Source organism: Melitaea cinxia, chromosome 21, assembly GCF_905220565.1.
Source record: "Melitaea cinxia chromosome 21, ilMelCinx1.1, whole genome shotgun sequence".
Lineage (NCBI taxonomy): Eukaryota > Metazoa > Arthropoda > Insecta > Lepidoptera > Nymphalidae > Melitaea > Melitaea cinxia.
The window spans coordinates 13,639,964-13,712,052 of NC_059414.1; the positions used below are offsets into that span (position 1 = coordinate 13,639,964).

The window sequence follows — 72,089 nt, forward strand, 5'->3', positions numbered from 1 at the left end:
ATATAAAAATAATCAAAGTTGATCTTATTCGGCATAAAGAGTTTTTAATATCAAATAGATTCATGTATATATATATAATAATCAAAAATACTGATGATAAAAAAACGTTTATGAATTGAACCCACCCTCTCATGTTCAAATACTCATGCTCATTTCAAAATTAAAAAAAAAAAACGCCGGTTTTTACTAGACTACGCCAGGCACTGCAAATTATTCTCGCAACAAGATTCATCACTGTAGTTTCATTTTGAGGCGTTACTAGCATCTAACATACCCATGTCAACAACCTCTATTATTAAGAAAATAAAAAAAATAGTACTTTAATAAAAGTTTTATTGCCAGATCCCTGCTGGCGTAGAAATAGATGAAAAATAATTGACCATGCTTGCTGTAAAGTATCCGAAACGTCGGGCATCTAAACAACTTAATAAACCGCGATAAAATCCGAAAAAGTTGTTACATTATTAGTGAAAATCGCGTAAACAATAGAAACCAATAAATAATTATAAAATTAAATATTATAAGTTGCTTTGTATCACCTTTACTATATTCCTTAAGCATAGCGAGATACACGTAGTCAGGGCCTGCCAGCGAGATATTATATATTTGTCGTATGAACCGAAAGGTAAATAAAACAAAAGCAAAGATAAATCGCATCTAGCTCTCTTCTTGATATTCACTATTACAGAATTTAAGTTGAGCCACACTTTTTGTTATTGACAAACATCGATCTCCCCTCTTATTTTCTTACACTTAATAAAATTCTAAAGAACCCCCCAAGAAAACCCTGTAGTCAGCATACATTTATAAAAATACTTAATAAATATTTACTAATAATTACTCATTACTGTTTTTTTTTTATACTTTACTTTAAGCTAGACGCTATTAACGCCATCTTTATTCTAGAAACTTCATTTAAACCTCCATAGTAACAAAATCACACGAAAAGCAACCAGTCATGATAATACTATAGAAAAAAACATACAAAACATTTTATATTCGACATATTTCGTCGATTATTTGAACCTATAAAAAGACGTAGAAAAGTTACTAGGCCTTTACATAACTAGTTTTTATTACTTAAATCGTAATACGAAATTATTGGAACAGAAAACGAAAATTAGCACCATCTATATTTGGATATTTAATAAATTAATTTGTTAACCTTTTGAAGTCTTAAAAGTCGGTAAAATTATACAAATTATTACAAAAATGACACTTTTCATTATACGAAATTATGTGAAGTTAGTTGAAAAATATTAACATCAAATTAAAATTTTGCATTTTGGTTAAGTACTAATACAAAGTGATAGGAATTTTATTTTCGTGATACAAAAAAACTTTTTTTTTGCATCAATAATCTGTAATATTCCACTGTTGGGCATAGTAGGCCTCCTGCGGTTGGCGGATATGTTCTCTACTACGAGTAGCGATCACTACCAGGTGTATATAACGACCGGGACAGATAGCTCAACGTGCTCTCCGAGGCACGGAGGAAAGACCCACAAAGACAGACATCCAAACCGGAAATATTTGTATAAACGCAACTATCCACTCCGAGCGGGAATCGAACCCGCGACCGCCGGTGTAAAATGCACCGCCGATACGACACACACACACGTACCATTACGCCAGAGCTGTTGTCTTATTTTAAATAAAAAACTTAAATATTTCGCATTACGATTTAATAATAGACACACATTAAAATAACGTCACAAAGTCCTATTTACAAAGAATCATTTGCTTTTTAAGATTCTGTACTAACTGGTGTTTCAATCAATTTATCCTTTCCATCTAATGATTCATTAATTACTGCCTTCGGTTCATCTTCACTAGTAACTTCATTTTCATTTTCATTCAAAACAACTTCAGTTTTGACGTCATTCTTAATGGAAATCACTTCACTTTTAATTTTATTCCCATTTGATGCCTCACTTCGAACTTCATTTCCGTTTGAAGTAACTTTACTTTGTACTTCATTTTTATTTAAAGTAACTTCACTTCTAGATTCATTTTCAATTAAAGTAATTTCGCTTTGAACTTCATCTTCAGCAACTTCACTTTTGACATCATTTTCAATGGAAATCGTTTCACTTTTAACTTCATTTCCGTTTGATGTAACTTCCCTTTGTACTTCATTTTCATTTGAAGTAACTTCACTTTTAACTTCACTTTCAATTAAAGCAACTTCATTTGGTTTTGCATTATCAACTACATCCTCTATTAATACTGCTTTGTCTGTTTCAACGTTATCTTCATTGACTATTTCCAAATCACAAATATTGATATTTGCCATATTAATAGCTTGAATGAGACTTTCCATTGTTTTTGTATCTATCTTTTCATCTGAAGTTCCATCTTGTTTAATATCTACTTCAGTAACTTCTCTACTTTCAACTTCCTTTGGAGTTTCACTAGTATTTACTTCTGTTTCTTTAACTGCTGTTTCTTGTGCTTTTTGTGCTTGTTTCTCTTTATTCTTTTTCGATTTTGATTTTTTCGGTTTCTCGGGTTTCGGTGATTCCTCTTTGTTGTTATTCTTGTTTGTGAGGACGTCTAACTGTGTCTGCAAGTGCGCTAGACTCTGTCTTAGTTGTGCGCAGTTAGCGGCCATTGCGTCAACCTGGTTAAAAGAAAAAAATAAAAAAACAAATATTTTAGTAAATATTTGAAATTTATTCAAATTTAAGTCACTGTGATCTTGGGCTACCCTACTCATCATAGGAACAAAACACAACTAGGGAGCAGTATTTTTGGCCCTGATCTCCTGTAAGGTCGAGGTGCTTGCCCTTACCTCCTATACTTGACTTTACAGGAAACCACAGCTAAATAATACTGTTTGCAAGCACTGTTGCGTTCCTGTTAGTGAGTAAAATGACCAAAGCTCCTGGAAATTGGAGATACAGCAACGCACTTGCGATGCTTCTGGTGTTGCAGACATCTATAAGCCACGGTAGTCGCTTACCATCAAGTGAGCTGTTCGCTTGTTTACCGAACTACTTGTATTAAAATTTACCTTAGCATCACTAGCAGGTGAGGGCGCTGGAAGTGGCATCGGAACGGGAGCAGGCAGCGGGGGCCGCTCTATGTTGTGTTCCTTTAGAGTGTTGAGGAGTGCCGTGCGCTCGGCCTGTGGAACAACAATGTCATATTGTTAATTATATTGTTGCAGTAAAACTTCTTTACGCACGATGCGTTACGAAAACTGTGATTGGGCGAGGCGAACGGAACAAGAGAAAAAGGTGCGAACACAAATTTTCTTTCTCTCTTCCTCTCATAGACAGTTAGTTACGTTTCGTATATCTAAGACTCAGTGCAGGCCTACTGTGCAGAAGTTTTATTTCAGTTGTGCGCTCTAAAGCACACAGACAAATGCAGTGTAAAATATAATAATATTATTGTACATTATTGTACACCAATAACTGTGTTTGCAGGCAAACGAAGAAAAACCGACTTCAATTATATCGACAAGAGTAATACAACGTAGGTAGACGAAAAAGTAGTCAAGTAAATACGCATTATCAAACATTACTCCAAAAGTTGTAATCAGATCTCGATGAAATTTAAATGTGACCACATGATAAACATCGGCTTTCGATTAAATTAAAAATCATCAAAATCGGTACACCCAGTAAAAAGTTATGTGGATTTTTGAGTTTCCCTCGATTTCTCTGGGATCTCATCATCAAATCCTGGTTTCCTTATCATGGTACCAAACTAGGGATATCTTCTTTCCAACAAAAAAAGAATTATTAAAATCGGTTCATAAACGACGGAGTTATCCCCGAACATACATAAAAAAATATATATACGGTAGAATTGAGTAACCTCCTCCTTTTTTTTTGAAGTCGGTTAAAAAGGCGGCCTTATTGCTAAGGAGCTATCTGTTCCAGGCAAGCTTAGTGTAGAGAAAATGATATATTAATGGTGTAGGTGCAATTTTAAGATACATAAAAATATAAAAAATCAACAAATATAGGTAACTAGTTGTACCCTGTGCACGTTGCTACGCTTTTATTGTATTTTTGTCGTACCAACTAAGAAACCTTTATGGGCACATGCACAACACTTTGCTGAAGATCATGACATGATCAAATGCATAGTTTATGATTCTATGAAGGACATACAGACAAACATTCATTTTTATATATATAGATATACTACATATATATCAAAGATCGCCACGTGAAGTAGCAAGACAATAAGTTTTAAAATATTAAAACCTTTTTTCACATATAACTTAGTAAAAATTTATTAAGATAGGGCACAGAAGGAAATATCTTGCTTAAAATCTGGAATAGTCCAACTACGGGAGTACCACGACCTAACAAAAGATCACGGCTAAATAATACCGTTTCCCAGCAGTATTGTGTTCCTGTAGTGAGTAAGGTGACCAGTGGGGGTTGGGGGTACCCATCTGCTTGCGATGCTTCTGATGTCGCAGACATCTGTAAGCTGCGGTAATTGTTTACCATCAGGTGAGCTTTACGCTTGTTTGCTAGCGTAGTGTGTGCTTTGTAAAAACTTTTTATATATATGTGTACCTGCAATGTTCTACACAGACTCTGCATTTGTAACAGATGTTTGTTAGACGCGGCCGCTCTCTCTTCACTAGCTTGTCGTTCCCCACACATATCCAACAGAGCGGTCTGTGAGGTTTCCCAACGTTTCTTCCATGATAACGACTCCTTTTCTAGCTTTTGAATTTTCTTCGACATCTGTAAAAATTGTTAAACATAACTGATTCATTATATGTATGCGATAATAACAAATTTTTTATCTTTGACTATTTTATACGCTTAATTACTTTTTTCATTTTCAGTCCATCAAAAAATATATATACTAACTAGCTGACCCCGCACACATTGTTTTGTCATATATATTATTTCTAGAAAATAGTTTAAGAAAAATACTTTATGACAGATTCTCAGACGTACGTTCGGAGCACTTTGGTCCTAACACTATAAATATGTTTCTATATTTTTTAACAAATACTTTTCCTCACAGATAATAATTAAAATTACCTCAATGAAATACAAAGGATAAACTTATTATTTTGAAGAAAATTTGCTATATTATTAAAACTAACACTTGATAAAAAATACTAACATTTTCCATTTGCTCCTTAAACCCACGAAACAGCTGCTTACTCTTAACCAGAACATTCTGGAACTCATTATACTTTTCCATATAAACCGCTAACTGCTCCCTCAAGGACCCCTCCGTACTCTGGTGTTCCATTATCTTAGCTCGGTACTGTGCCAACGTCACCTTCAGTTGCTCCATCTCGGCTAAGATCCTCTCCTTTTCTGCTTGATACTCTAATGAAGCCTTTTGGAGCTTTGCGTCTGATAATTGAGATTCTAACGCCATTTGTTTTGCCATTTTGTCTACCTGTAGTAAGAAAAAAATAAGTAGCACATTCAGCCTTTAAAATCCCACTGATGCCGATTGGTGTACTCTATTATGAGAAACGATCGCTATCAGGTATTTATGATAATAACCAGGACCGACGGCTTGACGTGCTCACCAAGACACGGTGGGGAGACAGAGGACAAAGGACAGATATCCAAACCGGGAAGAAATATTTTGTACAAATACAAATATCCACCCTGAACGGGAATCGAACCCGTAAACTGTCAGTGTTTTAAGCGACTACTCGCACAAATAAATATTAACAAACATAATTGTGTTTGCTATAAATAATAATAAATTATATAGACTAATACAATGTAAGTATACAAAAAAATTGTTAATTAAATGCGCGTTATCATAGATATCAATAATACTCAAAAAGTAGTCATCAGATCTCTACCAAATTGAAATGGAACTACAGGACAGGTATCAGCTTTCGATTAAAACAAGAACCATCAAAATCAGTATACCGAGTAAAAAGTTATACAGTATAATACAACGTAGGTCGACGAAAAAATAGTCAAGTTAATACGCATTATTAGATATAACTCGAAAAGTACTCGTCAGATTTCAATTAAATTTAAATGAGACCACGTGACATGCACCATCATTCCATTAAAAGAAAAATCATTAAAATCGGTCCGCGCAGTCAAAAGTTCTGAGGCACATTTAAAGAAAAAAAAAAAAAAACAATCGAATTGAGAACCTCCTCTTTTTTTGGAAGTCGGTTAAAAAAATACACTAACCTGCTGTTCCCTTAGTTGATACTGCTGAACGACACTCTTGAACTTCTCCGTCATACTAATGTTGTCATCCCTCAACTTGGCGTTCTTCTCGTTGTTTTGTTGCAACAGCGTTGTTATTTCTGAGAGAGTATTTTGAAACTTGGCTTGAGTTTCCTTCCGCCTCTCTTCTTCTTCACGTATTTTTAGAAGAGATTCTTCCTATAAAGTTTAATAAGTTTGGAATTATCAAAATCGAACATCTGGGGTCGAAATCTAAGACTGTATTATTGTATGTAATAATAAGAAGTGTGACAGCTTCGACATGCGAGTGGAGTTTACTCCTTTAAAAAACATCCCACTGCTGGGCATAGGCCTCTCTCCCCATGTAGGAGAGCTCCACCATGCTGCTTTAAAGCAAGTCAGCGGATATACTCCATATTATGAGTAAAGATCGCTATGAGGTGTACATGATAACAACTGAGACCGACAGATTACGTGCTCTCTGAGGCACGGTAGGAAGACCCACAAGGACTGCAGAAACACCCAGACCATGGCAAACATTTTTATGGCCAATAAAAATGTTTGTCAAGTTCAGGGATTGAACCCGCAACCGCCAATAAAATTAATCAAATTATAATTAATTAAAATAATTAAAACTCTAAAATGAAAACAAATTGACGCTTGCTATTTATATCAATACAGTAAACGCTGCTATTGTGACTGTATCTTGCAACAGCCAAAAGCGCTGCGAAGCACAACTCTCAGTGTCATTGCTGTTTCACTGTTTTATACAATTTCACTCCTATATTTTTTTCATATGAAATGCCTCACATTGTTATGAAGTAAACTCTAATAGTTTTTTAGGCCCTTGTATTCAATTCATCTATTAAGAGGAAAGGGTACCTGAGAGACTATAGGTATTTGAATAAAATGTTCCTGTCTCGCTGTATGCCGCCGCCGCGCCCTGAGCCAAGAAAGGGACAACTGCAGCTCAGACCGTTTTAGATAGATAACTACCAAAATACCTTGACCAAAATAGCATTTCATAGTTAACTATTTCTTTCCCAAAACATGCCAATTATTATTTTTTATGTAACTAAAAAGGTTTGCTGGTTTTTTGTAAACATGCGGACTTTTTTTGAATGAATGTTTGATAATGTATAAAAAATTTGGTAATATTTCTAGTTTTTGAAGACTCCTACAATGATAATAAGAATATGAAAAAAAGTGTGTCCGTACAAAGTACACATGTCAGAGGTAAAACTTTTTTGCAAACTAATTTTTAAGTCTCATTTCTCATATACAAATTAAAGCTTTAGATTTCTGTTTCAACGCCATCGACAATAACGTTGCCTGAAATGGCAATGTTATCCGTAAAATTTTTACCTTTATGTACCTAAAGAAGTTTCACTTAAAAAAAACCAAGACATAGGAGCATGGTTATGGCAGTTAAAGGTTTTATGTTACAAAAATATTTGATATTGGTTATTATCCAGGGAGGAAACAGTCGAATATGTTTGTATGGAGAAAGAGCCGGTATCCTTTCCTCTTAAAAGATGACATTTAAAGTAAAATGAAAAACATAATTTTTATCATTTGTTTGAGTACATAGTATTAAAAAAAATCTGTTACCACAAACTCCTGTTTGTCTGTCATTTTATCTTTCAAAATAGTTTATTTATAAATAGTAAGTAAATAAAGTTAAAAATCAAAACTTTACATCAAACATTGCAATTATCTGATCATTGATACGAATCATCATCATTTCAACCTATTGCAGTCCACTGCTGGACATGGGCCTCGACAAGTTCAGGCCAAAAATGGCATGAATGTTATTTCATATCAATTATAGAAAATTCAAATCTGATATCAGGTAATTTGGTTACAACAGTGCAGGGCCTGTTCATGGGCTATGGTTAGTTTGCTCTGCAAATAAGTAACAAATTGACTATAACAGTAGGAAACACAGATAAAATAAACCATTAGGACCTACTTCTCTTCAATTAAGAAACAACAAGGTTTATATATTATTAGACAGAAATATCCCATAAATATAATGGAACTCTATGGTAAGAAATGAAAAAAAAATCTTTTATCTGTCGGCTACCGTCATCCATCAAATAACAACCCACAATTGGTGAAACAGTTTTACAAAAATATTAAAGACAACCACATACCTTAATAGCCTTATTCTGTTTCTGCAATTCTCGACACAAATTTTCTAACTTCGATTTAACTAATATTGTCTTATTGTATTCATGTTGCATTTGTTCTTTCTCTTTCGAAAGCAAAACATATCTTTTGTCAGATTGTTTAATGTAGAACTGTAGCTTTTTATTGTCTTCGGTCGCTTGAACGTATTTCTTACAAACTAGTGATAATTTTTCATCGAGTGTCGGAACCGAGTTGAGAGATTTCATAAATTGTTCGACATTTTTGTCGTCTTTTTTAGTGCGATTATCCTTTTTTGATTTCTTTGGTGGATCTTGTGGTGGAGGTGTTGGAGTTTTTTCCTGTAATTATGTATAGTTGAGAGGCTTATTAAAATGTACCCATAGGTGTATATATCATTTACTAGTCATATTTACTTAAAAATCATGCAATGATAAAAAAATATCAGTTAGGTGATTATTTTTGTATTTCTTTTGTTTAGAAAAACGTGCAGCTACATGAAATATTAGAAAAAAAATATATTTTGTAAATAGCTCAGATGTTTACAACTCCATAGCAACGTTAAATCGTCAAAATCTCAAGTTTTAAATCATTTGTTATTAAATCGATTACGGCATCAGGTTATCTTTAACCATATAAGAATAAAACGTGCTTCAGAACGAAAATATCGTAAACATTTTGAATTTGGCACAAAGCCAGAACCTTAACAGGTTAATTTCCCTATTTTACACGAATTTATCAACTCGATATGTTCTAACTAAGGTTTTTACGCATACCATCTGCATATCAAGCCTTATAAAATTGATTCTACGTCTTAAATATTCGTACTTTAGTTAAAATTTTGAAAATAAGCCGTCACCTGATATTGTTTTATTTCTATTAATAAACTGTCGTGGATTTATACTTACTTCTGTATTACTTTCGGCCAGTGCATTCTCTAAACTTTCTTTTACTACTTCCTCTTGAGAAGCTTCCATTATCAAAAAAAATTCTTAAGAATTTCTTATTTCAGCTAGCTAAACAAAACTAAAATATGAATATCAAATGCCAATGTAGTATATTCTCAATTCTTGTAACTACTAGTGCGGTTCTATAGTCTCGCAACTCTCGCAGTCTATGTCTATGGTAGTGCCGTGTCAAAAGATGAGTCTAAAAATAGGGTAAGCTGTAGTTGCCAATTAGATATCGATATTAGCTTATGTTTTGCAACAAGTGGCAACATCATATTACTCAGTCAGTGCAGTTCTACTTATGAGAATTCATTATAATCCAACAACGTACTATATATATATATATATATATATATATATATATATATTCTTTATTGCATTAAGTAATTTTACAATAGTCATTATAATAAAGGAGGTTGGCAAGGGCGAACGTATCTCTAAAAGAGATCTCTTCCAGTCATCCCATTATATTGATTTTGACGTAATAACGTCTTATAAATCGATGAACACCGGCTGCACTTACAAAAAAGTGTCACAGTCCGCCTGAGCCTGAGTGTACAAGCGAGAGCGCGGAACAAGCGATAGAGAGGCACGATCGGCCCAAGCGTTGACTTGTTGCACATTTATCTCTCTTCACGCGTGACATCAGAGCTAGCAGTTCAAAATAATTCAGTGATATTAATACATTTCAATTCAATAAATGTATGCAATATTTCATCAATGTTTTTATATGACGCTATCACGTAAAACTATCGTCCATAAACCAGCTTTACAACTATTTTTTTTAAGACGACCTTTTATTTATACCGTTAGACGACGCATTTGCAATTACTATGATAGTCGCTACTATGGCTATAAGCACATCACTAAGGTTTTCTTTATTTAAGTTTTTTTTTGTTTGTATTGTATAAAGAGTGTATAAATATATTTATATACCTAAATAATTATACATTTATGTGTAATTATTTATTCTAGTTGGACTATAATATATTTATGTGACATATGTATATTTTAATAACACAATTTCAAACGATAAACGTAAACTACTAAAATCTAGTTTTTGCGGAATTTAATTTCAATGTTGCTCATTCAAACTTATATTCTACTAAAAAGAAAGATTTTTTTTAATGTAGATCAATAATTTTTTACTTTACTAAAATAACCTTGATGAAATATATTTTATCAAGGTAATTTTAAACATTTTTAAATATCATATCAAAACTTGACTTCAAATTTGATATTCAAAAATGTTTAGAATTCCTAATGTGAGGGTAACACAAAAATAAAATCGTAGATAAGGTAATTTTATATAAATTCAAGATAATGCTAATAGCATAATGTTATTCACTATAAATTGTGAATTTGAATTCGAATTTAAATATTTTTGTATTTTCGAAATAATAACTTGTTAGAACTACTTAATACTTTGATAAGAAAGTTTACATAGTAGAATACTAACTAATGTAGCTAGCAACACAAAAAATGTCAAAATTATTTTTATATCTGTTTCGCATATATCCAACATTTGAACATCATTCTATTAAAAAGGAGGAAACTGATTGGAGGTGAGTTATATTTTTATTACTTGAAATAAACTGTATTCGAAATTTAGAACCTTTGCTTGAGAGATAATTTAAAAAAAAAGTTCAATATATGTATGATTGAAATAATTTTTTGTAAAATATCAATACTATTAGAGTTTTGTTTCTAAATTTCAACCAGGGCCTAGTTCGGTGAGCCGTTATTTTTCAAGATTGTAGGGTCAACGTTCTCGGGTTGTCTGGGATGGGCAGATATTACATATTTGCGCATAAACTGCGGAATTGCGAATATTTCCTCGTCATTAATATTAAAGCCGTTAGATCTGTCTATCGGCCGTCAATGCGACCGTTGTCCGCTTACGAAAGTACAGTTAGTCATATCATAATTACAGACTCCGTTCTTTGTTATGCTCTTTCTACATATCGACTGCATCATACAAAATTTTTAATCATTATGATGAATTTAGGGCTATTATGTACAATATAGGTAGATCATAACCGAATTTAGTTACTTATTCCACGAACATGTGACAATATTTTTTTTAAACTGGTTATGGTCCCAACAGTCCCAATTATATATCCTATATATATAAAAAAATGTTTAAAAATAGATTTTAAAGAAAAAAAGATAATAATAATAAGTAATAACAAAAATAAAATTAATAATAACACTTTTGTTTTTCATTGAAAGCATTTTAATGTTTGCCTTATCTTAATTACTAATATAAAATAACATATTTTAACGTTTGGAATACTCTACCATAGATGTAATACAGAAAAAATTCAAGTTATAATTGTCTAAAAAAGCTTCTGTTATATAATTTTTTTTTTTTTAATCTTTATTTGTATAATGTAAGAGGCTTTGGTCGCTTAGCGACTATGTCAGCCCCATTGATCATAACAAAATCACTATACTCTTAAACTAACCAATCTTAAAAACATCCAATACACCTTAATCGCCAGTGCCGACGTAGGATCAGAAAGGATAGCACTACAAATTCCCACACATCTAAAGTCAATACCAATTTCCTTTTCTTCTGTTATATAATTAAAAGTTATAGTAATGTACAGTAACTAAAAAATAATATAATAATATAAGAAGAAGAATGGAAAATTACAAATACTTATTTTGACATAAATTTATAGGTTAGTTAACCTGCGTACTTTGTCTTTGTATTCTTTGAAGTGTTTTTTATCAAATTCCAAAATATTACAGAAAATCATAATAAAAAGTATTAATTACTATCACAATGTTATCTTACAGAAATAATAATTAGATCTGATTGAATTTGTACATTTTGATCATTTATTTACATACTAGCAACTTACCTCTGTTCGTCCATATTTTTGCACACGATAAGTAATCACCTACATATCATATACTAAAACCTTGTCTGAAACACGCTGCATCTTATGGTATAAGTACTATTCCAATTGGTTCAGTAGTTTTCGCATATAACCGAACAAAAAAAAATGGCTCTCCATTTATTAGTATAGATTCTTTATATAACAAGGTATATGTATTTAGATTTTTTTTTAAATATTTTTATCTCAGAACAGAATACTTAAATATAAAATTATATAAATATTAAAATTAGATAAATTATAAAAACATTTTATAGACAAAGAATTTTTTTTATGGGTACCATAAAACAATTGTCTATGTATGTTTTAAATTAAGATAGTAAAACTACTAATTTAAGTGTTATACTTTTAATTTAATTTTTTTTTTAAATTAAATGCACTAATTCACTTATAAATTTCTGTAATCTATGTTTATGATATTGTTATGTATATCTTTTGTTTCTTGTCTTTGTTCAATAATAGCTTCTATATTTAAATTCATGGAATTTTGAATTTATTATCTATTTTCTTATAATTAGTCTATTTTAGTTATGTAATAAAATGTACATCAGTTCAGTTGGAATAGATATTTCACAGTCATATTGGTGTTTGATTGGTAAGGCTTTAGATTAAGAAACGTCGAATTATCTAAGCTCAAAATTTCGTTACAAAAAAAAAAATAACCCTAACCTATCTAACTTCAATATGACGGTTCTTAATCTAAAGCTTAGCCATGAAAAGAAATAAAACTCTTATTTCTGTTCTAAAGATGAATTTGTTGACAATATCATACCAAAGTCTGCTGTTCTTTTTACTAAGTAGTATATTTTTAACCGACTTCCAAAAAAGGAGGAGGTTCTCAATTCGACTGTATTTTTTATTTTATTTTTTATGTATGTTACATCAGAACTTTTGACTGGGTGGAGCGATTTCGACAAATTTTCTTTTAATCGAAAGGTGATGTGTGCCAATTGGTCCCATTTAAATTTATTTGAGATCTAACAACTACTTTTCGAGCTATATCTAATAATGCGATTTTACTTGACGCTTTTTTCGTCGACCTACGTTGTATTATACTGCATAACTTTCTACTGGATGTACCAATTTTGATCATTCTTTTTTTGTTGGAAAGGAGATATCCCTAGTTTGGTATCATGATAAGGAAACCAGGATCTGATGATGCGATCCTAGAGAAATTGATAGAAATTCTTAAAAATCCGCAATAACTTTTTACTGGGTGTACCGATTTTGATAATTCTTTTTTTTTGTTGGAAAGAAGATATCCTTAGTTTAGTACCATGATAAGGAAACGAGGATCTGATAATGGGATCCCAGAGAAATCGAGGGAACTTTTTGAAATTCCGCAATAACTTTTTACTGGGTGTACCTATTTTAATAATTTTTAATTTAATCGAAAGCTGATGTTTGTCATGTGGTCACATATAAATTTCATTGATCTAACGCGCAGTTAATTGAGTATATTTTCGTTGATCTACGTTGTATTACTCGTCGATGTAATTGAAGTCTGTTTTTTTTCGTTTGCAAGCCTAGGGAAGGGAAAGAGGCCTATGCCCAGTAGTGGGATATTACAGGCTGAAGCGTTATTCTGACTCCACTTGTTAGCTGGTGTTATAGTAAAAATATTGTCTTAACTATTCTTGAACTACCCGACCTGTGGCTTAGTCACTCTTTTTGGCATATAATTGACGTTTAGATTGTGACATTTTGGAAAATTCTAAGGAACATGTTTCGAATTTTTATGTACCCTCTCTTCAGCGCTTGTTATAAGAAAAATTATCAGTGAAACCCTGATCACTGATGGAGCCTTCGTTTATAAAGAAAAACGAAAAACATAGAATGTAAAAAAATAACATTTTTTTTTCCCATACAATCTTAGTCATGGTTTCAAATGAGAATATCTTTGTCACAGTAAGAAACAATTAGGAATTCTAATTTAATGATGAAGATTTACTTTCTTTTTGAATTTTATAAATTCTGAAAACATTTGAATTATTTTAATAAATCATTTAAAAAAGTACATATTTTAGTTGCATTAGTTGGTGTTTAATTATAAATATTATTTATGGGTGTTTTTTTTTTTAATATAAATTCTTGATCCAACTTGCCAATTATTAAGCTATTCAATAACACTCATTGGTCTTGATAAAAAGTTTTTAAACAAAAATTAATGTTAATAAATCATACTTTATCTTAATTACTTTCTATTATTATATTATTAAAATTGTGACTAATATGTTTTTAGAATACTATGTCGATAAAAAAATAATTTTCGATAATGATTTTGATTCGAGGAATTTTTTGTTGATTTTTGTTTTCTTTTTTATTATATGACGATTCAGCCTGTAACATTTCATTGTTAGGCATAGACCTCTTTCTTTATGTAAGAGAAGGGAGCTTAATCCATTTATAATATAAAAATGAGTCGCTGAATGTGTTGCTAAGCGCAAAACTCGAGAACGGTTGGACCGATTTCGCTAATTCTTTTTTTAAAATATTCCTTGAAGTACGCGGATGGTTCTTACGGAGAGAAAAATTCTAAAAAAAAAAAAATTTAAAATTTCCTGAAAAAGTCTAAAAACAACACTTTTCTATACTCCCATACAAAAGATTTGTGAAAATACTTAAAAGTCAATTTGAACTTTAATACCATACGATAAAGTTTGTGTTAGGCGATACGAAGTTCGCCGGGTCAGCTAGTTTATAATATTAGTCTCTAAATATGTACAATAAAACGATAGCGGTATATCGTTTCGCTTGTATTATACAGTTAAGAGGAAAGGGTACCGAAGAGACTTTTCAAAAATAGGTATTTGAATAAAATGTTTCTGTCGCGCTGCATGCCGCTACCGCGCCCCGCGCCATCTCCGCCCCGTTTTTTCTATGTGTGACTGTCGTGTTGTTAGTGTGCGTGCGCCGGCTATTCAGCTATTAATTGTTGACGATATTTTAGTATTCGCATCTTTCGTTTGTGATTGACTACGAGTACATATAGCGCATAGTGCTAATTTTTCTGAATTTGGCTTGTTTTATTGAATTTGTTCTGCATCGTATTGCTGTGACTCGGCTTACTATTATTGAATTTCGTAAACTACTTATTATTTATGTTTTATTATTTTGAATTGGATACTCTTTGTGACTTGATACATGTCTATATTTTTGTGGGTAATTATCGAAATACTTAGGTACTTTATTTATGAATTAGGTATGTAATTACATGGTTGAGGTGTGTGTAAGAATGGGTAATGAAATACATACATAATTATAGTGTATACATGTAGTACATAGTATAAGTGTAAGTATAGTATATATATGTAATGTAGTACATACACAGTATAAAATGTTTGCCTTAGTACCTATATAATTTGTAATGTCTCATGTTTGTCGCAGTTATTAATACATGGGTATAGGTTATATATATTAATTAACATATAATTGCGGCGATATAACAATGGTTAAAAAAAATATTATAAATAAAAAAAAAAACAAGAAAAGCCGCCTGCGTGAAGAACAACTATTAGAAAGTCAATTGAAAAAGCTGGAACAAGATAAAAATTCAATAATTACACAAAGATAGCTAAATAAATTACACCAATTTCAAACATTATGTACTGTACACTTACAAAAATCACGAAGGCGACTTTTTCAATTATTATTTTATTTATGTTTTTTTAGTTAGGCAAATTACGTAATCGATTGAATTTTTTTAAAGAGTGGTTGATTAACATGACATAACATAACAATACACTTTATTGAACACCAACAGAAAATAATAATACGTATCAGATTGATTTTTAACCGACTTCCAAAAAAGGAGGAGGTTCTTAATTCGACTGTATTTTTTTTTTTGTGTGACCGAGTTCGACTTGTACGCAAAGGAAAAAAAGCCGACTTCAATTACACCGACATGTAATACAACAAAGGTAGACGAAAATATAGTCAAGTAAATACGCGTTATTAAAGATTACTCAAAAATTTGTTATCAGTTCTCGGTGAAATTTAAATATGACTACACGATAAACATCAGCTTTCGATTAAATTAAAAATCATCAAAATCGGTACACCTAGTAAAAAGTTATGCGGTATAATACAACGTAGGTCGACGAAAATAGTCAAGTAAAAACGTATTATTTATATTACTCGAAAAGTTGTTGTTAGATCTCAAATAAACTCAAGTGAGACCAAATGACACACACCACCTTTCGATTAAAAAAAAATTTGTAGAAATCGGTCCACTCAGTCAAAAGTTCTGAAGTAACATACATAAAAAATACAGTTAAATTGAGAGCTTCCTCCTTTTTTGGAAGTGGGTTAAAAATAGAAACCGATTTTACACGTCTATAGAATTCCTAAGTCGACAAGCTTGAACAGTGAAAGATTTAGTATAAACGAAAGAGGAGTGAGAGGGAAATTCAAGAAGTAAGCTTTCCTCAGAACGAAAACTGCGTTCATTGGAATCACTAAGAAACTTAAATCGTCGTTTTAGATAAGCAGGTACAACAGGATTAAAAAGAATAGAGTAAAGTAAGTTGAGAATATACGTATTCCCGAAGTAGGGAATTGGGTGCCACTCAGGGCGTAACTACTGCCGTATCAGCCGTATCAATGATACGGGGCCCCCTATTTACAGGGTGGTACCCCTAAGGTGTGTAAGCAAAAATTAGTAAAATGCTATCCACAATGTCACTTAATCTTGTGCTTCCTGGAAAAAAGAATAAAAAAACTGTCATACACACCTATAGAGTTTTAACTTCAGAAATGACTGAAGTCTGAAAAGCAGTCCCCTTTTATCCGAGTCAAGCGTGCGCCCAATTGTTGATAACATTCTGTATCGTTTATTTCGGGATTCAGTTAATCATTATGAACAATGAATTAATCTTTTTTATATAAGAATGGGGCCACAAGCAGACGAAGCCATCTGATTTATAACGGCTACCGTCGCCCATGGCCTTTAGAGAAAAGATGTAGACACTAGACGCTTTAAAACCCCCAAATTTTAGCAAGGTCATTCCACACTTTGAATGTACGCGGAAACATTGCGCACGAAGCTCGCACATTGGTTGCAAACCACTGGTGGATACAATTAGCACCACTAGACTTCTTGACATCGAAATAATGCAGAACACGACAAACGACACTGCTCATAGTGCACATTACGCATCGCGTGTTCGCACCGTGGAATGCTCGGTGGGGCTTTTCCCTCATCGTCAAGAGTTGAATTCGACGCAAAAAGAGTGCAAAGAATTTCGCTTACTTTTTCACATAATATGCCAGAGAACCTTCAGGTTCGCGCAATGATGGAAGTGTAGACTAAAAAAAGTTACCTTCGACAGCTTTTGTAAGAAACAAAAGGCATGGGTTCCATTTGGAAAGCCCAATAGTCTCTCGCCAATTCTGCTGTGTTTGAACTTTGCCCTAGCGATTTACTACCTGTAAGACCTGGAGGCAGCGTTGAATCTCTTCTTCAGGTTATGCGCCTGTGAATCCCCCATATAGATGCGGAAGATTCATAGGAATTCACTAATAGTATTGGCCTCACAGGCTGAAGCGAACGATCCCCCACATCTATTGCTGCAGGTCAAGGCTAATAACTCTCCAGCTTGGAACTACAAGCTCTTTAAATTAGCTTAAAATTCGAAATTCAAAACATTCATTCCATTAAAGAACTCATGGAATTATTACTGATAAAATTCAATAGCCTTGCATCCAATTTTCCGGAGGTATTAACTTGATGTTTTTCAAAACTAAAACTGATAAAAAATTACCTAAGGATTTCGATGGAACAGGAACAGCTACAGCAGACTACACTCACTATTGTCTATTCTAGGAGGAAGTTATAACTTATAATCAATAAACATTTATTTTAATTCAATGCAAGCATTTTTTGTGAGAAATCTTTACCCATCATTTGCCTGCCCCCCCACTAATTTTGATACAGGGTCCCAAGGTTCCCGGGGTTCCAAGGAATGCTACGCTAGTGGGGCCACTTGAGTTTTTTACGCAATTCAGAAATATGATTCTATTTGCGAAGTCCAAATACGAATCGCATAGGTACATAGATTCGACCAAATTTAATAATCTGCTCCTCAGTAATGTCAAGAAAACAACTAAGCAATTTTTTACCGATGAAAAAAAACAGAGGAGGTTCTAAAGTCGCTACGTACCTATATTTATTTATGTTTGACCATGCATAGCTTTTTACAAAGTATTCCGAAATTGATAAAAAAATATATTGGAAAGAGTAAACCCCGAAGTTGTTTTTCGCCTAGGAGGCGAGGAAGAAGCGCGGCTCGCAGCTTGCTTGGCATAGGCATGGGAAAGAGCAGTCCTAATTTTTTAAACTTTCTTATTGTATTTTTTATTAGTATTACGGTAATAATAATCATAATATACTTTTTTGAAATCCTTGTATTGAGCCCTTTTGATACCAAAAACAAACAACACAGTTATTTACCATAATTATCATTGTTATTTGTTAGCGAAACCCTTCGTTAGCCCAGGTTTGCACAGTGTTACAATAAAAACCGCATATACAAATACGGTTTTATTGTAGTTCTGAAAAGAGAAATTATTTAATTTTGTTAATACGAATTTTAGAAAATATCGACTAAAAATAACATCACTAGTGTATCGATATAATTGTCGACTATGAGGCATCACTTCGCTGGCGTATATACGTATTGCTTTGACCCTTCCCTCCCCCAGACCTATCCCCCAAAAAGCAAGAAAGGGACAACTGCAGCTCAGACCGTTTTAGGTATATAATTTTTGACCAAAACAGTGTTTCGTAGTCGACTGTTTTCTCCTCAAAACATGGCAATTTTTAAAAAATTTTTTTTTTAGAAAATAAAAGAAGACTTCGGCTATGCCCCTATGTTTTCATTTTTTTGAAAATATGCATATATTTTTTTTAATGAGTGTCTGAAAATGTACAAAAAATTATGCAATATTTCGAGTTTTTGAAGTCTCCTAATTCCTATGATAATAAGAATATGAAAAAAATCAAAACATAGGGGCATGGTCATGGCAGCAAAGAGTTCTATGTCACAAAAATATTTGATCTAGTGTCATTATCCAGGGAGAAAACAGTCGACTACGTTTGTATGGAGAAAGACCCGGTACCCTTTCCTCTTAATAACTTAACAGAAAATCGATATATTTAAAAGAAATAGTAATAAAATTTAAAAAATTATGTGGTGTCATGAGACAGCAGGTAGGAACGAACTTCCTTCTGATAGTACCTATAGAAGCAACACAATTTGAAAAAAAAATGTTGAATTTTATATATTTTCTAGTTCTTGATTTTTCGTTTTTATTTTTGTTGATTGGTTTTTAATTATGTACATAAAAGTATTTAGGAGATTTAGTATTTTAGAAAATAACAAATACCGTAAAATAAAATAAATCAAACAAAATAATAATATTAATAATAATTCAAACTATTAAGTGAACTAAAAAAAAATGTGTCTTTATTTATTTTTATCGACAGTATAAAATTACATAAATAATTTTAAAAGTTTACTAGTAATATTTTAGTTTTACAAACGTCATACTATACAGTCGTGTGACTGATATTACGTCACTTCCGTTATATATTTTTCTTACGGTTTTAGTATCAGATTTTTTCAGTTCGGTCGCCCAACCAAATGTCAAGCTTGCTTGTAAGGAACTTCGTTCCAAAAAAAGCTTAGCAAATGGACCATACATTGATAAGCTTTCTTGCCTTAGCTTTTTTTAGTAATTTGTTTTTCTATGCCCATAAAATACATGCGTTATACTTATAATACATATGTATGCAAAGTCGCGGATAATTTAATTTATTATATTATGTACTAGACAGTTACGGAACACCCCGATTTCTACCAACACCCCGATTACACCACGTTAACTGCACCGCATTTCCTCACTCGCGGTCTGCAGTAATGCGATATCACAAATCCGTGATTACGCCTATACTGTATTAGGTTCCCGAGGACCCTTCGTAATCTGTACTACAGGCGAAGCTTGGTGCTAGCTCTTGTATATAACTCCGTTGTAATCTTTCATAATAAACTAATACTATAGATGCGAAAGTTTCTGAGTCCAGGGATCGATGTTTGTTATTTTTTCAAGCAAAAACTATGAAAATAATTAAATAAAATAAAGTTAAATTTAACTGAGGTAATATGTAATAGGTATAGGAGAAAATATTCTGCTCAAAATCTAGAGCAGCCTGACTGGGGAAGTACCTCGACTTTACAGAACGTCACAGCTAAATAATACTACCTTAAAGCGGTGTTGTGTTCCTGTCCTAAGTTCGGTGACCAGTGGGCCTAGCATGCGCGCCACGACAAAATTTTGTCTACCCCTTTTCTCGTATTATCTCTCTATGTCTACAGTAGCTAACATGCGTGCACGTGATACTCTTCTCGTTACGTCAATAGAAGAGATAATCATAAAATTTTAGTGATCTGTGATATTTATCTCTACGGAAGCTAACATGACATCGTAATTTTGTCGAATTTTGTCGTTTTAGGAGGAGAAACTTCTCGTTTTCAATATTATCGACGAGAAAGACGATAAATAAAAAATAAATAAAACCGGGTGCCTATTTTTTGTATACAATGGCGTTTCCCTATTATAATTATATAATTTCGGTATACGAAGAGCGGGAAATGCGAAAAGTCGAGTGAAGTGTGCCATATAATGACACAAAAAACGTATTTGCGCCCTGTTTCTTCTTATTCTAAATAATAATAATAATAATACTTTATTTCAGACCAAAGTATAAGTCCATATTGGGTTAGTACAACAAGACAAGACAACATTCAGAATAAAAAACAAAACAAAATTATATTAAAAAAATCAATAAGTAAAAATAAAATTAAATAGAATAAAAGTAAAATCAATAATCAAAAAAAAAAAATTCAAAAATTCAAAAAATTTTAAAAATTCAAAAAAAAAAAAACAATGCGTGATAGAATTACAATTATCTAATGTGCGACAAGATATAAAGCACAACACGAGCATATTGTTTTACATATATAATTAAATTCATTTACTTACGCCGTTTTATTATCCATATTAGATTTTTTAAATTAGATATACACTTTTTATCTTAGCCAAAAGGCCGAGAACATTGTTAAATAAAACATGTGTCACTCGTTTGAAATTATACAAACGTTGGCTCATCTCGGTTTGGCACGATTGGTCAATAACCTTGTAAATTCAACTTTACGACATAAGAAATAAGAATGATATTCAGTTGTGATTATGGTTGATAATGTTTCTCTACTCGACAAGGCGAAGTCTTCGGAAGAGAATTTTGTCTCTCGTAGTGCGCATGTTAGGGTAATCGAGAAAATACTCGATGTAGACATTATCTCTCTCTCTCGTCAAGAGATATCTCGTTGTATGCATGCTAGGCCGGCAGAGCTCCTGGAGGGACTGGGGATAGGGTCGGCAATGCGCTTGCGATGCTTATGACGCTGCAATCGTCTAGTCTACGGTAATCGCTTACCATCAGGTGAGCCGTGCGCTTGTGTACCGATCCAGTTGTATAATAGGGTTCGTAGATAGTTGAAGATCGAGAGTAAAACATTGGCTACATTTTATTCCGATGTTCATACGAGATCGGAAATTACGTGAATGAGATTAGAAGGCTCGGCTTGCGTATTTTAAATACGAAAATTTTGAAAATTTTAATGGACGTTTGTTACACAGCTACGTCAAAATGGTTGAACAGATATGGGTGTAATTTGGCACATATAAAGGTCTGGAATAGCACTTAGAGGTACTTATTATCCTGGATATGTCGGGTTCTCGTGGAATAGATTTAGTTTTGCATTGATATTTTTTTTTGCAGTATAGTGGTCTGAAAATGGCCAAAAGTACTTTTTATTTACAAAATTTTTACGATTCCTACACATCGAAGATTCTTTAAACACTTCACTACTTGGGTTTACTTGGCCGATTTTTATATTTCCTTTCGTGCTAGTACAATTTTAATTATGGCTTGGAAAATCAGTAATTCCATTCCGTTCTGGTCTAGTTCCTACCAGATTAGGTATCGATAACAGAACTGATGCAGTTGATAAGTCTATTTTTCGAAAATAAAAAAGTTTTTTTGTTGACTACCCCACTCTACTGGCATTGATTGTATCCTGCTTTGCGAACTTTTTGTCGTTAAGTTATATAAAAAATTTCAACTTACTACCCAGTTTTCTTAAAATTCCGTAAGCTTCTACTAATGTTGTAAAGTTTAAAAAAAGGAATGAAATTACCACCGACCGTTCTAATGTCGTGACAAAGGAAAAAACTTAACAATTAACTATATTTTAAATAGAATCATAGATATGCGAATCAGTATGTCTAGACAGGAATAGATAATCGTCTAGACTCTTTAATATAAACATCAATGATTCCTGTTTCTCCATACGGTATGACCGGCCTCTGTATAATGACAAGCCGTAAACGTTGCTTATTATTTAAACAACGCGCTGTCCTTATAAGAAAAGTTTCCGCTACAGTCTAGACTAATCGAGTGTTGTGTATACATGTATAATACTAGCTGATACCTGCGATGTCACACGCAGTAGCTTGGATCTAAATTATTACTAGCTGACCCAGCAAACGTTGTTTTTCCATATATATTATTAAACCCCTTAATTCCCCCACCCCTTTGTAACTTAGGGATATGAAAAATAGATATTGGCTGATTATCAGACCTACTCGATATGCACACAAAATTTAATAAAAATCGGTCCAGCCGTTTCAGAGGAGTATGGCAACTAACATTGTTAGACGAGAATTTTATATATAAGATGATTTTATACTATAAAGCAAACAAGAGTCCGATCTGCGATCAGCCTTGCAAGCACGTTGCCTACTGATCCCGCCTCTCCGCAGGAGGTCCGGCTACTTTACCACAATACTTGAGAACAATGTTATTTAGTTGTGATCTTCTGTAAGATCGAGGTGGGTACTTTCTCATTCGGGCTGCTTTCGAGTAGGATATCCCCTACGGTGCCCGATCTCATTGTTCTGTTTAAATTAATAATAAGTATATATACACTTTTTATGTGTTGTGTATACCACTTGGAGTAGTGTTATTTAGCTATGATCTTTCGTAAGGTTAAGGTTATGCTGCTCTAAATTTTGAGCAAGCTATTTCCTTCTGTGACCTTATCCTTTGTGTTTCTATTCGACGACATTTCCGAGATCCTTGGGTTTGTGGTGAAGTACACGCGAATTCAGGGGTGCGTGGTGGCGTACGTAACCAGCGTAAAGGGCGTACGTCAATTAGGTGGGAGATTGTCCCGGGACGACAGTGCGGGCATTGGATGTGTCCCTGCCGTCCGATAGTAAGGTTAGGTAGGGCCTCAATAAAATATATAATAATAAAAATCGCCTGTCTCCAAACGAATCTAACATTTTAAACTTAAGAAATACGTAGATGTTCCATTACTAGTAAGCAAAGTCCACGGATATATATTACCAACCGGTTGTGAGTAACGGAAATAATATTTTCACATGTTGTGAAATCGGTTATCTACCAAAATATCCGTCGAAATTTAGTTTCACACGTTATTTTCTTAAACGCGCATTGTTTGTATAATAAAAAGAAACATTTATTTGAACATTACAAAGGTACATTTAATTTTATTTGTTTACAGACAACAATGCAATTTTGGTAAATATGATATACCTACCGATTTTTTATTATTATTTTACAGATGTAACTTAAATACATCGAAAATTCACACAGATCGTAACGGATTTGACAATTGTAGTTTAATCTTCTAAGGATTAGAGTATGGAACATTACTTTTTTGAAGTAAAACTTCTTAACGCACGTTTGACTTGAGGAGCTGGTGGATATGTGACGAGAGTGTTGCGAAAAGTGTAATCGGGCGAGGCGAACGAAAGTTCGTTTTCTAAGTTTTACTTCAGTCGTGTGGTCTAAAGCACACTCCTTTTATTTTTTTAATAAGGCTTTGCTAACTGAACTTAAATAGAGGTAAAAAACAGACATTTTACCAAATTAATTAATATTTTAAATTTTCATTATAATTGTGCAAAATTGTTTTTTGAGAAGTAACAAAATTAAAGCGTTTTTAAATTATAGTACATAATGTTTATTACATTCAAAAGAGCACAGCTTTTAAAAAAACTATAGCATTTCCCAACTTTCACTAAATTTGATTATACCCATGTACAACTCAATTTTGTACTATTTTCAGCGTGTCGTAGGTAATACTCGTACGATATATTGATTTATTTTATAGAAAGATTGCCGATACTTTTAATTTTGTTGATTATCATCGGCTATCTGATTTTATCGTTGTTTACATACACATCACTATCGCTAACGATAAGTAGTAGTGCATTCGGGACAATGGGGTGTGTATAACAGTCGATAATTCAGGCCACTTTTTTAATACTGCCAAAAAATGTCGAATATGAGTTTACTTGACAGTGTTTTGTCGTTGCCAGAATTCATTTATTTGATTTATGGCTTTACATGGTGCCAAAAATTATTTTATTTTGCATACGTCACGAAGAATGAAAAGTACTTTGTCAGATGAATCTAAAAAAGATTTCCGGGTTTAACGATCATTCCTGAATTACTGGTTTTGGGAATTAGAACACCTGACTGAATTATTTACTTCAATTGGTTAATTTGAACACGGCGTTCTAATTTCCTACGATTTAATTGGTGAGGCTAAGCAAGGTGATAGCCATGACCTCGCGAGGTGGCGAATGCTAGCGCGATCCCATCTTGCCCCACCCAGGCGGACGACTGCTCACACGTGGTGGTTTTTTAGTCAGTAGGAGTCTGACATAACCCTCTGGCGCCCCCGTGCCGGAGGGTATCCATGATGGATTTTATCCACGTAATGACTGTGTGGCTACGGTACTAAAGAATATAGCCACACCCTCTCTTCCCGTGGGTGTCGTAAGAGGCGACTAAGGGATAACACAGTTCCGCTACCACCTTGGAACTTAAAAAGCCGACCGGTGGCGGGATAACCATCCAACTGCTGGCTTTGAAATACACAGGCCGAAGACGGGCAGCAGCGTCTTTAGTGCGACAAAGCCAGTACTGCGGTCACCAACCCGTCTGCCCAGCGTGGTGACTATGGGCAAAACACATGAGTTCACGTTATTTTTAGCGTAAACTTGTGGAGGCCTATGTCCAGCAGTGGACTGTATAGGTTGTAATGAATGAATCATCATTTTATTAACGTGACTATAGTGTGATTGTTTGACAAACAAAATCTTCAAATTATTCGTCAATTCCCAAGGATAATATTACCTGTGCGTGACAAACAAAATCGTCAAATTTATAATATAAATATCAATAAATTAGTATCATAAGTCAATGCACTGTGTCTGCAATGTTTAACCAACTTGTAACATAGGAGTGTTCAGTATTGCAACAAGTGAACGCCCGTCGCGGTCAATGCGGCAAATTTACAATTGAATTTCTATTGTTCTCGTATTTCGCGACACGGTATCAACGTGAAAACTTTCTCTTTTATTACCATTTTTTTATTTTATTGTATATTTTTTATCCGTGTTAACTGAACTTTTTGGTTAATTAGTTAGCTAGGGTCAGTAGGTTAGATATTATTTGTACTAGATAGGAGTAGTAATTGCCTCTGATTTTTTTGTCTGTAATCGACCATTACGATTGATCTTAATCTATCTTTGATTAAACTTGAACAGAATTGAATTAACTTGTGGACGATCCACTGTTCGACAAAAGCCTTTTTTGCATGTAGACAAGCTTTGTAGCTTATATTATATACTTCTGTGGGTTGGTGGATATTTTTCCCTACGATGATTTTAACTATCAGATGTTTTGACAATAAACGAGACCCAAGATTTACGTACCTACTATACACGGTGGATATGAAACAATATATATCCAGAGCAAGAATTCGTAATCTATAAATCGCGAAAGTTGTTATTTATTATTTGAAGTAATACGCTTTTGCTGGTGAAGATATTTTTTTTTTATTCTTAATTCAAAGTCTAATAATTTAGCGCCAATAACATTACAGAAGTTCTAGACAAATTGTTCTTAATTTAAAAGCGATTTTTTTTTTGGCGATAACATTTAAAATAGTTGGAGATTCGCTTACAATAAGTTTATGTTCTAAATTAATAAAAGTAAGTCTATCTACTCTGTGTATTGTCTGATCTTACAATGTATTTACGATGGATATACATGATAGATGATCGACGCATGAGTCAGAGCAATTACGACACAAGGGCACGTGATAGGTAATCATTGATATTCAGGCTAATTCACTTTCGATCCTATGTCTATATGCGTACTGTAATTACTCCTCGATTATAAATAATCTCGATTAGGGTCGGGTGTTGATTAAGTTAACTGACGTAAGTTGGTATAAAGGTATCCAACAGATAAAAGTTTCTGATTTATTTTTCATTTGCGCTATCATAATCTCATAGACTTTTATTTAACTGAGGTAGGGCACAGCAGGAATTTCCTGCTCAAAATATGGAGCAGCCCGACTGGGGTAGTACCTCGACCTTACAGAAGATCACAGCAAAATAATACTGTTTTCTAGCAGTATTGTGTTCCTGTTGGTGAGTAAGGTGACCAGAGCTCCTGGGGGGATTGGGCATTGGGTCGGCAACGCGCTTGCGATGCTTCTGGTGTTGCAGGTGTCTATAAGCTACGGTAATCGCTTACCATCAGGTGAGCCGTACGCTTGTTTGCCGACCTAGTGACATAAAAAAAAACTTCATAAAGATATAATGGACAAATGCAGACCAAATTTTTATAGATCTCAAAGCCTCTCCTCGGTATATACTTTTCCATAGCAATGTTCTAATCTAGTAGATGTTATCTAAAATAGGGGTATTAAGTTGCTTAGTTTAGCAAAATATGAGATTTGTTTGATTTTAACTATGGATCGATTCCTAAGTCCTATGGGTATCGGTAAAATTGGTGCTTAGAAATTATTAAATACACCATCAGTTGGTTGGATGAGGGTTGCGGCAAACTGGGTATTTGACACGAATTTGTGAAGACCTATACCCTACAGTATACTGTGTGGCTACGGTACTAAAGAATATAGCCACCCCTTCTCTTCCCGTGGGTGTCGTAAGAGGCGACTAAGGGATAACAGAGTTCCGCTACCACCTTGGAACTTAAAAAGCCGACCGGTGGCGGGATAGCCACCCAACTGCTGGCTTTGAAATACACAGGCCGAAGACGGGCAGCAGCGTCTTCGGTGCGACAAAGCCAGTACTGCGGTCACCAACCCGCCTGCCTAGCGTGGTGACTATGGGCAAAACACATGAGTTCACGTTATTTTTGGCGTAAGCTTGTGGAGGCCTATGTCCAGCAGTGGACTGTATAGGCTGTAATGATGACCCTACAGTGGATTGTGCAGATAGGCTGAAGCTGTGATAATTGTTCAGTTAGAACTTTGAGTATGTTTATGGTGTTTTGGTGATACATCTTCTAGAAGTACAAGATAAATTATAAAATGGTAAAGTCATTGATAAAGATTATCGTGTTGACTAAATTATGGTTTCTAGGAAATTCAATTGTATTGCAATTACTCATAAGGAAATGACTTATCCCGTTGTCAGTGGAGTGAGTCAAAGATTTTTGTTTTCATAACTCAAATTACGATCGTACTGACGTGAAATATGCTTTCTTCGAAACTCATAAATATAATTCTCATTTGTTCCATTAAATTGTCTTAAGCTAAATCATTTCGTTTCTTGATACAATTCAAGTATTGTTGCAAACTTAATTAAGTTCGGTTTGAAATGTAGTTTTCAATATTTAAAGTGTTACGCAACTCAAATATAAACTGTCTTGCCATTTCTTAGCAGAATCTACATTGTTTTCTAATGTTTACGCGAATTTTACTCATTTAATAAAACACTTTTTTCGGATTTTATCGCGGTTTATTGTTAACTTTTGATTCCCGACGTTTCGGATACTTTACAGCAACCATGGTCACGGGAGTCCGTTTTATTAAAAGAATCTACATTATTAATCGATGGAATCTATTCTATTTATAATTAGTAAAATTCTATAAACTAAGGAATTTTTTAATTTAATTCGTTATTGTTTTAGCTTCAAAAACAGAACGTGGTTCTCAATTCGAGACTATTTTATGTTTTCATTTTATTATCTGTTGATATAAACTTACCCGTTTTTTTTTTGTTTAGTATTGATTACAAATTTATTTTATTTATTTCAATATTCCATTAAAAGATACGATATCAAAACAATATTGAATATGTGTTATTGATATCCTGTGAGTGTTTCCGTCGACAAAACTATAGAAGTGCAACATCTGCCGACACCTTATGTCTTCCAACTGCCGTTTTTTGTGCGTAATTTATTTTTTACGTTACATTTCTAATTGTGTTAACTTGCCACTGGCTGATAAAGTTATCTGGTGCGTAAAGATATCCAATAGATATTTTTTTTTATTTAAATTGTAAAATATAAAGAATATTAAAAGCGTTCCAGTCAAAATTTAATAAATTTTTTCAAAGTAGTTCTTTGCTATTAGTTTTTAATGGCACACTTCTTTATTTTTATGGATACTTCACTCTTCTAAGTAACCCTCCACTCATCGGTCGTAAAATCCTACTCATACATCTCTCTATAATGAAATAATTTATTAAGTGTGATTATTTATAGTAATACATGATTCATATCAATGTTATAGCATAACGTAAATAGTATTTTAAATTTGGAACCAGATTTTACTTTAAAAACAATCGGCGATCCGTTGCAAAATATACATTTAGACAATCGGTCCCTCATCTCTGAAAGGTAAGAACATTATTTTAACAAATTATTTTTTCGTCTACGTGTGTATGTCGTATTACTTGTCAATGTAATTGAAGTCAGTTTATTTTCGTTTGCGAGCAAACACAAGACTTATAAAAATATAAAGTCGTATATGAACGGAAAAAAACGAAGTTCGCCGGGTCAGTTAATATGTAACAAATGATAACCGTAAGATTGCAATGAAATTATATACATCGCTTTATACATAAAGCGATATCGTCAAAGGAAATGCGTGTTTATATCAAATAATGAGCGTGTATTAATTGGGACGATGAATGAACTATTGTTATGATAATTGTAGTGACGTGTGTCCGTTGGCATTCGTCACTTTCGCCTTAACTGGCCGTTTTTCTTTTATATGTTAATTAAATAGTTGATTGATGGATATTATCAAGACGTTAATAATGAAGAGAAGGGAATTTTACTGTTATATTGTTAAATTTGCTGTGTGGTTACGGAAATAAAGAATATAGCCAGCCCCTCTCTTCCCGTGGTTGTCGTAAGAGGCGACTAAGGGATAGCACAGTTACAAAACCACATTGGAACTTAAAAAACCGATCAATGGCGGGAAAACCATCCAACTGCTGGCTTTGTATTACACAGGCCGAAGACGGGCAGCAGCGTCTTCGGTGCGACAAAGCCAGCCCAGAGGTCACCACCCTGCCTGCCCAGCGTGGTGACTATGGGCAAAACATGAGTTCGCGCCATTTTTGGCGCGAACTTGTGGAGGCTTATGTCCAGCAGTGGACTGCGATAGGCTGAAGTGATGATGATGATGACCGTTTAGGAGAAACAGCTAGCGTGAGTTATATTGAGCTTAAGTTAATTTAGCTTTGTGCCATTGATGAGATGACGACGGGTTAGCAAATTTGTCAAAATTTAAGAGTAAGTAAGGGTGTGTAGTAGAAGGGTAGTCGAACTGTGTTCTCCCTTAGTCGTCTCTTACGACAGCCACGGGAAAAGAGGGGATGGCTATATTCTTTACTGCCGTAGCCACACAGCTTCTTCTAAACGGTACTTTGTTATTTTTAGTTCGATTTAATTTTAATTCCAAAATCCATAATTTATTCATTTATGTTAAAATTATACTCTTGTAAAAGCAAATATTTGCTTAATGCAAGTCTACATTATCACTACATAGTATAAAACAAAGTCGCTTTCTCTGTCCCTGCACATGTATGTACGCTTAAATCTTTAAAACTACGCAACGGATTTTGATGCGGTTCTTTTTAATAGATAGATTGATTCAAGAGGAAGGTTTATATGTATAATAACATCCATTAAATAGTGGAGAAATACTGTTATTTTTGAGTTTTCTAATGTTATGTCGTAAATAATTATTTTTTTTTTCGCTTAAATTGCAAACGCAGGCTGAACCCTACGAGATTTATCAAAATAATGTATTAAGTATTGTACACATTGAAAAGGTCTACAGAAAACTCCGCGATGGTATATACCTATCTCTTATGGATATCCCACAATAAAAATTTTTTGTCATTTACTTTTTACGACAAATAATGGCTAATTTTCGAAGCGATTTTAACCAATACAGCATTAATCCTTATCCAATTAAATACCTTAAATATATTTTTTATTTAATATAGATCTATATGGCCCTTTACAGCATATGATTTAAATGAATATTTTCGAAGATATTACAGATTTAAAAATCGCGGTACGTAGCGTTTGCGGCGGTTCCGGCCGGCTTTTACTCTAAGTTAACGCGTGCGGGCCACGGGCAGTAATGAATAAATCAAAACTACTGGATCGATTTTAATCATTTTTCAGTGAACGACATAGGCTATAATTATATTTTATACCCGTGCGAAGCCGGAGCGGGTCGCTAGTACAATATATAGTGTTTTACATAAATACAGTCGTTGAAAATAATGCTATAAAAGTGCACATAAGGTTTTGCGGTTTGCACCTGCCGATGGCCGAACCGATGACTAAGCAGGTGCGTCCCTTCGGTAGTAATTAAAAAAGGATCAATATGTCCGTCTGTCACGAATATCGTTTACGAATAGGTATGGGGAATATGATGGACGGATTTTTGTATGGGTTTTACGTGTACTGTGTATGTTACGTTGTAATTACCGTCGCGACGATAATCCACTTGTAGGGATTGTTGATTGTACAATTTTAATATGGGAGTTTGAAAATTGTTTTTCGTAGAATAATGCAAGAGCATGTGTATCTACATATTAATTTATACTGGTTTAAAAAATAATTGATATTTACCCTAGTAGAGGTTTTTGTTTTGAAAAAAAAATATTAAAAATTTCATATGGAGAAGAGAGTTACGTTTCGTGTATCACTGTAGGAGCTTAAGAAGTCTTACTTCAGTCGTGAGCTCTAAAGCACATTAGTTTTTTTTTCTTTATTTACATACATTTTTATTTCATAAAATGTACTTCTTTGCAATCTTATAATTAATAACAAAACATTTATACCGTACAATAACGGTCCAATGAATTATGCAGTCATTGTTGAACTTAAACAATATTGTTATATTAAAGGAAACGATAATTGTATTAACTCAAATACGGATACAATTATTGTTCTACGGATTGTTTTTAGCCGACTTCAAAAAAGCAGGAGGTTCTAAATTCGATTGTATTTTTTATGTAACCTCGAAACTTTCGATGTAGTCGGTTTTTTTTCGTTAGCGAGCAAACACAATTATTATTAAAATAAAGTTTTCTACTAGAATTTGAATGTTCTAATTATATAAATATTTAAATAGCTATAAATACTTTATAGGTACACTAACTATAAATAATACATTAAGAATTTGATTACTAATGTATTATTTGAACTGTGTTTTAGTCTTATAATTTATTTTTTATTATTTTGGATTGTTTTTTATTGTCTTGTATGAATAATAACAAATTTACCACTGCGGTCAGGAAACAATGATTTTTAAAAGTATTAGTGATTCATGCGGTTGTTAAACTATCGTATTTTTAGCTGTTAACCGCAGCCTTCGTGAACTCAAGTTACTATTGACTTTTGAATATGACAATTGACATGACTTTATATATAATATAGATGTTGTATGTGTTATAAATTATAATATTTAATTATTTATGTAAAAGACAAATTAGTGTTTATATACTCGTAAATATGTATCTACCATATAAAAAAAAAGAAATAGGAACTACATTCCTATGTAGTTCCTATTTCTTACAAACTACTTCTAAAATTAATAGTCTACTATTAAATTTACTGAGTCAGAATTAAAAAAAAAACTGGATAAGTAAGTTCCATAAAGATTTATGTAATTATTAAATATTTCGTTCTACCCTTAGCAGGACAAATTATTATTTAAAAAAAACGGACCAACGTTTCGTAAGATAACCAAAAATGGCTTAATTAGCTACTACGCGTAAAACCATTTTTAAATACGCGTAGGTTGTAATTGTTAAAGTCGGCCTTTCGCTGAATTATAATAGATCGTTTATGGTAAAGATGTAATAAAATTAGAGGACATGACATTTATTTGTCTTTTTGGCGCTAATCTTAGGGAGGGTAATTCAGATTGGCGCCAAGGCAAAATTGTCGTAGTACAGTGTGGCGCCTTGATTCTCAAATGTTCTAATATGGGAAATAAATACATATTGAGGTAAAAACGAAACTTATTTTTGTTTGCTGTATATTGAAGTACATAATTTTCATCGTTCATGGAGGATTTAATTTGTATAAGGAATTTTGAACAAAAGTTAGGGTTAACTGTTAATTATAATTATTATATAGTTTTAATAACAGCTATATTCAAATGTTCTGATACACACACAGATAGTTATCAACTGTACATGTAAATAAAATATGATTACTTTTATATTTTGTAGCTATTCGGGCATTATTACTTTTTTCCTCAGGCTAAACACACACACACACACACACACACACATATATATATATATATATATATATATATATATATATATACAGTATGTGTGCAAATTAAAAACATTGTTGTTTTAATAAACTTGAATTAATATAATTGTAATTAATGTTTTTATAATACTACGTATACATAGCAGATTCGCAAAAACTGTCAACTAAATTGTAACAATTTTTGTTGCATCATTGCAAAAAGGAGTATTGTTATTTTTGTACTGAAAAATCTCTGTTAGTGTGAAAACGTATGTTCGTATAAGAAAAAGAGTTAATAAAAATTCTTTATCTTTTCCAGATAATATAAAAATGACTTCCACATCATTCAACGTTGGCCTCGGTGACGGTTCCCGTCTGTCCAGCAGGGTGCTTCGCCCCCCAGGCGGTGGACACACAGATATATTCGGTGGGGAGCCCGAGCCAACCCGGGGGCGCCGCCCTGGACCCGCCCAGGCACCGAGTCAAATAGGTGAGATTTTATGAAAGTTTTTATCTATACTATTAGGTCACCAAAAAAGCGTACGATCCACCTGATAGTAAGCGATTACCGCAGCTTATAGACGTCTCCAACACCAGAAGCATCGCAAGCGCGTTGCCGACCCTATTAGAGCTCTGGCTAGCTTACTGACCACAGAAACACAATACTACTTGGGAGCAGTATTATTAAGCTGTGATCTTCTGTAAGGTTGAGGTACCTCTCATCTATAAGCCTCTATAAGTATCTATATATAATAACTATTGTTTATAGTATTAGTGGGATAAGGCAGTACCATTCACTGGCCCACAAAAAAGTACTCTGTACCTTTGATCAGATCCATCTAGGGTTATGTATTGCAATGCGTTGAATCCGAATTTGGGTTTTCTTTTGATCCCTACATTTCCCTAGTTTCGAGTCACTTCCAAAACCGCCAATAAAAATAGCAAAAAAAAATCCATTAATGCAAGTGAATTTGTTATTCAACTAGTACAAATATGTTTCTTATCCATGTACGGAACCCAAATCAGAAGTTGTTTTAGGTCCAACTCTCTAAATTTAGAATAAAACTGCATAAGACCTCCTAAATGTCGCAAAAAAAAACGTAAAATAAAATATAAACAAAAAGTTCTCGAATTAGGTCAAGTACGTATATTATCCCTTACGTATTTCAATGCGCTGAATCTGAATCTAAGTGATTTAGCAGGAAAACCTTCCAAATTCGAAGTAAATTGTCAAAAACCGCTTATAATCGCTAAAAAATCGTGAATTATTGCAATTATGCTAACGAAAAGTTTCTTAAACTACAGATTGACAAATCTTTTAAGTACATAATTAAAATGATTATTTTAATAATTGTCTTATATACTATAAACGGGAAAATTTAGGAGCATAACCAAACATAAATCCTTCGACAAATAAATTGATGAATGTTGGTAATAACAAACAAACTGGCACGGGTTGCAGTTAAAATAATGTAAATAGTTTGAAATCCAGAATAACATAAAAATTACTTTTTGTCCTTAAATGTTTATAATCGGTATTTACGCGGTAAAATCCAAACACCACAGCTAAAGATAAAAAATACTTGTTTTGACGCCATGTATAGTTGGTTTGTAAATAAGTAAAAGGACCTTGATACAGTCATTGACTTAAATTATTCATAACAAGAGAGGTATTTTAAATTTATTTAAGTAATAGTAATATTTTTGCATCTTAAATTTAATTTTACATAAAAAAGATATCAATTGTATTAAATGAAACCTAAAGCTAATGGATTAGTAAAAAAAATCTAGAATTTTAGCACATCTAATCGAAATAATATTAATACCGGTAATAATCGGCTTACTAAATTAAGTCTTTCACATTTCTAGGTCAAGGCGACGAGCCGGCGAAGCCAACAAACGGTGCAGTGACTCCTAACCAAAATGGTCAAGCCATTGAACCCCAAGAGGCCCCTGCCCCCGAACCGGTGCAAGCTCCGGCACCGGCTCCATCGCCCCAAACACCTCCTGAGTCTGTGAAATCAGCCCCCGAGTCTGTAAGCCCCAAAGCAGTGACGCCCACGGACCCCAAATGTGAACCCCCTAAACGCGTCCGTGTTCCCCCCGGTGGATTTTCTTCTGGATTATGGTAAATTTTTTCTATTGTTAAGTGTCCTTGGGACCAGTATTTTATTTTAGGTTGACTGATTGCACATAAATATGTATACAGCATAGAAAATAACATTGTACGTTTTTTTATATGATTTTGTCTAATTGTAAGAAAATTTTGTTTGACTCATAACTCAAGAATGGAGAATTATGGAATGAAATTACTACAATTTAATAAAATTACATATTTAATTTTGGTATTTAAAAATGAGGTTTTATGTAAATTTATTTAAATGTAATCAAATGCGTTTATGATGATGAGATGTGCAACTCTGATCCAAGACATTTGGCATAACATCTTTGTACAAAAATTGTCAAACCTTGCAAAAGTAATTTGTATTTGTGAAATTTCGGTTTTCCTTTAGAATAAACAATCAAAATATTATTTAGTATTTTTCTTTAGAAATCATGTTTCTTTGTCTGTATACACATAAATGTCAACGAATGTTGTGAAACTGGTCCCCGTTCAGCTAGTGTGGTTCGCTTGAGTCAATGATGGTACTTGTTTCAACCCCTCGCAAAGGTATTTTATTTACTCAATGTATTTCTCCAGTATATCTGATTATTTACGCATTTTTTTAAAGAAGAATTTTATTTTATTTTAAACGGTAGTCTCAGCTTTGTGTCAAAGGCTCTTCGTTAGCCAAATATTTGTAGACTTCTATCACAAAATGGTAGGTTATGTAAGTTCATGTAAGGCTATTGGAGATTTGATCTTGTTTGGCAAAATTTTGGCAAATATGACATTGACATGTTCCTAATGCCAGTTTTGGCGTGGTACAGAAAGTTTATAGGATGTTATCTGTATAAAGTGCTATTAAATACTCTTTGGACAGAGTGGCCTTATAATGTTAGATCTAGAAGCGATTAAATCGAATGTTGGCAAAAGGAATATGTCCGCATTGAGCTTGAAAATTAAGTTAAGCATTTTAATACTGTGTCGAACTCAGACTGACGTGTGCCTACACTTGTACTTAAAATGATTAGTGGCAATTTCGCCCTTGTGTTTTTTTAATTAATAAACGTAAGTTTTTTACGCCTTCGCCGGCATATGCGATTATGTATGATAATAATGATAATTGTATTTTTATATGAATTAAAATGCAATAAAATTTTATTATTTTTGTTTTATTACGAACCTCTCTAAAAGACAAAAGGATATGGTGGTGGTATTGGTACATTACGAACCCCTCTCCAAAATACTAAAAAGAAATTGTAACTTTTTAATTGCGATAAGAACTTCTTTTTGATAAAATATTTTGTAAACTTAGAAAAATAGATTTAATGTTTATAATCTATCGAAACTAATCACATTTTTTTATAACTGACAAACATAGATATAGTAAAAAAAGTAGATAATGCGCGGTCTTTGTTGTTAGTGAAGCCACAAAACTCGGCTCCTTCAAGTAAATACACGCGCTCACGCACACATATGCATCAAACTACGCTCATTTTCGTTAGTATGTCACGAGGCTTCATACAGTAACTTTGCTTATAAAATGCCGTCTTGTGTGATTAAATGGTGCAAAAACAATACCAAAGTAAACAAAAAATCTGAAGGAATATCGTTTCACACGTAAGTACATATAAAACTTTAAATTTATTGTTATTCCAAAATAATATTGAGGTTATTCGGAACTTATAATTTCAATGTCACGAAATGACGTACCACGGGAGTGTTGCCAGTAGTTCTTTTTTTCAATACCCCAAAATGTGGGTAAGTAAATTGTACGCAATCAGAAAAATAATTAAGTAAAAAGTAGACATAGTTATTGTTTTTTTTTCTCGTGTTATTTTATGTTACACAAATTGAAAATAAAAAAATCAAAATATATTTATGAATTATTAACTCGTTTGTTTTATGTTTTAACTTTTTACAATTTTTGAGTAAACTAGGTACCCATATTTTACTATCAAATTTCATGGTTTTAGGTTTCCAACGAATATTTTAATAAGAGGTTGAATGGGTAGCGGCTGTAAGACTGAGAAAATGACCACGATTATGCTGGCCATGCGCATAAAGTCAATTTAATACGATTAGTGATTGAAAAATATTTGAACATAAGACTACATCATATTAGTAAAATGCAAACAATGACGATGACTCTGAGTTCTAAGCGACAAAAATTTAAAAAACTTATACAACATAAAGGATTAAGAAGGTTTAAGAAAAATAGTTAAAAAAAACCGACTGCAAACTGAAAAGAGATAAACAGAGGGGATAGGAAAAATTCCTGATGGACCAGGGATACGGTGCTGGAGAGGGATCGCGCGTCATGACCATTCATGAAGTACAAGGGCAAACCTACAGTGAGGTCATCATCGTCCAGACAAAGACCGAGAGGCTTCAAATCCACGATAGTGTGCCTCATGCGGTAGTAGCGTTAACAAGACACACTAACACCTGTGTCTACTACACTGATGACGGTGATGACGCAATCGGCAGGTTCGTTAGCCGAGCGCTGGGTGCCTCGACAAAAACAATCTTGGAGCACAACCTTAAAAGAACCATCCACAAGCGTGATATGTCATTGGCAAGGGCTCTGCTCAAGATGCTGGGATCAGGCGTGGCTCATGATATAGAAATAAGAAAGTAGATATATAGATATATAAATTCTTATGTCCTTTTGGTTTATCAAATAGTTACAAATAGCAGTTATTTTGCATGTTGATATATTTATTTAAATTTTAGTTAAGCTAAGTTTGATTATTAATACTATCTCAACTTTACACTTTATATAAATTTGATTGATGACCTTTTTAAATGAATTTTATTATTAACAAGTAGTATCTTTACTTTTATTTTTTTATGCGAAGTAATTTTAATTATACTTGCTACACGGCATTAATATATTGTGGAATGTTGTGTACCCCGTGATGGGATACATATTAGATAATAATGTAATAGTGAATAATATATAATGTTCCATATGTATTTTGTGGATGTACCTATAAAATAAAATAAATAAATAGATAAATAAACAATTATGTAGTGAAATTTAAGTAAATAACAGAAATAGATAACTTATACATAGATAAACAAATAATAACTATATAAAAAATAATATATATATATATATATATATATATATATATATATATATATATATATATATATATATATATATATAAGAAAAAAAAACCTTACTAACAGTAACATAGGTTAAGTGTACATTGTAAGTAGAACATAAGTGTACATATAATATGGTAACTAGGAAATAAGTGTACATATATGATAACTAGGCAAATAAGTGTAAATATAGACATAGATAAGAAAAATAATAATGTTAGAAATTAGAAAGCAATTATGTGTATACTTCTGCATAAACAGTATTTAGTAAGGAAAAACAAAAAATACCGTCGGCGTCGGACCACGTCCTAGTTTTACTAGGCAGTCACAGGACTGTCGATCTGTAGTATAATAAGTAGAAAAATCGCCTGTAGTATTATAATGCATGCATGATAAACAAAGGCACGGGCATTTTGAGCCCGTGGCTCAAAATTTATAAATAAAAAAAAAAACAGAGGGGATAGGAAGTGTCCATTCATACGATTATCTTACGAATCTTTTTTTTTTATTATTCTACCGATTTTTTGTTTTATTTTTAGTAAATTTATTTAAAACTATAAACAGGTTTTTATTTTCACATACCCATTTTACCTATATTAAATTAATTGTTTAATAAAAATTTTAGGGACTTTTTTTTTAAAGGTGTCAACACTTCACTCACTCACACATCTTTAAAAAAGTGGCTTCAGTTTTCTGTTCTAGGTGCGTTATCTACCTTTTTTTACTTGATCTATGCTGACAAATCACTGTTTACTGATTACCATAGATACAAAACAATGGTCAAAATGGCATCGAAATATCAAAGTATATATGTATGAAATATTAAAAACAAACAAAATGATTTTGAATATGAAAAAAATATAAATTCTATTAATTCTAAAAACCAAATATAATAAAACAGTAAGTATTTATCTACACTCTGTTTTAGTTTACAATGTTAATAAGTAATGTACAAGTGTATCAAATAACATTCTATTGACGTTAATCGGTCAATTTTTTTATTAGTACGACTGGGCAGTAACTTCTTTCCCTCCGGATGCCCCAGATTTAGGGATTAATTCTATTTTAAAAAAGCATAATTATGTACCTATACAAACACTATTTTCTTAACATTTAATCTTATGTCTTTTTAAAGAGTAATAGCGATGTATTCTACGGAAAATCGGCCAAGTTACAACATATTAACCGTATGAAAGTATGTAATATACATTACATACTTTTTTCTATTAAAGGTCTAATAAATAGTTTAGTTATGGACAGTGGAAGTGGCCGGCAGTCTCGCCTCCTGGGAAGGTTGCTTGGCAAATTGCGCGGCGAACACCGATACTCTAACCTAGATAAAAACTTCTCTTTTACATCTACGGGGTAAATATTTTGTTCTATAATTACATAGGTACTTAAAGTGACATTTAATTCTTTTCAATACAAAGGCTTAAAACTAACTTTTTGATAAAGAATAACTTTTAATCTTCGTACAATGTTGCTTTATGACAAAATTGCTATTTGTGGAAAAAAAAGTTCTCGCTGTAAGTGATTACTGCATATCTCTTTAAATTACTTCGTATTTAAATCTCAGTTATTATGATCCCAGTGACAATTTAATAACGTATAGTATTATCTATACTAATATTATACAGGCTGAAGAAATTAGTTTGTTTAAGCGCGCTAACTTTAACAGGAACTCCTGGTACGAATTGAAAATTATTTTTATGTTCGATAATCCATTTCCCGAGGAAGACTTTTTTTATCAAATAAACGCGCGTGTAACCGCAGGGCACAGTTAGTTAATAATATACTTTGTCCATTATGTGAGACTATTATTAGTTATATGGCATAAAATTAGTATAAATCTCAATATTATCAACGTGTGAAACACTAAAAATATGCCTATTCTGTAGTATGAGTGAAAGTATAGGCTGCGGGAGCAATGAAGACGCCGAGTGTGTACCCCAAGCTGACGTCTCCAGCAGTACAATTGATGATGCGCAGTTTGCTGCTAATATAGACCTTAGGTAAAGTGTTACTTCATACATTTCATTTAATATTATAAAGGTGAGAAACAAGCGTGAGGTCCACTTAGCATAGCAAGCGCCTTTACGGCCCTAACCCCGTTCCCTCCTCTGGAGCTCTAGCTACCTTACCCTTACTCGCCACAGGAAAACTATATTACTTTTAATAAGGTAAGTCACAGCAGGAAATTTCCTGCTCAAATTATAGAGCAGCCAACTGGGGAAGTATCACGACCTTACAGAAGGCCACAGGAAAATAATATACTACTTTCGAGCACGCCGCCGCCAATCAATGACGACGCGTTGGCGCAGCGGTTACAGCCATGGATTGTACCTGTTGCGCTGGCGGTTGCGGGTACGATCCCCGCACATGACAAACATTTGTATTGGCCATACAGGTGTTTGCCGTGGTCTGGGTGTTTGTCAGTCCTTGTGGGTCTCCCCACCGTGCCTCGGAGAGCACGTTAAGCCGTCGGTCCCGGTTGTTATCATGTACACCTGATAGCGATCGTTACTCATAGTAGAGAATATATCCGCCAGCCCGCATTGGAGCAGCGTGGTGGATTAAGTTCTGATCCTTCTCGTACATGGGGAAAGAGGCCTATGCCCAGTAGTGGGATATTACAGGCTGAACCGTGAAGCGTTTCAAGCAGTGTTGTTTTCCTGTTGGTGAGTAAGGTAGCCAGAGCTCCTGAGAGGAAACGGAGATAGGATCAGTAATGTGTTTGCGATGTTTCTGGTGTTGCAGACCTCTATAACCTACAGTAATCGCTTACAATCAGGTGAGGCGTACGCTTGTTTGCCGACCTAGTTATATATTTTTTAAAAATCCTTGAAAGCAGTAAGTTTCAGTTTTGAGCAAAATATTTCCTGGTGTACCCTCTCTAAATAGGTATATAGGCAATAAAATAGATGTTCAATTTATCATAATATAGATAAACAAGCTCATCCTTATCATAACTTCAGCCTCTTGCAGTCCACTGCTGGACATAGGCCTCCATAAGTTCAAGTCAAAAATGGCGTGACTATGGGCAATAGTCACCACGCTGGGCAGGCAAGTTTGTGACCACATGGCAGGCTTTGTCGCACCGAAGACGCTGCTGCCCGTCTTCAGCCTGTGTATTTCAAAGCCAGCAGTTGGATGGTTATCCCGGCATCGGTCGGCTTTTTATGTTACTTACGTAACGACGTACTTATGACACCCACGGGAAGAGAGTGGGTGGCTATATTCTTTACTGCCGTAACCACACAGCTTACGATGAGGCAAACTGCTTTCCTGTAATTCTAAATACTACAGACTATGGGAGACTTTGAGGTGTTCTGCAGAACTTTTGCTACCATTTACAGTTTTATTCTCTCATTATTTGTGACTATTCCAGCTTAGTCTAATTTTTCCTACAAGGCACCTTAAATAACCTATTTTCAAATTTTCTCCAAATTGTGTATTCAATTACTCAATAATAAATACGGTAATGTAACTTAATAATTTACGTAAAAAAAAACTACAATTCAAGATATGGAGGACAATATTTGACTCCGGAACAGTTGCCAGAATTCTGTAACCAACTGCACCATTTGGTCGAAGTTATCAGGAATATACAGTCATATGCAAAGGTCACTGATGAGTACCCGAGGTTGGTGAACATAATATTTATATGATAATTTTATTTTATTACATTTTGTTTACTTTTTTATTAATTGTAAGTTCTTTCGTAACAATTGTTATTCAATAATGTGTACTTTTATGGTAACACTAGCCCCTGCTTCACACGGGTATTTACCAAAAAATTTGAAAACAATTTTTTTTTGAAAATATAATATAGCGCATGTCACCCGCGGATAGTGTAGCTTCCCAACAGCAAAAGGATTTTTCAAATCGGTTCAATAGCTTTGGAGCCTATTTAATTCAACCAAACAAACAATCAAATCTTTCTTCTTTATAATATTAGTATAGATTAATAATAGGATAACGGCTGAAAGAGGCTAAAATTAAGAACTTTAGAATTAGGTACTTAATGTTTTTCCGCTCTTTATTTAAATGTCCAAAACGAATGATAAATTCTTAGTAACGCGAACTATTTAACCAAAATCAAAGTATTCTGGAAGCTAATTTTTTGTGCTGCTTAACAAAAAAAAAATATTGTTATTTTTCTTTTTTAAGATGGTGGCAGACAAGCGTAAGATCTGTCTGATGGTAAGCGGTACCGTAACCTATGGATGCCTGCAACACCAGAAGCATTGCAAGCAAATTACCGACCTTAACCTCTTACCCACCCCAGGAGCTAGCTACCTTATTCACCACAGTAATCGTGAGAAATATATAATCTCTTAAATGTTTGATATGTGTTCTCGTATAAGTGATAATGATGTCTCAATAATAATAAACGTTTTTAAACTAAAAGCCTGATATAAATAAAAACGAGTGTGTTTTAGATCACACGAATGAAGTAAAACATCTTTAGCTCCATATCTCATATCTTCCTCTCAACTTCCGTTCGCCTCTCCCGATCACATTTTTCGTAACACCCTCGTCACGTATTCACCAGCTTACTCCCAAGCTAAGCGTGCGTAAGGAAGCTTTACTTCAAAAATATTGATTATATTCGCTATGTTAGCGAACTCGAGCGTCGCCTAGAGCGTGAGGCACAAGAGGTAGCGGCTATCGCGCGAGAGGTGCGCAACGCTCGCGACAGCGCGTCGCGAACGCGTTTTCAGAGACGGGCCTTGAAAGCTCAGCGCGCGCAGATCGTCTCCCATCTCGCTAAACTTAGGGAGGCTGGTGGGTGTTACATTGTTTTTTAACTACAATTTGTATTATAATGAAACAACTTTTTCGGATTATATCGCGGTTTTTTTAGGTTTTTTACATGCCCGACGTTCTGGATACTTTACCGCAACCATGGTCACGGGAAGACTTTACATTCTTTTATACAATAATACTTCCTGCACTGTTTGCCTCGCTATATGAAACAGGATTTACGGTTTTTTTAGGTTCTTTTACATGATCGACGTTTTGGATACTTTACCGCAACCATGGTCACGGGAAGACTTTACATTCTTTTATACAATAATACTTCCTGCACTGTTTGAAATCGCTATATGAAACACTTACCCATGACCATGGGTTGACTGGAAGAAATCTCTTTCAGAGATAAGTCCACCTTTACCATAAACCTTACTATTATTTTATGTTTCTATATGTATTTTTAAGTGCAATAAAGTATATAACTGTCGGGACAAACTGAAATTAAAATAGAATAATATTTAATATTTGATGCTGCGATGGTAGCGCAGTCTACCGGATCCAATGTAAAACATTCCAAAATTAACAACTGCTTATAAATGAAAAATTAGTTAAATAAACATTTTCCAGAGGACCAAATTGTGAATCTAAACCATCCTCGAATCCCCTTGAACTCACACAAAAAATTTCGTCAAAATCGGTCCAGCCGTCTAGGAGGAGTTCAATGACATACATACGCACACAAGAAATATATATATAGAGATAATAATAAGTACTATACAATTAATATTCTTTGCGGAATCTAAATTCCGAATCGGCGGTAGCTACACTTTTAACCATAATTAGTAATTTAATTTGTAAATTTACGATTTGAAGGTGCTTTTGAAACTTTGAATAAAGTTTTTTTGAATTTTGATTACACTAAACTGCAACCTTCATTGGAGCAGCGTAGTCGATTAAGCTCGGGTCCTTCTCATACATAAAGAGACCTGTGTCCAGCAGTGGAATGCTACAGGCTGAATCAATCAACAATCAATAAATATTACACCAATAACCCATCAAACTTTCTATCGCCATGTTTTTATTCATTAATATATAAACTTTTTTTATTGTCTTGAATGCAAACTTTGTAATTTCGGCTATGGTATGCCTCCATGTACCTATCTCTTCTATGGCCCTTAACGGAAGGACGCCAGTTTAATTAGTACTGTGTATGTGGATTTAATTATATAATTGGTTATTCGTGTAGCTACATAGTTTTCGTAGATTTAATTATTTTTTATATCTAAGGTTGTCTGAAAGAGATCGCTGTTTTGGTAATAAGACCTCTTGTGTATTTTTTTATTGCTAAAACAAATAAATCTATATTAGAGGTACGTGAGCTAGAGAACTCCGTACGGTTGTCAGATCGCAAACTGTTCAAGAACTGGGAGGCGGTACGCGATAGCACTGATCCAGTCGCCTTTGAGCCTTTACTTGAGGAAGTCAGAGTAAGCATGACAGCTTTTCAAATCTTTATTAATAGTATTTAGATGTATAAAGAGATATTTACCGTTTTCAACGTTAGCTCTTTCGAGTTATCGAAATTTCGGCTCTATTGCAACTGCCGTGTTCGTAGGTACTTAGTGTGGAAATAGTGAGCGTATTAAACAATATGTATTGGACAAGTGACTAAATTATATATATAACTAGCGACCCGCTCCGGCTTCGCACGGGTATAAAACATAACTATAGCTTATATCATTCACTGAAAAAATGATTAAAATCGATCCAGTAATTTTGATTTATTCATTACTGCCCGTGGCCCGCTCGCGTTAACTTTAGAGTAAAAGCCGGCCGGAACCGCCGCAAACGCTACGTACCGCAATTTTTAAATCTGTAATATCTTCGAAAATATTCATTTAAATCATATGCTGTAAAGGGCCATATAGATCTATATTAAATCAACAATGTACTTAAGGTATTTAATTAGATAAGGATTAATGCTGTATTGGTTAAAATCGTTTTGAAAATTAGCCATTATTTGTCGTAAAAAGTAAATGACAAAAAAATGTTATTGTGGGATATCCATAAGAGATAGACATACACCATAGCGGAGTTTTCTGTAGACCTTTTTAATGTGTACAATACTTAGTACATTATTTTGATAAATCTCGTAGGGTTCAGCCTGCGTTTGCAATTTAAGCGAAAAAAAATAATAATTATTTACGACATAACATTAGAAAACTCAAAAATAATAGTATTTCTCCACTATTTAATGGATGTTATTATACATATAAACCTTCCTCTTGAATCATTCTATCTATTAAAAAAAACCGCATCAAAATCCGTTGCGTAGTTTTAAAGATTTAAGCTTACATACATGTGCAGGGACAGAGAAAGCGACTTTGTTTTATACTATGTAGTGATATTGGTAAGTGCAATCATCAAGGTGATGATTATATGCTAAAACTGTAGATAATAACGACATTTTCGTTTGTTTTTTCATTTTGATTCAAATTATTAAATAAAATTTGCTAAAAAGTAACTATTAAGTATTAACTAGGTATATGATTGCTTGACTCACACAGATTAAGTTACTAATCTAACTTAAATTATGCACTATTTTCTCTGGACTCTTTCAACCAGTAATGATCGGCCATTTATGATTATTGTATTAAGTGGTTAGTGGGCGTGGGTAACTAAAATAACTTATTATGGGAACGTACAAAAATAGTTCTTAAGTGATTTATTTCTACAACAGAACAAGCAAGCTGCTCTGGACTGTCTCGTTCGATTAATAGAGAATCGTCGTAAAAACCTTCCTTCTACCCGCGCTCCCCACCCTCTACCGCCTCCCCCTGGGAATGACGAAGGTAATCCTAGTTTTTTTGATCTACATCTGTATTTATTATTTATTAAATATTCGTATATTTATAATTAAAAAAAAATCTTTGAAACCGACTAGGAATATTACATTTTTAAATAGACAATCCGATAAAAAAATATGTCAAGAAATAGATTAACACAAAAAAAAAAAAAAAAAATTAATAAAATATTTTTGTGTGAAATGAATAGTTAGACACGAAAATGAAAGAAAACTTAATTATGAATAAACATATTTTAAAGTAACTACAAAAAACTTGCCAATATTTTTCTTTTTAGATTCGGTACAAATAGGTGGCTTTCGAAGACGTCATAATAACCGTGTCAGCAAGAAGAGAAGAAAGGAAACGATACGAGAGCCGAGGTCTGTTCCGCTATCGGAAGAGCCAAGCCACCACAGCCCACAACAGGTTTTATATAACAAGTATTTTATTTAACTAGGGCGGCCCGTGGTCGAAATTCGACCATAATTAATTTAAATTATAATTTTGAACATTATTAAGGTTCTGTTGTCAAAGACTATACTTCTATCAAGTTTGTGTACCTCTGTTTTACACTCTAACTTTAAAAAGTTGTGCATTGTCATTATAATGAGTGAGATTTGCGTAATCATTTGAAAATAATATGTCATTTGCAATATTAATGAATGGAACATGAAATCTATTTAAAATATTTCGTACAGGTAACGCTGTATATCCAAGGTCCAGCCGCAGGTTCAGAGAGTACGTCACGTTTCCGCGCAGGCAGTGCCGGGGCGGTCACACTAGGCTCGCTAGAGCTACCCACACCGGCTAGTGTTCGGGATATATTGTTCTTTACCACAGATTAATAATACATTTCAATCAATCAATCAATCTTTTGGTATAATGGCTTCCAATAGTGCTAAATATTACATTTGTAAGATTAGTCAATATTTGACAGATTGCCAGAACAAATTATTTATTAATTCATTAGAATAATGGCTCCAATATCGTACCACGTCGTGCCAAATCGTGCCTAACCGCCGATTTCGCTAATACAATTTGCCATGACACAAGTTATCAGTTTCAGAACAATTTGTCAATCTGTCAAAAATATGACAACTTTGATATAATATTTTTACAATCATGTCTAGTAGGAAAAACCAATAACACTTACTAATGGATGTTAGAGAATTAAAAATATACTATACTTTACTTACTATACTAGAATATATGTTTCTTCCGTGTGGAAGAGATATAAAATGGAATCCTTTATAATATGATAAAAATAAACTGATAATATTAATACCTTAGTCATCTTTTCTTTTGACCTAAAAAAGTAAATGACTTATAAACTCTTTTTTACGACTGTAAAATATTTTAAAAAATTAATTTGATTAAAAAATTATAGTCTTATAATTCTTGGTAATTTATTTAAATTATTCTCTTAAGTTAAGTATGGAGAAGATTCGCAAAAATACTAATAAATGAGGATGATGAGATTGCAGATATCAGACTTTATTACTAAAACATTAAATGTAAATTAAATGTGGATATTCAGAAAATGATAGCTAGTATTTATGATTTCTTCTCTTCCACTTGTCGCTCGGCCGCTGCTGGTTGGGATTTACTAACAACTGCTTCCGGCGACGACTTTTCCTAAAAAAAATATATTATTAAATGGCTGACTGGTATGGGCTTACACGCGTTGACTTTAATTGTCACTTCTTCTTCTTCTTTGGCTTTAGCTCCCTTGCGGAATTGCCAGTATCAGAGTAGATTAATGGTCGCTTTGTGGCTTACAAACTGTGAAACGCAGTAGTGTGTAGCATGATCTTTATGTTATGACTACGAATTTTATGCAGCTCCGTAACTGGGGCCAGAACTATCGGATATTCTATTAATATTATTTTTTATTTTTTTAAGCGTACGATCCGCTTAATTGGTAAGCGAATGCTGTAGCTTATTATTGTCAGTAACTGATTTTTCCCTGGAGTTCTTTCTCATCACAGGAACACAAAACTGCTTGAAAAGTGTTATTTAGCTGTGATTTAATTATTTATCCGTAACCGTAACATAACCGTAGGCTGGATGAGGATTGCGGAAGACCGGGATGTGTGGCGCGAACTTGGAGAGGCCTATGTCCAGCAGTGGACTGCGATAGGCTGAAGTGATGAACCGTAACATAATATACAAATATAATATAATAACATATTTTTACAAAACGAAAAGTTTAAAAAATTGGACAGAAAATTTGAATATTTCGTAAAATTAAACGATTATTTAAACTATATGCGTTTGACAGTTCGTAAGACAGGACAATAACGTCTTCCGGGTCAGATACTTCATAATACTTTACGATGACGTCTAAGATGAAAGATAAAGAAACAAACACATAAATGTATAGGCGAGAATGAGATCGAATACATTACTGCTCAAAACGCATAAGCGACGCATTTTGCATGGTGCTTACGACCTTTTTCAAGAGATCCTGATCATCGTCGAAAGAACAAATTGCAACAGCCTATATTCCTACGACTTTTCAGAAATTCCACTTCTGTCGTGTATGAATTGCTCACACACACTTTTTTTATATGTACCAATTTCTTTCTGATTTGGATCCTCTTAATATCCTGATCAGTATTTCATTCCTCACCTCTCTTCGAGGTTGGCTGGTTGAATACTTTTTGCAATTATTTTAACATAAATTGTACAATTTAATAATTTATTGTACATTGTGAATAAATAATAAAGAAATAAGATCATATACAATTGGTCAATTCAGTGTTACTTTTATGATATTGATCTAAATTTATGTATAATATGGGTAGTGGTGTAATGCATACGGGTGCCGTGTGGCTACGGCATCAAAGAATATAGCCACCTCCTTTCTTCCCGTGGGTGTCGTAAGAGGCGATTAAGGGATAACACAGTTCCACTACCACCTTGGAACTTAAAAAGCCGACCGATGGCGGGATAACCATTCAACTGCTGGCTTTGAAATACACAGGCCGAAGACGTTGATGCTGTTGCAGGTGTCTACTAACTACCATTAGGTGGGTCGTACACTTGTTTGGCAACCTAATCGTATAAAAAAACTGTTACCAATGCGACTGGTGAAACGGTTTCAACGGCGACTGCTGCTGGTGCAGCTGCCTCCTTCTTCACATCATCCGGAGCGGGAGCTGATTGGCTCAGCTATAAAAAAAAAACATATTATTTATTGTTTCATTTTAGTTTTTAACACATTTTTAAAAAAGATTTAATTAAAAAACCCTTATCTGGTATGAAAAATTAAAAAATCGAGAAGTGAAAAATCGGAATCCGTAAACGACGAAAAATAAAACACATTATTTATCATTTATCATCCTTAGCCACAAATTATATCTTCAAAGCAACTAAAAAATCGACATTCACCACATTAAATAAAACTTAGATTCTCTAATCAAAAGCAAAAAAAGTATAATTACAAATGCTTATAACATTACCTGGACAGCCACGAAAGCGAACACTGCAACAATCACGAAAACCTTCATATTAATCGTAAATCAAATAATACAATAACAGAGCGACACAAGACCAGGGCTTATATAACCGCGGAACTGATTCAAAGGTTCAGTTTCAATCAATAAAACGCGTGTTTATAAAACAACTGCAGAACAATTAAAATCGTTATCGATCTTCAATTTCTTATGCTAATGAGGCGATTCATGGTATTGAATTAACGCTAATTTTCAGTAAAGTATTGACTTTTCCTAATTACACATACTAGCGTTTGAATATTTAAAAAATTGAAAATTTTGAGTCGCACATTTAGACAAAAATGAATCACAGGTAGATTGACGACGCTTTGGCGCAACGGTCACAGCACTGGTTTGTGACTGTTGCGCTGGTGGTTGCGGGTTATATCCCCGCACATGACAAACATTTGTATTGGCCATACAGATGTTTACCGTCGTTTAGGTGTTTGTTCCTTGTGGGTCTACCCACCGTTCCTCGGAGAGCACGTTACGCTGTCGGTCCCGGTTGCTACCATGTACACCTGATAGCGATCGTTACTAGTAACAGGGAATATATCCGCTAATTTGCATTGGAGTAGCGTGGTGGATTAAGCTCTGATCCTTCTCCTACATGGGGAAAGAGGCTTGTGCCCAGCAAGGGGATATTACAGGCTGAATCACAAAGAGAAATAACTGTGTTTGCTCGAAAAAAAAAAAAAACGTTTTTAGCTTACATCGAAAAGTAATATAATCGCATGATCAATTAAATACGCATTATTAGGGATAACTTAAAGATATTATTTTATAATATCTTGATGAAATTTAAATGGGACCATATGACAAGCACCAGCTTTCAATAAAAAAATAAATAAATCCAAATCGGATTAAATACAATAAAAAACGTACGAGAACGTCGTCCTTTTTTTAAGACACTCAAGAAATGAAAAAGAGTTTATTGGCATGTTATTGGCATTATTCTAAAAATAATTTCAAATTTTCTGGCAGTGCCACTAAAATGCGACTTTTTTTAAATATTGTCCTAAATTTGTTATTTCATAGAGGTTAGAGTAATTAATCTAACCTATCAACATTTTTTTCAGTGCACAATTTTATCCTGTTGTTTACGTTACATCTACATTATCATTTTTTTTTCTCCGTTGAAATATAATAATAAGCAGAATGAAGTAAAAACGCAACGCTTTTGATTTATAGTAATCATCATAAATCATATTATCATAAATCTTTCTTTTTTAATTTATGAGTACAGTCAATCTTTTGTTATGATTAAAAAATTCTTGCATTATAAACTGATGATGTCACAAAAAGCAGTCAACAAGTTGTGTTCTGTAGACTGTGGCTACGAAATATGCATTGCATAGTTACCGCCAAATTTTATATTTTTACTTTCAAAATAGCTACTAATTTGTACGTTAAAGCTATAATTATATAGGAAAATTTTAATAATAAAATATTCATATATCAGATTTGTGTTCAATTTCTAAACGCATATATATGTCAACCTTGAGTCGTTGGCATTTTTGGCATGTCAGTGCGCCAGCTCGATTTCGTTTGGCAGATGTGAAATTGTGATGGATTGATTAAAAATAATAGAATACAAACAGAAACACTTATATATACGACCTAGTAACAATTCTAGTACATCTAGGGAAGATTTTATTATATATTATAAGTGTATTTAATTTAAAAAATGGCTTCTAGAGGCGGTGTTATGGTGACAGGAACGAATGGCGCTGATTACGAGCACAGGGAAAAAATAGCGGCTCAATATCAAATAAGGTGAGCTTTGGGATTATTTTTACGTGTGTCGGGCGCTGGCTGACACTATGTTCAGTGTGAATGTGACACAAGGCATTTCGCTGATAGCCGTCAAATTATTTTTAGACAAAAGCTTGGTAGTGGACGGTTTCGCGCCATTAATTCGAATTATACGTCTTAAATATGTACATTATCTTGATAAATTTTAACAAGAATATATGTAATATGTTCCCTGAAATAGGAAGTAGTTAAAACATACACCGTAAAAGTAAGGGAGTAGCTAAACACCTTAAAATCAAACCCTATTCTGAAGCTAACTAGTAAACAACTGATGCACAATTTAAATCTTATTATTAAAGTACTTTCATTATAGCAAATCAGTATTTGAATTACTATTTATTAGTACTACTATACATAGCAAAATAATCTCATTTTTATGTCTTCAGTGCCCTGAACAAATCCCGCCTCAAATACTGTGTGTTTTTCCACCATTTGCTGTTCCTTGTGATGTTGGCCAAGCTCTCCGCTGATATTCTAGACAAGTTAGACATATTTATACTTGAAATAGAAGAGCTACAGATACCACAGGTATTTATTGATTTTTTTTTTTTTTTTTTTTTTTTTTAATCTTTATTTATTTATAGAGGGTTTATTCATACACTGAATATGTCACCCTCATAGGGGCTTATATTAAACTTATCTACGCCTTATTACTAGTTTGTACAAGTTATACATCATTACAGCCTCTGCTGACAATGGATTGCTCAAAATCACATTACACAGACCCAAATCGAACAAGTTAATATTATATTTAATATAAAAATCCCACCTCTCCGACTCAACGCGAATACATTCGATCAGAACATGGTATACGTCTTCAATTACATTACATTCTAAACATTTTGGGGTTGGAGACTTGCCAACTAAATATGCAAAACCATTTAAGGGAATGTGTCCAGATCGGAGTCGGAGAGCCACAACAAGATTATTTCTATTAATTTTTATGCCTGTGAACCATGGTGTATGAGGAAGTGACGGTTGAATGGTTTTATACCATATGCCCTTACTGAGTGACCTAGCATCAAAGTATTCCTTCCAGCTATCAGTACATCTTCTTTTAACTAAACTAAATAACTCACTGAAATATGGAAGAACCGAATGTGTTATACCATCTGAACATGCTTCGTTTGCAAGCCGGTCTACTTCCTCATTTCCAGGTATTCCTACATGTGAGGGAATCCATTGAAGTTTTAAAACTTTACCTGTAGACTGAATAATTTGAATGGATTTAATAATTTCATAAGCGATAGGTGCGCCTCGACATATAGTTGTACATTTCAAAATATGTTGAAGGGCACTTTTTGAATCAGACAAAATTACATAATTTTTCGGTTCTAATGAATCAATATATGCTATTGCTTTTGCTATCGCTGTTAATTCCATATGCATGATCGACACAAACTCCGAATTTATTTTAAATTTAGCTGACATCCCTGTTTGCAAATCGAAAAAAGCCATACCAGATACATTTTTTCCTTTACATCCGTCCGTATAAATTTTATAATAGTTTTTATATTTAATATTAACATAATTTACACATATATCTTTTAACACACAGGCATTATAACTTTTCTTAGAATTATCCACTCCAGTAATATTAAATTCAATTATATTGGTTAAATTCACATTGTTGACCCAAGTATCTAACGAGAAACATTCTAAATTTAAACTTCTACAGAAACTAATAGATTTATACTGGTCGTGTGTAATTGCTAATAAGGGTTTCTTTTTTCGTCTCCAAGATCTAGTTTGACAAACATGGCTTAATTCATTTAACAGTAATGAAAAATTGTTTTGTAAAAATGACATATGTTTAAACCAATATTTTCCAGCAAGAAATTGTCTCCTTACACTCAAGGGTTGAAGGCAAAGCTCATATTCCATTACATGAATGGGTGTAGTTTTTATAAAACCACCAATAATCCGCATAAATTGATTTTGTATACGGTCTAATTTGTTCAATTGAGTATTGCTACTGTTTGCATATAAGAAACTGCCATAATCCAAACGACTACGTACCACCGATAAATAAAGACATCTCAAATATGTTTGATGTACACCCCAACCAGAACCTACTAACACTTTAAACATTTTAAATATATTACAACATTTCTCTTTTATTTCATTTATATGCCTATTCCAGAGTAACGAGCGATCTAACCATAATCCCAAATATTTAATACAATCAACTTGCTGGAGAGCTAATCCATCGACATATATATTTACTATTTCATTTCTATTTTTTGTACTAAAAACACAAATTTTAGATTTGCTTGAAGATACCCAAAGTCCTAACTGTAAAGCGGAATTAACGAATTTTTCAATTTCTATTTGGAGTTGTTGCGTACCTCTCTCAACGTTCTCACAAGTTATATATAATGCAAAGTCGTCTGCATATTGGGATATAGCTATAGAATTATTATAAAAAATTTTACATAGTTCGAGGGTCGCAATATTAAAAAGTAAGGGCGAGAAAGGATCTCCTTGAGCTAAACCGTTACTGGATCTTCTACTAATAAACTCATTATCTATATTAATTTTTAATAATCTATCATTTAGAAAATTCCACAAATACCGACACATTCTACTACCCACGTTCAAGTTATCCATCTTTTTTAAGAGTACCGATATATTGATGTTGTTATACGCATCCTTTAAGTCCAAAAAACAACCTATAGTGCTTAATCTTCTCGAGAAACCGACTTGAATAGCAGTAACGAGTAAAGACAAATTATCTAACGCGGAGCGACATTTCCGAAAACCAGTAGTTGATGATAATAGAAAGTTATTTTTTTCTATGAACCACTCTAATCTTTTTATTAAAATGGCATGAAAAATTTTGCATATACAGGATATCATCGATATCGGTCTCAGCGACGAATCAGAATTCGGGTTTCTATCTGGTTTCGGTATGGCCACTATAGTTATCTCTTTCCATTGTTTAGGTACGAACCCACTAGAATAAAATAAATTATACAATTTTAAAAGGATAAATTTCGCGTTTAATGGAAGTTTTTTGATCATGGAATAAGATATATTGTCACTGCCCGGGGTAGTGTCTTTATTTTTGATGCAACTGTTTAGTTCATGAAGGGAAATCTCTGTTTCTAAAATAGAATTATGTGACGAAAAACTTGGCATAGCAGGAGATACATAGTCGGGTGCAAGATTTTTAAGAAGATTAATTACTTTCTCCCTATTAACGTAATTACTTGGCATTCTTTTGCCCTTAAACCATCTCAATTTATACCACATTTCACTTTGGTTTGACGACTCGCTTAAAGAATCACAAAATGTGTGCCAAGATTCGTCTCTCGCTTTGCGAAAAGATCTTTGCGCTTCGCGAACTTTATCTCTCAAATTATCCAGATTTCGAGGTATAGGATTACGTCTCAACTTGGCTAAGGCTAATCTACGTTCTGCCACCTTTTTAGAAAGGGCAGCATTCCAGTATGGCAGAGGACGAAACTTACTAGTAGGATTTAAACTCATTTTTATGTAAGGTATAAATTGGTCTGCTGCTATGTTTAAAAATTTTGTAAAGTTATCGTAACATATTTGTAGATTTTCATTAAAATTAAAGTCCATAAACAATGATTCCACGAAATTTGTGTACGACTCCCAATCTGCTATTTTATAGTTACGCCTATGAACAATACTAGGTAAAACATTTATTTCGGAAGAAATTTTAATCAATAGGTGATCACTACCTAACGTTTCATTTATAGTGTTCCAGATAAGTTTTAAAAATATGTCGGTTGAAGCGAGAGATATATCAGGAGCAGACTGTTGGAGAGCGCCATTGACTAAACGTATCCGAGTTGGGCTACCATCGTTCAAGGGAGTAAATGGATGATCAATAAGTGCCTCAAAAATTTGCGACCCTCTTGTATCGGTTTTATTGGACCAATTCGTATGGTGACCATTAAAGTCGCCAAGAATAAGAGACTTTTTATTTAATTTACAAAACAGGTTTTCCCACATTTGCTGTGTTGTACAAGCCGAAGGAGGACAATATACTGATATAACATTATTAATTACATCACAATTAAATAATTTTATACCGACCATCTCTATAGAAGAATCCAAATCGTTAAGAACCATTTGTTCTGCTTTAATTGACCTGTGTACAAACAATGCAACACCTCCATAAGAATCAGACCTATCAGCTCGAAAAATATTGTAATCCTTAAGTTTTAAAATTGTATTCGAATCAAGCCACGTTTCACTAACAGCAGCAATATGTACCTTTTCCTGAACAAGGATATTTTGAAATGACAATATCTTAGATTTGATGCTTTGAGCATTCCATTGAATGATGTTTAGTTTTAGATTTCTACTGTTTTTATCCATTGTTATTTACAAAAAAATCATAAACTAGCTTAAATAAAGATCTTTCCGATATAAATTCTGTAGCTAACAATATTAACCATTCCAAACAACATTTCACTGACATGTATATTTTTTCCTGAATAGATATTTCCTTAATAAATATAATATCCTTTAATCTAGTAAAAAGTTCTTTAAATTTTACTTTGTTATCTGGTTGTTGTTCCTTTTCAGTTTCCATTGAATCTAATAAAATGTCGCCTGTAAATTCACTTCTCTCACTTTCTATATTTCTTCTTTTTTTAGTTCTTGAATGTTTCGTTTTGTTGACAGTATTGTTTTCAGGTAAAATAATCGTATCATCAATTCTATGAAAATCAGCTTCCACTTTAAGGATTTCAGCATAAGTCGGCGTGTCATGCGTTTCTTTGTTTTTTTCGTTGATATTCGATGGGTTATTATCAAATAACCTTCTTTCCGTATTAGATTCATTTTTTTTCATCGAAAATTTAAAAAAGTCAAATTCAGGTTTAGGTTCCACTACATCAGGGGTTGGAGGTACATAGACAGTAAGAGCTTTTTTGTATGTACAATTATATTCTGCCATTAATTCCCTTAATTTCTTCTCCTTTAAAAAAACTGGACACCGTTTTGATAGGGCCATATGATCGCCTTGACAGTTAATACATTTAAACACTGTCGTTTCGCAATTGGCATGCATACCACCACATTTAGGGCAAACAATTTTAGTGTATGGGCATCTTTTGGCCATATGACCTAATTTCCAGCATTTCGAGCACTGAGAAACAGGAAATACGTAAGGGTTTACTTTTATTTTTAAACCATCTACAGAAACAGACGAAGGTAAATAGCTACCTCTAAAACCCAAACGAACACACTCACTCGGAATCCACCCACTTTCACTTGAAGATCCACGTCGCTTAAGACGAAGAACGGATACTATTTCGACGTTATTTTGGCATGACAAATTTTGCACTATCTCATCTTCTGACAATTCTAAGTCAACATTTTTAATGACACCGTATGAAATATCTTTTTCCATTGCTTTGTATATTCTCCAACCTTTATCAATAAAAACTTTACAATTTTTAATTTTTTCAACATTAATTTCATTTAATACATCCAAACGTATTTTATAGGGACTAATGTGTTTAACGTTTTCTATGCCAATAATATTATTTTCTTTTAGTAATTTTGCTATCGCGAATTGTTTCGGTAGAATTTCTGAGCTAGTGATATATACTTCAATTTTATCGATCGAAGCTTTTGCCTTTTTTTTCTTTCTAATTACTGTAGACCATACCTCTCTTTCATCCTCTATTCTCATTCTCTTTTCTGCCCTTAAATTTATCTCCTCTGTATTCTCCGACAAATATTCCATAATTCCGTCTTCTTGGTATAAGTTCTCATCCATTATTGGTAGCAAATCATTTACTGGACTACTACAAATCTCCGTTGTATTGATCATGTCATTCTCATTAGTAACGTTTGTGTCCGGATTCATTGTAAACAACTATTATTTATTATCGCCGCTACGCACCGGCCGCCAGGTAGAAAACCCGACGATGACCCGGACCGCACGGCGATAACTATTATTATTCAATTCGTTTGTAAACAATTTTAAACAAAAACACGACTACTTCACACGAATACCGTGAAATGACTGTGATTTATTGATTTAAGCGTCACTAATGGAACGTACACAACACACATTACAGCTTAATATTGAAAAAAAACATGCAACACTTATTTCTTTTCTGTTATTATTTTATTAAAAATACAAAAAGGATGAGGATCAAATGAATACTTTAAAAAAATAGATATTGAAAGAATGAAATTGTAAATAAATATCTTTTAACATATGCCCATCGTCATCTAGCTTCTAAGCTAGGCAACTTAACCTGTCTTATAGATAATTTCTTAAGGATATTTTTATCACCTACCAAATATGAGACGTAATGTTGAAAAGGGACACATTTATCGCCTAAAAAGGCAATGGGCTTAAATAGGTGATAAAAATTTGTATGAAAGTTCATTACACTAGCTAGATTTGACTAGCCCATTGGCGCAGTTTGTAATAGCCCTACTTTCTGTTGGATGGGTTGCGGGTTCGATTTCCCGCTGAGTCTGGGTGTAAAATTTGTAGAATATTAATATTTATAGAATATGTATTATTTCTATGTAAGGTAGCGCTGGTATCGGTAAGTAACTCTGAAACTACTGAACCAATTATTAGCAAATTTTGTAAGCATCTCTAATTTGAACCAACTTGGGATATAGGGTAGTTTTTATCTCAATTGGTGGCGCTGCTATTGGTATGTCAGATAACAAATTTAGTAGCTGTTTTCCGAACAGGACAAAGTCTGCCTGGTCCGATAGTTTCTATGTATATTTATAAAAAAAAAAGTTAGTAATAACAGTCTGCTGTTACTCATAACACAGATGTTAAGTTGCTAACCATAAGAACGGACGACTGTGCGTGCGTATGCGCGTGCGCGCGTGTGTGCGTGTGTCTGTGTGTAATAAGATATATTATTATTTAAGAATTACTAAGAATTGTATTTTGGTACTTATAAGAACCCCAACAACACCCGAACAAAGTCACAAGGTAGTTAACATAAGTTTGGTTATATTACAGCCTCTCTGGTGGGAATACATCTGGTGTTTTTCACTACTACTCTCATTTCTCGGTCTGTCTGCAATCAAACGAAACAATATAAAGTATTTACGTAGATACGTATATGGTATTATGGGTCTGGGTCTCGGACCGCTGTTATACTGTGTGATATACTACTGTGGTGATGTCTATCAGTATCTGACTTTAGATGAAGATGAAGACGACGATGATATACAGATGTGGCAGGTGGGGATATGTTTAAATATTAATTCATAATTTATATGTGTTATCAACAAGCATATTTAGTACCAGATACATACAAGTAATATGGTATGTTATGTGTAATATAACAATATGAAGCGATGAGTAAAGTTGCTGTTCATGAGACTTTAAAGGTCTATAGATGACAAAGCAAAAAGCAATAGTTTTTCAAACAACATTTAATATAACAAGGTCGCCAAATAAGCTTACGACTCACATGATGGTAAGCGATTACTGTAGCTTATAGACTGCAACACCAGAAGCATCGCAAGCGCGTTGCCGACCCTATCCACAATCTTCCCCAGGAGTTCTGCTCACCTTACTCACCAACAGGAACACAACACTGATTAAATACAGTATTATCATCTGTGAGGTCGAGATACTACCTCAGTTGGACTGTTCCATATGTTATTTTTTATAAGCACTACATATTTAGTGATGATTGTTTTATTGCAGTTGAGTCTTTATTGTGTGATAAGATCATATTTATATAAGTATATTTTATCTGTTTCAGGGTTATCCGTACGGTCTATTGTGGTACGCATTCGTACTGTTAGCATCTCAAGTTCACTTTTTCCAATTATACTTCTCATACAACTTACTCAAAGCCTGGCGAGCGCGGGGCGCTTACAGGAAAGCTGAGTGAATTATTTATAAGTAAAACCCCATGTATACAGTATGTTGTAACGGTGTAAGGTATTCCTGTGTGATCAAAATGTAGTACAGTTTTCTATAAGCTTCCAAATTTGTCTGTAAATCATTATCTTTTGGCTAGAGTTGCCAACGTTTAAGTTTGTAAATTAGTGAAGATGTCTCAACAGATATGAAAGTACGAATAATTCTTACAATATATTTAACTATTTTTAAATTTTTTCTACGTCCTTTATACGTTAGTGTCGGATCTTTAAACCTACACCTAGGTCGCAAGTCCTGGGAACTGCTCTGAGTTTCTCCTTCTGCCACACGATGGACCAGACACCCACACGGTGAATCCATGGAATGTTAAGAAGTTTGTCTCTCAACGACGGAGTCACCTAAGATTTACAGTTAAGTCTGTTGTATATAGCTAATATCCTCAAGTCTTCTCAACATTTTTTTTTTCAAAACAATTTTGAATATCATATCAAAAATCGACCGTTCCAGCGAGGATCGAACCCGCGTCTCCGACTGACCGTGTCGGCGCTCTAGCCAATTAAGCTATGGAACGATGTACCCGCTAAAGCGAAATTTTTGATATGATGATTTTTATATTCGGTCTCGGAGCTCTTTACAGAGACCCGTAACTATTCAAACTTTCATATTACAATGAAAATCTTTGACAGGAGACGATGCCGTGCTATTTTGTAATATCTACGATTTTTCTAGGAATTAGGAATTCTAAACATTTTTGAATATCATATCAAATTTTTTTTTTTCAAATTGGTCGATTTTAAAGTCACCTACGAGCTGTACCTAGTACTGCTTCATTTTTTTCACTTATAATTTCGACAATGGTTTTTTATTAACACTTCTTCTTCTTAGTCGCACACTTTTGTCAGAGTGGTGGTGGCTGCGCTGACGAGGTACATAGTGGGGTGTTTGGTGGGTCGATAATATTTTCGAGGGTAGCTCTCCTGGCGATATGCTTCCATTTCCCTCTGTTGGAGGCGTCGCGAGTACACTGGACCACGGTGGACTCAGTAGCCCTTGTGATGACGTCTATCCAGCGGGTTGGCGTTCGACCGCGTGCTCTCTTGCCTCCCACCTGGCCCTGCACCACTAGTTTCTCCATCGAATTTTCATTTCTAGAGATGTGCCCAAAGAACTTCAGTATTCGTAGTTGTACAGCTGCTGATAGTCTGTCTTTGATACGAAGTTCTCTGAGGATGGATACGTTGGTGCCAAACGCCGTCCACGGGATCTTTAGGAGGCGTTTCCAGCACCACATCTCTAATGCGTAGATTTTACGGCGATCCTGCAGTCTCAGAGACCAGTATGTAGTAACATATTAGTAATTCTATTCCATATTTCAATAAAATTGATTCCTATTTTAATATCATGTTACAGTTGGAAGTTTATAAAAAATCGTACTTTACATAAGGGTTATGTCTTTATACCCATCTCTACTCATTGTTTTGTTCGTTTGTTTAGTTTTTATACTATATTTTATATTTAAAATTATTTTTATTTAGACATAGAACAGCATTACCACAGAAACGGCATGTGAATGGATTTCTTTGCACAAAATATATTGTAAATAATTGTTTTTAAAAAAAATTATATGCCATATCTGTTGTAATTGCGTCTCTGTTTACTAAATAAAGTGACTTGAACACATTGTTTTTTTTTTTGTTTTGATTACTTGAAATATTCGCATTTGCGTCCACACTTATCCATAATTTATTATACTGTAAAGTTATATGATTAAGTTCTGAAATATAAGTGTCCATAATAAGTTTTAATAACGCCTAATTCATATTGTTGTCTATTTATGGCACTTGGTTATAAACTTTTTTCTATTAAGAAGAGAAGTTAGACAAGTTATGTGTGACATTATCTTAAAATTGAAATATTTTCCTTATTTAGAGTTGTAATATTTTTTACGAGACAGTAAAGTTTTGTTTATGGAATTTTATAAGTGTTTTGAGATATAGAAACTGTAGACTGTGCTTGAATTGGTCGCCTTTGAGTTATTAGCCTCACAATTTATGTGTGAGCCTAGTTCAGTTTTACTATCATAGTAGGTCAGAAAATTTGTACTTCTATTTTAATTATTTATTTAAGGTACCTACATGTTACAATTATTTACCAATTGAAAAAAAAATCATAACGGCTAATCTAACTTCTACGCTACGGCACTATTTATGACATTTCAGAACTAAACTTCAGTTTTTATAATATAATTTAAGGTATATAAAAGTCTATAGAAAATCAGACATTTCAAGAAGTTCTACATGAACACTAGTAGATAGGGATGTAGTTAAAATTTATATGTCTAGATTTAAATATGCAACTCACTGTAATGACAAAATTAACTATTATATTTTATTTATATTTTTACAAAAAAAGTACTCTAAAATTATAAAATATTTTAAAAATTTATTTGGTTTAAAAATTTAATGATAATATTTTTATAACAAGCAACACTGACTCGATTTGCTGTATTTTGATATGAGTAAAACTTTTTTGTTGGTATCGTTAATTTAGAGCAAATTGTATGGAATTAAAATTAACTTATAACGCTCAATGTAAGTGTAATGTATTGAAAAATTTGTCTTAAAATATGTATAAAATTGAGTAAATATATTTATGAAAGATTTTGTCAGGAAATTTCTAACAGAAAATGTTACGTAAACTGAAAAAATACGATTTTTCCATTCGCCCCAATAAGGCCTCTTTTGTATACAAAAACTTTTTTTGTATTTTGTATATATGTCACGATAAGTTTTTTAAAGTTGAAAGAATATTATATATTTTGAAATATTAATTTGTTTTTGGTCATTATTTTGTTCTATTTTCTATTTTACTGCCATGAGTTCGAGTGAATTTGTTTGTTGTTATAATTCTTTTTTGTTTATAATTTTAAAAGACATATTATATTATATGTAAAATTACATAACGCGTTGTAAATATAACACAGTATATAAATGTACTTAAAATTATTGAAAATAAAGTGTCTATTTTAGATAAATCTATTAGAATGTTTTATATGTTTCGAATATAGTTACCTAAGTGTACTCTGAGTGTGTAATTATTGTAATAAATATTTGAATGTATATAACCTGATTTATTTATGTTCAGTATATTGTTATGTTTCACGTGTACAACAGTACAACTTCTTGATTTAAACGATAACGTAGGACATGACCTGCTATATGACCAAAACATTTATCAAAAAATTGAAAATACATCGACTGCTCACAAAGACTAGGTAGTAGCTGTATCTATACATATAATAAAATGGTAGGAAAGTCAAAACTGTACTTTGAATTTTTTTTTTAAAGAATACTTGGGGTGTGATTTACAAACGATACCGAAGCCAAAAATATAGTTTTTAGAATTTTTGTCCGTTTGTCTGTATGTATGTCCGGGATAAACTCAAAAAGTACTGCATGGATTTACTTCAAACATATAGGTTACATATTATCACGCTATCACCTACGGGGAACGAGCAGTGAACCTTTATTTCTTCAATGCACTCTGTAACAACGTGTAATCTAAGGACGCATATTTGAATGTTGTTGTTATTATGTTAATAACCATGCTATAAGCTAGCTTCACACTATAAATAAAGACATTCTGTAGTATATTTAGTAAAAGCATTGCACCCGTGCGAAGCCGGGGCGGGTCGCTAGTTAATTAATAATATATAAATATTAAGATTTATTTTTTGAAGTTAAACTTCCTTAGAATCGTGATTTGAATTTGAAATGAAAATGGATATAGAAACAAACACGTAAATATATAAAAGAGAATGAGATATACATTACACTGTATTTTATGTTCTCGGTGACAAAATCTCTCATAGGCTACTAGTATAGTGCCGTGTGTGAATTCCATACACACACTTTTTTTTTTAACCTGTCAGTGAGGTAGTACTCAGAAAGTATCTTGTTAAAATCTGGAGCGGAATTTCAGGATCGCAGAAGCTTTGCTAAGCAATTAGACAATTATCTCTAATGTCTGAACTGATGTCTACTAAATTATCTATTTATATAATACAAAATTTAGATTAATCGTAAAAATTCGAAATCAATGATACTATTATATATACTAGTGATTGTCCAAAGGTCGAAATTTGACCATAATTAAAAATTTTAATTAAAGAAAACAAAAAAAAAAGTAATGAAAGAAATTAACCTTTTTTAAAATTTTCAATTTGACTACAGATTGACAATCAACTAAAAAGTATAGGTAATATGCCTGTGCGTGTGTCAAATACACTGTAGTGTGTGTAATGCTTTTTTTTATTGATTTAATGTTTTTTTAATGCATAATAAAAAATAAAAAAAAAATTAGCATTCTGCACTCTTTCTCTATATAAACTATAAGTGTGCGAAATTTCGTATTACTCCGCGCAATTCGTATTCGTAAAAAGTTTTAGCTTCACGTATTTAATATATAGGTGACGATTTCCAACTACAGTCATTAAGTGTTGATAATCTTAATATTTACAAGTTTTGTTAAGAATTTTCCTACTCAAACTTCTTCAGTGACCAATGTATCTTACAGAGAACGAATGTTGAGCATCAACACCAAATTTTAATTGTGTTTCGTGGTAAAATACACGTACTTCTAATTTTATGAAATGAATCGTTAAAGGACAGGTTTGTTCATTAAAATTTCGTTTCAGATTCACATTGTCTTCAGAATTTGTAAAAAAAAATGAATTATCAATTCTTATGATTTTATATTTATTTATTTATACAGCTTTTTACTCATTAAACATTAATTCGAAATTATGCAACATAATTATGTCTACTATTTACAGAAAATCTTAAACGTTATTAACTATTAATTACAGCTTGATTTGGCTCATACACAAACACCAACATACAATACACCTGGCACGGATGGATTTACATTGGCACATAGTTTTTAATACTTGTACTTGATTACACTTTCATTACAAAATATATTAGAAAGGAGATCACGCAAGTCACTAGCGAATTCTACCCAATGATACAAGAATCTGGTCACAAAATATGTTACATCTGTACTATAATAAATTAGCAGCGAAAGTGCTAATTTTTTTGGCAATTTTATGTTTCGATGCGACAAGAATGATTGAACGATGATTGATAATAATCAACGCTTCACATTCATCGGCCCCCAGTAAGATTATCTCCTGTGTCGGGGCTCCGGAAACACACACAATACACAAGCACAAACGCCCAGACCACGACAAAGATCTGTATGGCCAATACAAACGTTTGTCATGTGTGGTCAACCCGCAACCGCCAGCGCAACTGCCACTGATTGATGACGGATGACGGATTGATGTATTAATAATTTCAAATTCGAAGAGAAGAATTAGATCGGTTCTAAAGGTAGTTAAGGTAAGGTAAGGTTTTTTTCTCTGTAAGTATAATAAAACACTCAAATTTGAGGCTTCTAAGGTTTTTGGAAAAGTGCTAAGAGGTAAACAATCTGATTTTATAAATGTCCACTGTCAATGAAGTTAATATTGTTTCATTTCGTATCCAATTGAAATTGTCAAATAATGTTTAAATATTATTTGAAGCAGAATTCTTCATGACATCTGTATGTACAACAAAGTAGGTACAGAATGTCTTAGACAAACACGCACATAGTGTCCATAAATCTCAATTTAAAAATATTTTTTTTAAAGATTATTGTTTAATGTTGGTCAACATCCGCTATTTGTACGTCATCATCGGAGTCATCATTTGAAGGCGGACTTCCTGGATCAGCGGATTCCGGTGTTGTTCGCCGCCATTTTGCTCGCCGATTTTGAAACCATGTCTTAACCTAGAAACAATACATTAAACTATAATAATTTATTAATAAACTTTAAATATAAATAACAGAAAAAATGTTATTAAAAAAGTAAATGCGAAGTTTTTTTGCTGATTTTCGTCAGCAGAATTCACATTCCGAATTATGGGTAGCTTTAAAATTAAAAAGTAGAAAGATGGAACCGAACGATCGAATCCTAGCATCTATTGGAAAAATAGCAAAATATAGAAACTCGTTTTTGATTTAAGCAAGATGTTATTGAAGTACAGCGGGGAATATCCTGCTCAAAACCTGGAGTAGCCCATCTAGGAAAGTACCTCGATATTACTAAACCCCAGCTAAATAACGCTTCTTTCAAATAGTGTTGTTGCAGTGGTGAGTAAGGTAGCCAGAGCTCCTGGGGAAGGTTGGGGATAGGGTTGGCAAAGAGATTGCAATGCTACTGGTGTTGCAGTTGTTTATATGCTATGGTATCCGATTACCATCAGGTGGATCGTACGTTTCTCAGGAATTTGATTACCTGTCGATCGCTAAGTCTTAACGAGACGGCAAGAGCCCTTCGTTCATCAGGACTCAGGTATTTGCTGGCTCCGAAGCGACGCTCCAAGGCACCTGTTTGTGCTGCGCTAAACCTCACTTGCCCGCCTTTTCTCCTCCCTCCCACTCCCCACCAGGGACTACAGAATGAATGTGGAACTGGAAAAGAATTAATATATTTTGTCAGTTTACTAAAAATACGCTATGTGGGATAACCGATTATGGGCAATCTGTAATATTTAAGACACATTCTGAAAATAGGGTAATGTGCTGAATTATGCTGCCTAATTTTTTTTTAAACATTTTATGTTTTTAGACATAATAGTTTAGATTGCGCATAATAATCAGTTGAGCACCGAAAAGTGCTAGGGATATTTTTTTCTATTTTAAAGGATCAAACTTATGCTGAACTACATATTCCAAAAAACTTTAAAAATTTAATATCAAGATTGATTTTACTGTATCATTTGATATGTCACAATTAAATATCAGACAAATTTATAAGTAGTAGTCGATTTTGGGTAAAAAAAATATAATAATGCGCCTGTAAAAAGTATTGGAGGCATGTTGCTTTTACGCTTTTTGTGAAAACTTTTCTTTTTTTTTGTCAGTATTTTGAGTATACTTCGTGGCAGATATACAAATTTGAAGCCAGCAGACTATTCAATTTGGCCACCCTTACTGATATCTAAAATCGATACCCTGTTTCTTATTAGGAGTACAAATCTGAAATATTTAAATTTTTAAGACTCATTTTCTGGATGTATATAATAAAGTTTTTTTTTTTAATTTCTGTAAGACAGAACAACAACAACACAAAAAAAACTTGGGCTAAATTTGCCGCCCCAAAACATTTACCGCCCTAGGCCTACACAGCCTGCTGGTGAATCTGCCACTGGGTATGCTTATAGACGTCTCAGAAACTTCACATTACGTCAAGCCATGATTTTAAATAGCTTGGAGTACGGATTTTATCCTTGGATTTGCCAAACACTAGCTTGATGAGTGCATCAAGCTAGTGTAAAACAAGGTTCAATTCCTCGCCACACTCACAAAATTATGTATCACCTTGTGGTTTACTCTTAAGTCTATATATATATATATATATATATATATATATATATATATATATATATATATATATATATATATATATCATGGTCAGTTCTGGACTTAAAATCAAATTATAGATACTAAGCTTTAGTTCGTTATTTGAAGCATGCAATATCGAAAACAATACGCCTGAATGTTTGACAATTAAAACGTAAATAAAAAAAGGGAATTGCACTTAAGAGCCTATGGATGTTTACAATGTAAGTGTAAGTTTACCCTTGACGATAGTCTTTGTTAATGAAAAGAAGGTATTAAGTCTAAGATATAGTGCCTTAACTTAAGAATACCTAGTCATCTTTTAAAGATACCAAGATAGGACTTAGCATGAAATATCTTCCTCAAAATCTTGGGAAGTCCAACTGGAGCGGGAGTGAGGTGTTTTTCCTCGATCCCACAGAACACCAGAGCCATCTTTTATTTTATTTTTTATTCATCAGAATCAATAATTACTGCTATCAAGTACCGTTGTGTTAATGAAAAGTATGTTATGAACCATTATTGGTAAATAAATATTGATATTTATTTATTATTTATTTATTCACACTTTCGCAGACCAATACCAAGTTTTAACAAAATGATAAATGATATAAGAAAATTAAAAATTAAAATAGAAGATGCATCAGTTGCAACACGGCCTTATCGTTAATACAGCGATCTCTTCCAGGCAACCTTTGGGCAGAGGACTAACATAGGGAGTGTGGGACGGAACGTAAAAATTTTATGTAACAGGAATATATACCTACATATACACATACATACACATGAATATACATAAATATAATAGAAACAGCTATTACTATTATATAAAATCAATATAAATATTATATATTGATAATCCCGCTATCGTAAAATGATATAAAAATAAATATTTCGTGATGCTTAAATTATTAAATCGATAATAATTACAACAAAGCAATAAATTTTATCTTTTTCACGTGTACAACAGTACAACTACTTGATTTAAACGATTAACGTAGGATAATATGACTTGCTATATGACCAAAACATTTATCAAAAAATTGAAAATAATTTATCGACTGCTCACAAAGACAAGGTAGTAGCTGTATTCATTAATAATATAAAAATATTAAGATTTATTTTTGAAGTTAAACTTCTTTGGACTTGTTGTGATTTGAAACTCGATGAAACGAAAACGAGTCACTATTCTAGAAGTTCATTATTCTAGAAAATAATTCGATTTAAAAAGAAATTATTTTTTAAAAATAATATCTATGGCAAAACAACGTTTGCAGGGTCAACTAGTCTATATATATATAATGAACGTTTGTCTTGTTGTTGTTGAATCGTAAACTATGCAGTTGAAAGTGTTGTGCATGAGCCGACAAAGTTTACTGAGTTGGTACGACCAAATAAAAAAAAAAAAAAATTGAACAACGCGCAGGGTTCAGCTAGTTTTCTTTATAAAATTATGTGTAAATCTACTGTGCATGTCTGTGACGTACTACTACAATGGACTTACGTCATGTCAAGTAATCATTGAGTACAAAAATTGATTGTTTTCAAACGAAAATAATATTTTTTTAAATATTAATCGAAATTTTGGTATTATTTTTTATATTATAAGTACAATTTAAAAACGAATGATACGATTACACGAGCGTCTTATCAATTGTTCTTAGATTTTATTATCGATAGGCCGTACTTTATGTAGTTATGGAATATTGATGTTATCGTAATACGTTTAGCTGTAATTGATTTATTGTTAATTACCCTTTCTTGTTTCCATCATCGGTGTTGTAACGATAAGGGGAGCTTATGTGAATTAAAATCAAAAATTTATTTTAGTAGGAATCGACGCACTTTTGAATTTTCATCTTGCAATTGTAACTATACTATACCTAACTGTTAACAAATTTATCAATTTAATTTACACCGAGCAGCAGCATGTAGTGACTGGCTATAAAAAGAAGTACTATAATCATTGTTGAGCTAACTATTATGTGTTAAACATTTAAATTGTATCTTCTGTTAGTTGTCGTCTATAAATATAAACACACACACACTCACTCACAGAACTCGAGAATGGCTGGACTGATTTGGCTAATTTTGATGTTGAAATATTTGTGGAAGTTCATGGAAGGTTTAAGCGGTGAGAAACAGGCCAAGTGCGAGACGGACTCGTGCACCGAGGGTTCCGTATAAACAATTATTAAAAATATTTTTATTATATGATGTAACTAAAAATTTATGCTTTTCGCAATTTTTGTATTTCGTACTAAATTTCAAGTTTCTGAGTTCACAGGAAGTACCCTGTAGGTTTTGATTCCCTTGCGAGTGTCGTTAATTTGCAGCATAAACGGCTGTATCTTTTGATTGCGTGAGCTTAGAAGTTTGATTTTTTCACAGCTCCAAGGGACAGTAAACTTGAGTATTTGATATGAATTTCAGCTTGATACCTCTACGTGTTCCTGAGAAAAAAGGTTTTGACAGACAGATGGACTAAAAAGTAATCCTATAAGGGTTCCGTTTTTTCCTTTTGAGGTACGGAACCTGAGAAAAAAGGTCTTGACAGACAGATGGACTAAAAAGTAATCCTATAAGGGTTCCGTTTTTTCCTTTTGAGGTACGGAACCCTAAAAACGACGGTTTAATTTTCCAATACAAAATGTTACTAGCAGACTCTCTGTGTGCAACAGCAAGCGATAATAGTCTTCATCTTTTCACTGCAAAGCGGCTCAGCATGCTTCGTATTTGGTTGACTGCTCTAATAACGTAATGGAGCGACGCATGCAGACGTTTATTAAGATTTTTGCAACCAAGTGTTGACAATGAACAACAATAACACAATGTACAGTGAGTACATTTAGTACTGCTTGTTTGAAATGTGCAATGATGCCCCGTCATTGCTGGAGCACGATCTGACGAAATATTTCGAATAGGATTTTATTTCTCTTGAAAAAAATGTCACTTCAGCTTAACACAGTCCACTGCTGGACATAGACCTCCATAAGTTCGCGCCAAAATGGAGTGAACTCATGAGTTTTGCCCATAGTCACCACGCTGGGTAGGCGGGTTGGGTGACCGTAGGGCTGGTTTTGTCGCATGTCGCGTTGGATGGTTATAAAATATATGGCAAAACAACGTTTGCGGGGTCGGCTAGTAATAAATATAATATAACATTTTATTCAAATACTCTTGGAGCGTAGAAGGCTTCATGGCTTAAGATTGCGGAAATCATTTTAATCTCAAATCGTCTCAATCGTAATTGTTGACATTTCTTCTCAGTTTCAGACACTTTGGTAATCACAATTTCAATACGTTAGCTTTTCAACAGATTTATAGAAATTTATAAAACAATGGCTATGATCACTTCTTCCTTTATCAGTCACGTGAGAGTATGGATCACTGGCAAAGCACACAAAATCAACAAGACATTAGAACAGCTACAACTTGTATGCATTTGGTTGTTTGCGGTTCACCGGTGCACTTGACCTGCAAACAGGTTGTTACAAGTTCCCGCATTTTTGTCCTGTATTTTTTTTGTGTACAAAAAGTGCATATATTTTTATTTCTATATATATTATATGTAATAAATTTTTAAAGGTGTTTGTAAAGAAAAAAAAAATAAACAAAAATATTTTGAGCGATTAACGCCCCGGCCGCTGGTAGTTAAGGTTTCAATCAAAAAGTTTCTTAGTTGCATTATTATAACATTATGTGTTGAGTCGAAATTTGTCTGAGATTCGTCGTGATTGCAGACCCTATTCTGAAAGAACATCCTATTACCGGAAATATTGTCGGTTTTATAAAATATGTATAAAATCATAAGTCAAAGTTTAAAATATAATCACACCTTCAGTACTCATAGAAATGAATTGGCATTATATGACACCGGATACTATATTGAAATAGAACATTAGGTATTTGTATAATTTCAATTACACCCAATTGCTTTTAATTGTCGCTTATCATAACAATCTTAACACGTTTCATACGAACACAGTTTCTAATCGTGACTTATAAAAGTCATTTATCATTTTTTTTTAACGTAAACAATTTTTATATTTGGACTTGATAGCGATAATCGCTGAGTTATCGTGTGTAATGTTAATTTGAACAATTCGCTTCGTAAAACGATTGCGATGGATTTTTTTTACAGTTAATAAATATTAACTTAATCTTCAATTCAATTCTACCTTATGGCTCTTTTAATTGTGCTATTTATTATATCTTTTCGTTTTATTTAGGTAATGTAATCTTTGAATTAATTTTAAAATAAAGCTTACGGATAATAGTTATGTAGCTATGTTGCGATTAATTATTATTTTTCAAAAGAGTAACTGCGGAGTTTCTTGCCGATTCTTCTCTGCAGAATCTACATTCCGAATCGGTGGTAGCTTTACTTCTACAAATATAATAATTGATTTTTAAAGTTTTAATTTGTAAAATGACGATTCGAAAGTGCTCTTGGAGCCTATTTGAATAAAGCTGTTTTTGATTTTAAATTAAAAGTGTCTACAAAGAAATAAAGATTAATAAAACATTGTTAGAACTGACATAAAAATGATGTAGATATATTTTAATTATTATTTTTGTTATACTGTTTTTTTATACTTATAATATAACAATTGAATGTTGTATCTTTGTTATGATGGTTTGGTTATTTTTTTTTAATGAATTATTTACAGAAAACATCTTGATATTTTAGAAATTCACCAAAGTATTCAATAATATACTACAAATTAAGTGAAATAATAACAATTTCACTTCAATAAGTATCTCAATAAAGGTAATGATGACGTTTTTCAACAACCGATATAATATGAAGGAAAATGAAATTAAAAGAGATACTACCTACGTCTTAAATTCTTATCACAAATAATTATATAGTTTACCTCAATTAAGCAATTAATAACATGATAATACATAATATTTTGTAGACTTGATAAAATTTTACATTATCCATGGAAGCGTCTTCATGTTTTTTTTTTTTTTTTTTTTTTTTTTTTATATTAGAAGTAAACAGTTTAATTTCGCAGGACCTTTGTCTATCTACAATTCTACATAAAAAAAATAATAATCGGCAATATGTATGTACGCGCATAATTTCCAAACGACAGCACTAAAATTCAGCATTGCACTATAATTCTTTTTAGTATTATTTATCGTTGTGTCCATTTGTTATAAGTATTCTTTGACGGTTAGCAGGAAAGTGGACATAAGGTGCCAATCAAACCACTAATTGCAAATTCATGCGACGTTTCGATCCTTTATTGGACCATCATCAGGCATCTACAAAATACAAACATTGAAGAAAGTTGTACAACTAATTAATCCATACAACAACAAGCCAAAGAGAACCAAACCATCCGTACCTTTACATGTAGTAGTCAATAGACATCTCCTTATTAAAGTTCTTTCACTATGTAAGATTCCAAATCTAAATACATTATATATTATTTTTAAGTTATGTTTTAAGCTGTATTCTATGAATTTTGAAAATTTATAATAAAACATTTAAATTTGATAGGTAACAATATGCACAATTTTAAGTTATTAAGTTTTTTGGTTTGTACAATTTCAAGGCATCAAATTCTCCGAACTTGACTATTAAACTGCATCTAAAACATCAATCATATATGTACACACAAAACTATCAAAGACTGACAATGTCTACACAACGATCACAACCCGTGCCCACTTCGTTGGGCGTTAATTATTTTTGTGATGCAAATATAGTAAAGTTTTCATCTCTCTCGTATTTCTCCGACTTGAT

General features: G+C 33.1%; 5 protein-coding genes and 1 long non-coding RNA gene across 8 annotated transcripts in view; 3 read left to right on the forward strand and 3 right to left on the reverse strand.

Moving 5' to 3' along the window:
* Positions 1-1,668: 1,668 nt before the first annotated feature.
* Positions 1,669-9,470, reverse strand: LOC123663877 (gamma-taxilin). Of its 2 annotated transcripts, XM_045598524.1 has the most exons (8): positions 9,221-9,470; positions 8,318-8,653; positions 6,162-6,359; positions 5,110-5,394; positions 4,545-4,718; positions 3,017-3,130; positions 2,173-2,623; positions 1,669-2,046 (listed from the first exon to the last, which is right to left on the reverse strand). In XM_045598524.1, exons 1-8 carry the CDS (start codon positions 9,287-9,289, stop codon positions 1,748-1,750), a joined length of 1,926 nt encoding a protein of 641 aa, XP_045454480.1. In that variant the 5' UTR covers positions 9,290-9,470; the 3' UTR covers positions 1,669-1,747. The 2 variants fall into 2 exon arrangements, with proteins under 2 accessions (XP_045454480.1, XP_045454479.1); XM_045598523.1 differs by having other exon boundaries at positions 1,669-2,623.
* Positions 9,471-10,762: 1,292 nt separating this feature from the next.
* LOC123663856 (lysine-rich arabinogalactan protein 17) lies at positions 10,763-36,149 on the forward strand. The gene is made up of 3 exons (XM_045598501.1): positions 10,763-10,827; positions 33,204-33,374; positions 34,754-36,149. The coding sequence occupies exons 2-3, from the start codon at positions 33,215-33,217 to the stop codon at positions 35,014-35,016; spliced, it is 423 nt and encodes a 140-aa protein (XP_045454457.1). The 5' UTR covers positions 10,763-10,827; positions 33,204-33,214; the 3' UTR covers positions 35,017-36,149.
* Positions 36,150-38,887: 2,738 nt separating this feature from the next.
* LOC123663974 lies at positions 38,888-46,992 on the forward strand. The gene is made up of 9 exons (XM_045598610.1): positions 38,888-38,906; positions 39,335-39,467; positions 40,001-40,114; positions 41,626-41,745; positions 42,727-42,890; positions 44,226-44,344; positions 45,598-45,709; positions 45,963-46,129; positions 46,402-46,992. The coding sequence occupies exons 1-9, from the start codon at positions 38,888-38,890 to the stop codon at positions 46,546-46,548; spliced, it is 1,095 nt and encodes a 364-aa protein (XP_045454566.1). The 3' UTR covers positions 46,549-46,992.
* A 100-nt stretch (positions 46,993-47,092) lies between these two features.
* LOC123664067 lies at positions 47,093-51,014 on the reverse strand. Of its 2 annotated transcripts, none has more exons than XR_006744762.1 (4): positions 51,000-51,014; positions 49,168-49,331; positions 48,785-48,877; positions 47,093-47,338 (listed from the first exon to the last, which is right to left on the reverse strand). It is a non-coding gene; the product is annotated as an uncharacterized LOC123664067 (long non-coding RNA). The 2 variants fall into 2 exon arrangements; XR_006744761.1 differs by lacking the exon at positions 51,000-51,014 and adding an exon at positions 50,086-50,130.
* LOC123664066 (protein jagunal) lies at positions 50,888-58,889 on the forward strand. Its single transcript, XM_045598685.1, has 4 exons — positions 50,888-50,976; positions 51,402-51,543; positions 58,004-58,228; positions 58,758-58,889. The coding sequence occupies exons 1-4, from the start codon at positions 50,888-50,890 to the stop codon at positions 58,887-58,889; spliced, it is 588 nt and encodes a 195-aa protein (XP_045454641.1).
* Positions 58,890-64,582: 5,693 nt separating this feature from the next.
* Positions 64,583-72,089, reverse strand: part of LOC123663975 (hematopoietically-expressed homeobox protein hhex-like) — a 9,029-nt gene continuing 1,522 nt past the window's right edge. The window contains exons 3-4 of the mRNA XM_045598611.1: positions 65,223-65,398; positions 64,583-64,714 (exon numbers count right to left, since the gene is read on the reverse strand). Coding sequence (XP_045454567.1) covers positions 64,583-64,714; positions 65,223-65,398 — 308 coding nt within the window. The remainder of the gene's footprint in view (positions 64,715-65,222; positions 65,399-72,089) is intronic.

What these genes read in the sequence shown, in the direction of transcription:
- LOC123664066 (XM_045598685.1), top strand. Translation starts at nt 50,888, where the DNA reads ATGGCTTCTAGAGGCGGTGTTATGGTGACAGGAACGAATGGCGCTGAT. An exon ending in GCGGCTCAATATCAAATAAG is followed by an intron (nt 50,977 to 51,401) that starts GTGAGCTTTGGG and finishes TTATGTCTTCAG; the next exon opens with TGCCCTGAACAAATCCCGCC. An exon ending in ATGATATACAGATGTGGCAG is followed by an intron (nt 58,229 to 58,757) that starts GTGGGGATATGT and finishes TATCTGTTTCAG; the next exon opens with GGTTATCCGTACGGTCTATT.
- LOC123663877 (XM_045598523.1), bottom strand. Translation starts at nt 9,289, where the DNA reads ATGGAAGCTTCTCAAGAGGAAGTAGTAAAAGAAAGTTTAGAGAATGCA. An exon ending in AACAGAATAAGGCTATTAAG is followed by an intron (nt 6,360 to 8,317) that starts GTATGTGGTTGT and finishes TAAACTTTATAG; the next exon opens with GAAGAATCTCTTCTAAAAAT. An exon ending in CACCTGCTAGTGATGCTAAG is followed by an intron (nt 2,624 to 3,016) that starts GTAAATTTTAAT and finishes TCTTTTAACCAG; the next exon opens with GTTGACGCAATGGCCGCTAA.
- LOC123663974 (XM_045598610.1), top strand. An exon ending in TTCTCTTTTACATCTACGGG is followed by an intron (nt 39,468 to 40,000) that starts GTAAATATTTTG and finishes CCTATTCTGTAG; the next exon opens with TATGAGTGAAAGTATAGGCT. An exon ending in CTTTACTTGAGGAAGTCAGA is followed by an intron (nt 44,345 to 45,597) that starts GTAAGCATGACA and finishes TTTCTACAACAG; the next exon opens with AACAAGCAAGCTGCTCTGGA.
- LOC123663856 (XM_045598501.1), top strand. Translation starts at nt 33,215, where the DNA reads ATGACTTCCACATCATTCAACGTTGGCCTCGGTGACGGTTCCCGTCTG. An exon ending in CCAGGCACCGAGTCAAATAG is followed by an intron (nt 33,375 to 34,753) that starts GTGAGATTTTAT and finishes TCACATTTCTAG; the next exon opens with GTCAAGGCGACGAGCCGGCG.